General features: G+C 45.8%; 1 protein-coding gene, 2 non-coding genes and 4 pseudogenes across 3 annotated transcripts; 1 reads left to right on the forward strand and 6 right to left on the reverse strand.

Moving 5' to 3' along the window:
- Positions 1-50477: 50477 nt before the first annotated feature.
- LOC126991582 (5S ribosomal RNA) lies at positions 50478-50596 on the reverse strand. The gene has a single exon (XR_007745683.1). It is a non-coding gene; the product is annotated as a 5S ribosomal RNA (ribosomal RNA).
- A 606-nt stretch (positions 50597-51202) lies between these two features.
- LOC126991586 (5S ribosomal RNA) lies at positions 51203-51317 on the reverse strand (annotated as a pseudogene).
- A 601-nt stretch (positions 51318-51918) lies between these two features.
- Positions 51919-52037, reverse strand: LOC126991588 (5S ribosomal RNA; annotated as a pseudogene).
- Positions 52038-54212: 2175 nt separating this feature from the next.
- Positions 54213-54334, reverse strand: LOC126991584 (5S ribosomal RNA; annotated as a pseudogene).
- A 633-nt stretch (positions 54335-54967) lies between these two features.
- LOC126991587 (5S ribosomal RNA) lies at positions 54968-55091 on the reverse strand (annotated as a pseudogene).
- A 1805-nt stretch (positions 55092-56896) lies between these two features.
- Positions 56897-59159, forward strand: LOC126991577 (uncharacterized). Its single transcript, XM_050850298.1, has 2 exons — positions 56897-58235; positions 58306-59159. The coding sequence occupies exons 1-2, from the start codon at positions 56897-56899 to the stop codon at positions 59157-59159; spliced, it is 2193 nt and encodes a 730-aa protein (XP_050706255.1).
- A 4204-nt stretch (positions 59160-63363) lies between these two features.
- Positions 63364-63504, reverse strand: LOC126991583 (U4 spliceosomal RNA). Its single transcript, XR_007745684.1, has one exon. It is a non-coding gene; the product is annotated as a U4 spliceosomal RNA (small nuclear RNA).
- Positions 63505-65877: the final 2373 nt, after the last annotated feature.

Raw genomic sequence — 65877 nt, forward strand, 5'->3', positions numbered from 1 at the left:
AGAGGTGAAGGATATGAGGAGAGGGAAACGTGATGAGACAGGTGAGAACGGAGGATGCTCAACCTGAATTTGAAAATGATAATAATGATAAAAATAAAATAATAATAAAAGTAGTAATAACTATAATCGCACACTTACAGAGGCAACTCATGCGATCACCCAATACACAACCAACACCATTACCACCACCACCACCACCACCACCAAACAAGCAGCTCCCGGAGGCACATATATCTTCTGGTGTTGTGATGGTGGAGGAGGAGGAGCAGGAGGAGGAGGAAGGAAGGAAAAGAATTACGAAGAAACTTACAGCAGCATGGTGTGGCTTGGTGGAGCTAAGTGGAGGTGAGTGGATAAGGGAGAGTTGTGGAAGAGAACGAGGAGAATGGGGAAGAAGAATGATAGAGGGGAAGTGATAGGCGACGAGAGAAAGGAAGATGATAATAATGACTAATAATAAGGGAGGAGAGAAAGGGAAGAGAGCTGAAGAGACGGAAGGGGAAGAAAATCAGAAACGGGAGAAAAGGTAAAGAAAGGAGAAGGTAACAGATGAAAATTCCACGTATTTTAATGGCTCTTTTTGTTTAGTCAGTGTCTCTAAGATAACAAGGCGCCACTCTCTCTCTCTCTCTCTCTCTCTCTCTCATTGCTGCCAAAAAACAATCAACACCAAGACTATAAAAAGACACTTTGAAAAGAAAAGAAAAAAAAAATTCGACACTTTCTCAAACTGAGTAAAAATAAAGGTTATTGTCAAGAGACAATAACGGGAGTCATTTGGGGGGAAGAGAGAAAAGAAAGAGAGGAAAAGAGAATGGCTGAAAGAGTGGAGGTAAGAAAAATAGAAAGAATGGGAAAGGGAAACATGAAAGAAACGAATGAAGGAGGGAAGGAAGGAAGAAATGAAGGAAGGATTGAAGGACAAATGAGGTAAAAACGAAAGAAAGATGGAAAGAGAGGAAGATGAAAAGGTAACTAATTGGAAGATGAATAAATAAATAAAAGAAGGGAAAGAATGAAACAAAGGGAAGGAAGAAAAGAGGAAAGAAAAGACGGGAGCTAGTTAGGAAAAAGGGAGGGAAGCACGGAATGCAGGAGGGGAAGAAAGAAGAAAAGAAAGAAGAAAAGGTGATGAGAAGGAAGGAATGAAGGAAGAAAGGAAGGAAGAAAAAGAAAAAAATGAAGCGATGTATAGGGCAAGGAAGGATGGAAGGAACAAAGAAAAGAAGGAAGGAAGGAAGGAAGGAAGAACATAAATGACGAAGGAAGGAAAACATGATAGACAGTGAGGCATGGATCAAGGTAGGGAGGACGGAATGACTGAATGAAGGAAAGAAGGATGGAAGGAGAGATGGCAGAGGGAGGGAGGGCGAAAGAGAAGAAATGAGAGGCGAAGGAAAGGCAAACATGATTAATGACGGCAAGAAGACCCATGAAGAAAAGTGAAAGATGGAACGAAAAAGGAAAAAAAAAATGTCGTTTGTAAGAAAAATATATAAAAGAAAACAGCAAGAGAGAAGACACGAAAGGAAATAAGCAAGAACAGAAAGACAAAAGAAAGAAGATAGGATTAAATTGATAGAAATAAGGAAGAAAAACAACTTGGACTGAAAGGGAGCGAGAGAAAAAAACACATGGAGGTAAAATGAGTTAGGAAGAGAGGAGAGAGATAGGCAGAGGGAGGCAAGAAAGAGGACGGAGAGGGGAGAGACAGTGAGAGGAAGCAAAAATATTACATGGAGGAAAGGAAGGGAGAAAAGGGAAAATGATGAAAGGAAGGGCGGGAAGGAAGGGAGGGATAGAAAGGAGGGAGAATAAGGGAGGGGGAACGAAGATAGAGGGAAGTGGAAGAAAACTTATGGGATACGATCGAAAAGGGACGGTGAAAGGAGGAAATAGGATGAGGTAAAATGAGGGAGAAAAGGAAAGGAGGAAGGGATGGAGAATGAAGGATAGAAAGAGGAGGGAGGGGAAGGAAGAAAAGAAGGAAGTGGAGAAGGGGAAGAAGGAAGTGAGAGGGGCAATGCGAGAAAGAAAGAAGTGAGAAAAGGGAGAGAGGGAAGAAGAGAGGGGGAGATAAGAGGGGAGAGGAAGGAGGGGAGGAGGGGGAGGGGGGTGATTGCTTTGGTCGTGCGATAAGGATTGGTCTTTCCTTCCCCTGAGACTCGCTTCATTTGCATTTCCTCTACCTCATATTCCTCCTCCCCTTTTTCCCAGTCTCCTTTTTCCCGCTCTTTTTTACTCTTTAGCCTACTCTCTCTCTCTCTCTCTCTCTCTCTCTCTCTCTCTCTCTCTCTCTCTCTCTCTCTCTCTCTCTCTCTCTCTCTCTCTCTCTCTCTCTCTCTCTCTCTCTCTCTTATTTCTTTATTCCTATTTTCCATTTTCCTCTTTCCTCCCTCCACTCTCTTTGTCACTCCTTCTCCCTCCCTTCATCTGTCTCTTTCCGTCTCTTCTTTTTCTTTTAAGCTTCTTCCCACTCCCTCATTATTCTGCTTTTCCTGCCGTCCTCTCTTTACTGGCGGTTTTCTTTGCTTCTCCTCCCATCTTCTTTCTTTCCCCTCTTCCCTTACTTTACCATATTTTCCTCACTCCCTTCCGTCTTTTCTTCATATATTTAAAGTCTGTCTCCTTTTCTCTGCTCTTCCATTATTTTCCTCCGTTACCTTCATTTCTCTTTGTCCTCTCTCTTTCCGTTTACTATATTTTTCTCACTCCCTCAGCATCCTCTACTTCTATCTTTTAAATCTTTCTTCTTCCCTTTCTTTCTTGACTTTAATTTTTTTCTCCTCCTTCATCTCCCCTCCTCTCTTTTCCTTCCACTTCCATGCGTCTTCCACCTCTTCCTCAGCCCCTCTTTCTCCTGAATTCTTTACTATCATTCTCTTTATTTCCTGTTTTTTCCCGTCTTTCTTCTTCCCTCCTTTCTCTTCCTTTCCCCTCTTCTCCTCTTTCTCATGTTTCCCGCATTTCTCACATTCCCTCACCACCACTTCCTTTGCTTTTACGTTATTTATTTATATTTTTTATATTCAAAATATATTTCTCTATTTCCTCTCTCTCTCTCTCTCTCTCTCTCTCTCTCTCTCTCTCTCTCTCTCTCTCTCTCTCTCTCTCTCTCTCTCTCTCTCTCTCTCTCTCTCTCTCTCTCTCTCTCTCTCTCTCTCTCTCTCTCTGTGTGTGTGTGTGTGTGTGTGTGTGTGTGTGTGTGTGTGTGTGTGTGTGTGTGGGAGGGCAAGGGCAATAAACCGTGACACGGGGAGGAGGAAATTAGGTGAAAAAAGGCGTCTCTCGTCGTTCCAGAGTAAATCTCTCAAACTACCACCCTATAGCTTTACTTTCCTGTCTATCTAAAGCTTTTGAATCAATCCTTAACCGAAAGACTCAAAAGCACCTTTCCACTTCTAACCTTCTATCTGATCGCCAGTATGGGTTCCGAAAGGGGCGTTCTACTGGCGATCTTCTTGCTCTCCTAACCGATGCTTGGTCATCCTCTCTTAGCCGTATCGGTGAAACTTTCTCTGTTGCGCTAGACATATCGAAAGCCCTCGATAGAGTCTGGCATAAGTCTTTGCTTTCTTAACTGCCCTCTTTCGGATTCTATCCCTCTCTCTGTTCATTTATCTCCAGTTTCCTTTCCGACCGTTCTATCTCTGCTGTGGTAGACGGTCACTGTTCTTTCCCTAAACCTATCAACAGTAGTGTCCCACAGGGCTCTGTTCTATCTCCCTCTCTTTCTGTTGTTCATTAATGATTTTCTTTCCATAACAAACTGTCCTGTCCACTCATACGCCGACGACTCCACTCTGCATTATTCAACTTTTTTCAATAGAAGGCCATCCCAACAGGAAGTACATGACTCTAGACTCGAGGCTGCGGAACGCTTAACCTCAGACATTGCTATCATTTCCGATTGGGGTAGAAGGAGCCTTGTGTCCTTCAATGCCTCAAAAGCTCAATTTCTCAACCTATCAACTCGACACAATCTTCCAAACACCTATCCCCTATTCTTCGACAACACTCAGCTGTCACTTTCTTCGACACTAAACATCCTTGGTCTATCCTTAACTCAAAATCTCAACTGGAAACTTCACATCTCCTCTCTCACTAAATCAACTTCCTCGAGGTTGGGCGTTCTGTATCGTCTCCGCCAATTCTTCTCCCCCGCGCAGTTGCTATCCATATACAGGGGCCTTGTCCGCCCTCGTATTGAGTATGCATCTCACGTGGGGAGGCTCCACTCACACACCTCTTCTGGAAAGACTGAAGTCTAAGGCTCTTCGTCTCTTCAGCTCTCCTCCTCCTACTGATAGTCTTCTACCTCTTAAATTCCGTCGCGATGTTGCCTCTTTTTCTACTTTCTATCGCTATTTTCACGCTGACTGTATTACTGAACTTCCTAACTGCATACTGCATACCCTATACTGTCCAAACCCTTTATGCAAGACTTAACCAGCATCTTCACTCATTCATCCCTCATGCTGGTAAACTCTGGAACAATCTTCCTTCATCTGTATTTCCTCCTGCCTACGACTTGAACTCTTTCAAGAGGAGGGCATCACGACACCTCTCCTCCCGAAATTGACCTCTTTCCACCTCTTTGATTATTTTTTTTAGGAGCAGCGAGTAGCGGGCTTTTTTTATTATTGTTTCCTTTTTTGTGCCCTCGAGCTGTCTCCTTTGTTGTAAATAAAAAAAGGCAATTAGTGTCTGATTACAGTTGCTAAGACGAGTCACTTTGTGTGGTGCTAACGAGATGATTAGATAAAACACTTACCTGTGTGTGTGTGTGTGTGTGTGTGTGTGTGTGTGTGTGTGTGTGTGTGTGTGTGTGTGTGTGTGTGTAAACTATGAGTCTGCAATTTCATGTATTATGTATATAGGACAGTTTCATCCACTGCCAAGCAAATACACACACACACACACACACATACATACACACACACACACACACACACACACACACACACACACACACACACACACACACACACACACACACACACAAAGTGACTCGTCTTAGCAACTGTAATCAGACACTAATTGCCTCTTTTTATTTACAACAAAGGAGACAGCTCGAGGGCACAAAAAAGGAAACAATAATAAAAAAAGCCCGCTACTCGCTGCTCCTAAAAAAAATAATCAAAAGAGGTGGCCGAACCCGACCTGAGGATGTACTTTTCCGATTTCCCGTGGAATGATTATTGCTTCCAGGATAGAGACCCCTCTGTGTGTGCTCAGCGCATCACAGAGGTGATTGTCTCTGGAATGGAGGCATACATTCCTCGTTCTTTCTCTACTCCTCACGCTAAAAAGCCTTGGTTTAATCACGCTTGTTCTCGTGCTGTCAATGATAGAGAGGTAGCTCACAAAAGATACCAGAGCCTTCAAACTAATGCTAATTATGAACTTTACATTTCTGCCCGAAATCGTGCCAAATCTATTCTCCGACTAACCAAAAATTCTTTCATTAATAGAAAATGTCAAAACCTTGCTTTCTCTAACTCTTCCCGTGACTTCTGGCATCTAGCCAAAAACATCTCCTCCAACTTCACTTCTTCATCTTTCCCTCCACTCCTCAGTCCTGACGGCAACACTGCCGTCTCATCTATCTCTAAGGCTGAACTCTTCTCTCAAACTTTTTCTAAAAACTCCACTCTGGACGATTCTGGGCATATTCCTCCTACTCATCCCCCTCTGACTCCTTTATGCCTGTTATAAAGATTCTTCAAAATGATGTTTTCTATGCCCTCTGGCCTCAATCCTCAGAAGGCTTATGGACCTGATGGAGTGCCTCCTATTGTCCTTAAAACTGTGCCTCCGTGCTGTCACCCTGCCTGGTCAAACTCTTTCGCCTCTGCCTGTCAACATCTACCTTTCCTTCTTGCTGGAAGTATGCCTTCACACAGCCTGTACCTAAGAAGGGTGACCGCTCCAATCCCTCAAACTACCGTCCTATTGCTTTACTTTCTTGTCTATCTAAAGCTTTTGAATCAATCCTTAACCGGAAGATTCAAAAGCACCTTTCCACTTCTGACCTTCTATCTGATCGCCAGTATGGGTTCCGCAAGGGGCGTTCTACTGGTGATCTCCTAGCCTTCTTAACTGACTCTTGGTCATCCTCTCTTAGCCGTTTCGGTGAAACTTTTGCTATTGCGCTGGACATATCAAAAGCTTTTGATAGGGTCTGGCACAAATCTTTGCTTTCTAAACTACCCTCCTACGGTTTCTATCCTTCTCTGTACCTTTATCTCCAGTTTCCTTTCTGACCGTTCTATTTCTGCCGTGGTAGACGGTCACTGTTCTTCCCCTAAATCTATTAACAGTGGTGTCCCACAGGGTTCTGTCCTATCTCCCACTCTCTTTCTGTTGTTCATTGATGATCTTCTTTCCAAAACGAACTGTCCTATCCATTCCTACCCCGATGATTCCACTCTGCATTATTCAACTTCTTTTAATAGAAGACCCACCCTTCAGGAACTTAACGACTCAAGGCTGGAGGCTGCAGAACGCTTAGCCTCAGTCCTTACTATTATTTCCGATTGGGGCAAGAAGAACCTGGTGTCCTTCAACGCCTCAAAAACACAGTTTATCCACCTATCCACTCGACACAATCTTCCAAACAACTATCCCCTATTCTTTGACAACACCCAGCTATCACCTTCCTCAACACTAAACATCCTCGGTCTATCCTTAACTCAAAATCTCAACTGGAAACTTCATATCTCATCTCTTACTAAATCAGCTTCCTCGAGGCTGGGCGTTCTGTACCGTCTCCGCCAGTTCTTCTCCCCTGCACAGTTGCTGTCCATATACAGGGGCCTTGTCCGCCCTCGTATGGAGTATGCATCTCATGTGTGGGGGGGCTCCACTCACACAGCTCTTCTGGACAGAGTGGGGGCAAAGGCTCTTCGTCTCATCAGCTCTCCTCCTCATACTGATAGTCTTCTACCTCTTAAATTCCGCCGCAATGTTGCCTCTCTTTCTATCTTCTATCGATATTTCCACGCTGACTGCTCTTCTGAACTTGCTAACTGCATGCCTCCCCCCCTCCCGCGGCCCCGCTGCACTCGACTTTCTACTCATGCTCATCCCTATACTGTCCAAACCCCTTATGCCAGAGTTAACCAGCATCTTCACTCTTTCATCCCTCACGCTGGTAAACTCTGGAACAATCTTCCTTCATCTGTATTTCCTCCTGCCTACGACTTGAACTCTTTCAAGAGGAGGGTATCAGGACACCTCTCCTCCCGAAACTGACTTATCTTTCGGCCACCTCTTTGGATTCTTTTTAGGAGCGGCGAGTAGCGGGCTTTTTTTTTTTATTAATGTTTACTTTGTTGTGCCCTTGAGCTGTCTCCTTTGCTGTAGAAAAAAAAAAAAAACCACACACACACACACACACACACACACACACAGTTTGTCTCCCTTACGAGTATAAATTTAATAAACCCAAAACAAATCCACTTTAAAACAATATATTTCCACGCGCCCTTCACTAATTCTATGGACACACACACACACACACACACACACACACACACACACACACACACACACACACACAGGGTAGGCGAAGAGAATCCAACTGGAGTACGTGACAACATAAACAAAAAAACAAAGTGACGTAAAATATTATAACAAATAGTAAAACAAACAAATGCTTCCAGAATGTACTCCAAATGTTTACGAATGGAGTCATAAGCTCGCCCACACACCCATTCACCCACCCACCCACCCACCCACCCACACACACACACACACACATACGGTTTAACTACATCGTAAAGCTTCAGTCGCTTGGATTGCAAATATTGATGTGTGTGTGTGTGTGTGTGTGTGTGTGTGTGTGTGTGTGTGTGTGTGTGTGTGTGTGTGTGTGTTCTCTCTCTTCCATATTCAGTCTGTGAGTTAATAGTTTTCCATTATTCCATTTGTTTCCTTCCTTTCTTCCTTTCGCACTTTGTATCCTTCCCTTCCTTCCGTTTTTCTTCATTTTCCTTCCTCTATTAAACATTCATTTACTTCTATCTCCTGCCTTCTTCATTTAGCATTTCTATCCTTCTCTTCCTTTCATTTTCATTTTCTTGTTTACATTCCACTCCCTTCCTTCTTTCTTTCAATCATTCTCCATTTTTTTTGTACTTTTTTTCTTTTTCACACTGTGCTGGGCATCTCTCTCTCTCTCTCTCTCTCTCTCTCTCTCTCTCTCTCTCTCTCTCTCTCTCTCTCTCTCTCTCTCTCTCTCTCTCTCTCTCTCTCTCTGTATTTCTTACGCCTCATTTTTCTTCACATCCGCTTTTTTCTCACTGACTTCCTTTTGTTCCTTATCTTTTTTACTTTCATTTCACCTCCTTCAGTACTAAGAACTTTTATCACCACTTCCTCCTCCTCCTCCTCCTTTTCTTTCTCCTCCTTGTTCCCTCTAAGTAGCCGAAAAAAGTAAAATAAGACCTCAATAAACGAACATTTTAGGAATGACAACGACAATAAATGGAAGTGATAGATGATATTGGAAGTAATGATAACACAAGAAATGTATTGGTGAGATGACGGCGAAATGGAACGTCTTGGTGTCTGAGAGCTAAGTTCAATGCTGAGAGGAAAATGAAGAACGGCGTAAAATAAACTATGATTCTCTCTCTCTCTCTCTCTCTCTCTCTCTCTCTCTCTCTCTCTCTCTCTCTCTCTCTCTCTCTCTCTCTCCCTCTCTGCCACCTTATTATGTTTCTATCCTCTCACCACTTTTTTCTTCTTTTCTCTTTCTCTCAATTTTTTTTCTTGTCTCAAGCAAAGATTTTTTTCTCCATCATTTCCTCTATTTTTTTTCTTCTTTTCCTCCTCGTTCTTCCTTCTTCTCTTCCTTTCCTCTGTTCATTCTTCAGTCAAGAGGAAGTAATTTTTTCATCACTTTCTTCTTCCTTCATTTTTTTAGGTAAGGTATTTTTTTCTGGTTCCTTTTCTTTCTCTTTTTTCTTGCTCAGTTTTCTTCAGGTCTTTGTTTTCCTCTTTCCTCAGTGTGTGCATTGCTCTCCTCTTCCTCGTCTTTCCTTAGGCAGAGAAGGAGTGTGTGTGCGTGTGTGTGTGTGTGTGTGTGTGTGTGTGTGTGTGTGTGTGTGTGTGTGTGTGTGTGTGTGTGTTGTTTTTGTTGCCCCTTAACCAGCTAACTTTATTAATTTACTTTTTTTTTTCTTTTCCCTCTTCATTTCTTCTGTATTTTCTTTTTTTCTTCTTGATCTTTTTTTTCTACTTCACTTCCTTTCGCCTTCTATTTTCGTTACTGATATTGTTGTTGTTGTTGTTGTTGTTGTTGTTGTTGCTGTGCTTTTATTTACGGTATGTTGCTGTTACTGCTAACCTAATTACTACATCATCACACATCATAATCATTATCATCATCATCATTGTCATCATCATCGTCGTCATCGTCATCACCATCACCGTCGCGGTCGTCACTGTCATCAACACGTTTGTCGTTATTAAATGTTCCGGAAAGCCAAACAATAACAGACGGTTCATTATTAAACAGCCTTGGCGGACGAGAGAGAGAGAGAGAGAGAGTGTTATGGCCATAGAATGTAATAAAAATGTAACGGGCTTGTCGGGGGGCGTTTGAAGGGTGTTGATTAAGACTTCAGCTTCCTTAAGGCGAATTATATTCGTAGCCTTTATGTACAAGAAGCGACGGAGCGAGAGCGACTGTCGTTGTGTGTCAGTCGGACTCTCGTGAAGGAGTGGCGAGTTACAGGTTGGAAAATAATTGTTACAATTGGTCACGTATGTCAAGGTGACCTCCACGCACCATCAGAGTGCGAAGTATACAAAACTGAGACGGTAAACACTGACGGACGACATTCCTATAAGGTGGCGTGATCTATCTGTCGTGGGTTTTTCCATTGACAATTGTATGCCTAATTCGTGGTGATATTAAATAATAATAATACATTGATATCCTACTATAACAATATAATCTTCTGCTCGGTCACCTACCAGTGATCGCGACCTCGCGATATACAAAAATCTAAATAGCAGTCTAGTTACCATGAACATACATAGTGGGAGTTTGTCAAGCAGACTGCCTATGATACAATTACATTAAAACACTGGCTATGTAAGAACAGATGTGGAGTTATAATATAAATAGTGAGAGGGAAACCACAACGTGTGTGACATGAAACATATGAAACCTCTCAAAAGATAAATATAAGGACACATGTATAAGAAGCTATCAACTGGCATAGATACAGACAATGAAACGTTGATCAAGCTCCTAAAAAAATACAGTGGTGCAACACAATACAATGTTAAAAATAGGAGCAGCCAGGTTTCTGTCCCCTGATTTGTCTGAGAAAAGGAAAAACTACCTTGCCAGTGGCCTCCCTGCATCCAGTCGCCGTGTCTGCACAACCAAATAATCATGCAGGACAGAGTTCCTCCTAATAAGGTAGCACACGACGACGAGACTGACGAACATCAGAAACATTGGTACAAAAAATCCAGGGTACAGGTAGGGGAGATGCAAATAATCAGGCAGCGTTTCCTCCAGGGTTTCCGCAAACTCTGTTTTGTTTGCGAAAGACAATGAATTAAGGGAATTAGTCACATACGAGATGCTGGAGAAATAAATGTCATCGAGAGACCGTAGAGGAAACACTCGATGGGAAATATTGGCCGTGAAAACCAGACGGATCCGGGACGGGTACGTTGTTATGTTAGTGGAGCGGATATAGCATGCTTCCGCTATGGCATATTGACCAGTAACCCGTTGATAAGTGGTACCCTCCGGGCAAATGACTGATACATAGAATGACTGAGGGAAATAAAAATAATGCAGACCCTGAAAGTTCTTATGGAAAACAGGCGTTGGTGTTAGCTGCTTGTAAGGGCACAGGGAAAGAGCGTCAGACGCGTTCACGCGGGTGAGGGCGATCTCGCATACCCCTCCCCGAACTGGAAGGCAGGCAAAGAGAGACGCAGAACAATAGAATCGCCCGAAGACCGTTTCCTTGCAATACTGCAAGAGTGAGTAGCTACCCGTTGAAAACAGAGCGAAATCCTTCGCGATTAGAACAGGAGACGGGGACGTGTCCAGGGCTAACACACCGTCCTTTGCTGAAAAAGGGAACGGGACAATTTCGTGTGCCTCAAACACGTCCGCCGTCTGAAATGGAACATGAATGATTATGGCATCAGGGATGAGGCTGGAGTCAATCAAGGGGTAAAAATATTGACTCATGTCCGGGGTGAATAAGGGTGTTAGGCTATAATTTTGATACCCGATCTGGACAGTCGTTCTCAAATCGTGTAGAGGGAACAAGGCAGGTGTGACTCTACCGTGCGCTGCATCAACCATGTTGCTAATAACCTGCTGATTTGCCGTTGCGACGGAGTTAATGACGTTTTCCAATACATGCAAGGCCTGATCTAGGAGAAGAAACTGATTCACCAGGTCGATCTGTTTGACAACTATGTTGATAACCTCTACCATCTTATTTGTCTGCTCTAGCAGTTCCTCAATGTTAGTATGCAATAGCGCATGTTTTCTACAATTGGCGTTGATCACCCTGCGGTTTCGAGCAGCAAAGGAAAGTACACGAGCGTAGTGGTCCCGCAAATCGCGAACGTCCTCGTCGGTAGCCGTACCGAAAAGGAACTTTGAGGCGGACCCAACGATGTTGAGCAACCCCTTCTTTACCCGAGAGTGAACTGAGTAAAAACTATAATCCATGTTTACCTCATCAACTTTTCCCCGTAAGTACAGAATCCTATCCTCCAGTAGTTGAAAAAGAGTCAGAGAGTTGGTACTAGAAGGTGCCTTTGATTCCCTAGTCTTGGTAGCCCGTATGGCGTCTGCCATGCCGAGTAGTTTCTCTGAGACTATCCTGATTGTGTCCGTGGTGTAGGTCAAGGAAGTATACGGATATTTTACGAGGAGCACATTTTCTATGAGGAAGACCTCTCCTATGTGTGCCGTGAGGGCACCAGGCTTCAGGTGGATGGGTGTTGTTGCAAGCAGGGAGCCGAGGGACAACAAGATGGTCAGAAAACGCAACATCACGATCTGAAAGTGGTTGGAATGAAGTATTTAAACCCGTGGTCTCAAGTTATAGCTATGGGTGTTGGGATTATCTTGTTGAACATTTGACTCTGAGGGGGAAGTACCAATATCAAGGTCCAAAGGTGAGGGAATTACTTTCAGACGATCACTCTGAACTTCTAGATTGACTCCACTATTCGACTCGAGAACCTCGAACCGATTTCCCCTGACATTCCGAGCAACTCGGTAAGGACCCACAAATTTAGCCCCCAATTTCGAACTCCTTTCCGCTTGCTTAATCATGACTGTGTCACCCTCTTTGAAATTCACCGGGACGGCCTGTTTGTGTTGTTTTGACATCATTTCAACCTTCGTAGCTTTTAACATACACCTAACTTCTGAGTGTATCTTGGAAAACATATGCATCTGCTGCTGTGCGTACCTATCAATGTTGTAGAGAGGTTGTTGTGGGATTGTTAGGAAGTCGTACGGAATACGTTTCTCCACCCCATATAAGATGTAGTAAGGAGACTTCCCCGTAGAGTCGTTTACCGACGTATTTATGGAAGCGGCTATATGCGATAGCCAGTCCTCCCAGTTATCGTGGAGATCGTTCACGATAGACCTGAGGACCTGTAAGATTTTCCTATTTGCCCTCTCCGCCAACCCATTAGCAGCTGGGTGGTAAGCTGTGATGAAGGATTGCGTGATGTTAAACTGAGCGCATATTTCGCTCAATACTGAGTTCCTAAACTCGGTGCCATTGTCACTCAAAAGAATTCGAGGAGACGAATGTGGACACAACACGTGAGTCACGAGGGCATGGGCCACGCGTGTGGCTGTCTTGTCCTTGAGAGGCGCTAGAACTAGAAACCTAGAGAACTGGTCGACGCACACCGATAAGTAGCGCGAACCATGTTGGCTCTGGGGGAGATGTAATAAGTCTATATTAACAACATCCCATGGCTCCTCTGGTACTGGGTATTGACGGACCCCTTGTGCTTAGCACAGACGACGCAATGTGCGATATGTTTTTCTACATCAACCCGTAATGTGAGCCAGTAGAATTTTCGTCTGGTGACAGATAGCGTCTTGTCTCTTCCTGAGCGACCCGCAATGGGTGTGTTATGGACCAGCTTAAGCGTCACGGGGACGTATTTGTCTGGGATGACCAGTTGGTCTATAGGTACCGGTTTGGTTGGCCATGACCTACAAAGGAGGTTGTCCTCTGATAGGAAGAATTGTGAAAAGGGAACTGGCAATTCAGGAAGGTTTGATTCGTCTCCCGACTCGAGGGCGTAAATTAACCTCTTCCACACAGGGTGGTCTCGCTGAGCAATGTGTAGCTCAGGTGAAGTGAAGTTGTGGATGACCTCTGGGGTGGTAATCGCGCCTATCGGAATATTCCGAGATAAGGCATCTGTGACCACATTTGTTTTCCCGGTGATATATTTTATCTCCGGATTGTATGCTTGGATCGTTAAGAACCATCTTGCCAGACGACCGTGTAGGTTTTTTTCCTTGAAAAGATCAGTTATGGCCGCGTGGTCTGTATACACCACAATTACGTACCCCATCACTATGTCACGAAAATGCTTCAGAGCCCACACAATGGCAAGAGCCTCTAGGTGGGTAACAGAATAGTTCTTCTCCGGAGCTGTAAGTACTCGACTGGCGAACGCTATCACATGCTTTTTGCCGGACTTATCTGTTTGCATCAGAGCGGCTCCTAGTCCACTAGCCGAAGCGTCGGTACAAAGCTGAAAGGGGTCCTTGCGTACCTATCAATGTTGTAGAGAGGTTGTTGTGGGATTGTTAGGAAGTCGTACGGAAAGACAAGGACCGGAGCCTGTGTAAGCGCTTTCTTTAAATCCTCAAAACTCGTTTGTTGAGCTGGGAGCCACTGAAATGGTACGTCTTTCTTTAAAAGATGGGTTAGGGGACTCGCGCGTGCTGCGAAGTCCTTTATGAAAGGCCTGTAATAACCTGCGACACCCAAGAAAGACCGTACCTTGTCCGCAGACGTTGGCTGAGGGAACTCGGCAATAGCCTTTATTTTGTCGTCCACTGTGTGGATGCCGAATTCGTCCACGACATGCCCCAAGAACTTGATCCGAGGCTTTAAAAATTCACATTTGGTGATTTTGAGCTTTAATCCGACCTCTTGAAGTCTGTGTAGGACTGCTTTTAGTGTTTCCATGTGCATGCACGTCTTTACTTGCTATGATGATGTCGTCTAAATACACATAGACAGAGTTGCCCAGCAAGTCACCAAAATACTGTTCATTGTCCTTTGAAGGTCAAGGGAGCTCCTTTGAGCCCGAACGGCATCCTCGTCCACCATAGTGGCCATGAGGCGTGCTGAAAGCCGTTATTTCACGTGACTCGGGGGCCATGGGCCAGTAGCCACTGACCAGATCAAGACTCGTAAAGACTTTATTTCCTCTACCGAGACACATCAGAAGATCTCTAAGAACGGGAAGCGGAAAATGATCATCCACGGTCGCGGTGTTCACACGCCGGAAATCAATCACAGGGCGATAAGAGCCGTCTTTCTTTGGAACCAGAAACAAGGGTGAATTCCACGGGGAACTCGATTCTTTGATGACACCTTGTTGTAACATTTCAGAGATAAATTGTTGCACCACCTCCCTCTGACTGTGGGGGAGCTTGTACGCATTGATATATATAGGATTTGTATTGGGTTTTAACTTAATGTGGTGTTCAGCACACTGCGTAACTCTAAGCGGCTCGCCTGGTAGAGCAAGCGCCCCCCGATAATGTTCCTGAAGCTGGACTAAGGTTGGCTTAATTTCGGAATAGTGTGCAACTTTTAGGAATGCCTCTGTGCTTTGTCTTGTTCGGGAGAAGCCTGACACGCCGAGGTTATGCCTGAGACTTGGGCTGAAGGGTATTCAGCTGGTTCCGGGGCGACATTTCTCCCATACACTAGACACTGGCATAATCGAACACCGTGTCTTAAGGATACAGGGGATCCAGACGTGTTTATTACCAATGCCTCTGCAAAACCTCCTTCCTTGACTGTCGCAAGAGTTACCTCCACCGTCACGCGGTGTATGTGAGGAGCTCCGTCGATACACACATCACTGCCCGTCGGAGGGGCGTTAGGCAAACGGATTTTAACAAGTTTTGCAGCACGATCCGGAACTATATGAGGACCTTCTACGACTGCTGTTACTGTCCGCCACAAGTCTGCAATGGTTTCGTGTGGTTTGACCGTAAGAGGTGACACTCGGGCGGTGGCAGACCCTGAGTCTGTGGTGGGTTGGTCATTTTCCGCTCTGAGGGTGGGATTACAGGTGACAGAGGCGATGGATTTACCATCCCCTGTATGCGTCGGCCTTGATACACGATCGCGTTGCTTACAGGGTTTATGGCGATGTGCAGGTCTTTCATGGTGTTTAATCCTAAGATCCCATCCACAGGTAAGGCAGACCTGCTAGAGACATAAAAGAAATCTCGAAAGGGACATACATGGTCATGTAAGCTGACTGTTAGTGGTACTCGCCCAAGGATTCCCAAAGTGGTGCCCGTCACGCCTATCACATTCAGGTCGTTCTCTTGGAGCGGCCAATTTTCCCCACTCGCTTGTCGTGTCAGTGACCTGTAAGCGGAGTCGGATATGACATTGACTGTGGCACCTGTGTCAACCCGTGGATATGGCAAAAGGCAGCCTTCCGCTGATGGTTTGGCCTAGGGTTCCTGTGTGATGAATGATGCCCGCCCCTGTAACCTCCTGACCTCCTATCTGAGCCCCGTCTTCAATGTGTTGATTCCCTACGTTTCGCGAAACAAGAATGTTCAAAATGTCCTGATTGTCTGCAAAAACTACAGGTGAGAGATGCCTTACTTTGTGCTTGCAATGCTGCTGCCGTTGCGAGGGTTTGATGGTGAGGGTGTTCCTGAACCTTGACTTTTAACTCTGAGACGAAGTCAACCAACTTCCCGCTCGGTTTGAAGGCCAAAGGGAGGGCAGAACGGCGGTTCTTCTCTGAAATATGAAATAAGTAAAAAAAAAAATCGAAAGCTGTCTTCACCTGGTGCTTTTGCATACAGCCCCCTGGAAGCCAGAGCGCGTCTTTTCATCTTTATCAGCCTCTTCTTTTTCTGCTTCCTCCTTTCCCAGTTTCTCTTCCTGGTTTTTGTTGTACTATTCTTTTTCATCCTCTTCTCCCTCATCTTCATGCTTCTCATCCTCTTCATCTTCATGCTTCTCATCCTCTTCTTTCATCCCTTCATCCTTTTCCTCATCCATATGGTCGTGTGTTTCTTTCCTGCCCTCCTCCGCCTCTCTCTCCCTCTCTCATTATCATAATCATCACCGTCGCTTTCAATGTTTGTCGTCTTTATAATTACTAGGCAACGTCTTTCTCAAACATCAATAATATCTCGAATTCCTGGTTTTCTTGGTTTTCTTTCTCCTCTCCTTTGTCATCACCGCCATTATCATTAATTATTGTTCGTCTCTCCGTTTATGCAGCAAAATATTTTTTTAAGTGGTGACTTTTGTGTATAATGAATTTCTCTCTCTCTCTCACCATCCTTATCGTCATTATCAGTTATACTTTTGTCTACATTATTGTTCTATTGAAACAAGTATTTCCGTAACAGTGATTTCTATATTTAGAGATTTTTATTCTATTTTATCACTTCCTTCTTCTTCTTCATCATCATCACCATCAATATCATCAGTTGCCTTCTTTTTACGTTTAAAAAATCTTCCCAAACAGTAACAATTATGTGGTTTTCATCATTATTATCATCATCGTCAACACCATCATCAACAGCCTCTACTTCATGATCCTTCTTTCTTGTTCTTCTTGCTTCTTCTTTCGCTTCTGATCATAACTCACATTATTTTTACACGTTTATTCCTCCTGTATTTTACTTCTTTCCTTATTCTTCTTTACTCTTTCTTCACTGTCTCTTCTCTTCCTGCCTTTATTTCCTTACTCGTGACCTCGTAAACTTTCTTCCCTCGTCCTTTACCATCTTTTCCTAATCCTCCTTTATTTATTGTTTATTTCTATCTTCCTTGTTTATGTTTTCCTTTGCTCCAGATCAAACTCTTCCCTCTTCGCCTGATCTTCCTTTGTTTATTTTCTTTCGCAATCCAACTCTTTATTCTTTTCTTCTCCTCCCTCTCTTTCTACACTTGTTTTTTTCCTTCACTCGATTTAACTTTTCTGTTCTCCGCCTTTCCCTTCCTCCGTGTATTCCTTCACTTTCTTCGCTTATGTTTCTAACACTTCACGTCTCCTTTCTTCCCTCTCCCTCCATTTTCATTTTTCTCTCCCTTGACCTCTATTCTCCTCCATTCTTATCTTTCTAATCTCCTTTTCTTTGGTCATCAGATTTTTTTATTCCTTGCTCTGCCCTGCTTTGTTGTCCTCATTTTCCTCTTTCCTCCACCTAATTCTCTTTTTCCTCCCATATCTCCCTTTCTCTCTCCTTCGCCTGCTTCCATGTTTTGACGTTCTTCCCTTCCTTCACTTACTTCGATGCCCTTCTTTTCTTCCCTTTCTTCATTTTGCCCCCCTTCCCTTTACTCTCTCACCTCCTCCTCCTCCATCTTAGTGTTATCCTCTATTCTCCCTGTTTCACATCCTTCACTTCCCCCCTTTCTTCCTTGTCTCCCTCTTTTTCCCTCCCTCCCTTCCTCTTTTCCTTCCATCACTCCTCCTCCCTGTCTTTAACTCCGGCCTTAAATTATCTCCTTTCCTTCTTTCCTTCGCAGTATACCTTTCTTTCTCAACTCTCCATTTCTTCCTTGATCACTTTTCTTCCTTTCTTTCCTTCTTTCCCTGCTCTTCCCTTTCCTTCCTTCTGCCTCTCTCCCTCCACTCATTTCAAAGGATCCTTTCTTTCCTCCCTTCACTCCCTTTCCTTCCATCCACTGCCCCTCCCTTCCCTTTCCTTCCCTGCCCCCTTCCTCCTGCCATCCTCTTCACCTCTTTCCCTTAACCCTTCCCTTATTTCCCTTGCTCTTCCCTTCCCTTCTCTTCTTTCCCCTTCCCTTCCCTCCACCCCCCTCCCTTCCCTTCCTTTCCCTTCCCTGTCCCCTTTCCACCTGCCAACCTCTTCACCTCTTTTCCTGAACCCTTGATCCCTTTCCCTTCTTTCCCCTTCTCTTCCCTTTCCTTCTATCCCCTTCCTTCCCTTCCCTTCCCTCCCACCCGTCAACCCGTTCACTCATTCCAGTCCTTCACAGGGGCAGCAGAACGCGTCGTTTTTCCGCCTCCGAGACTCAACCCACTGCCCCTTAAAAATGCAAAACAGAACGACAATTTTGACGCTGGGGATTAAAAGGACCATGCGACTTCTTTTAACCCTTTCGGCTCTCAGAGAATCGAGGTTTTAATTTTGCATGAAGGATAATTGTTGGGAGTGTTTGCTTTTACTTATTGTGTATATGGAAAAAATGTTGAGAAAGGCTAACATTTGTGTCCTTATTGCGATCAAGTTTAATCTACTTTGTAACATTTTTTTTTTATCTCAGTGTGGCTCTGAGAAAAATAGGTTTTAATTATACATCAACGATACTGTTACGAAACATTTTTATTTTATCTATTCGATATATGAATAAATAGTTCAGACCAATATTTACGTTTTTATCACTACCAATTTCAATAATTGAAGAGTATTTGATAAAAAGTCGGCTTGTCTTGTTGAACGAAAATTACTGAAACCTGGCAAACTATTCTGATATTCCGGCTGCATTGGGAAGTACTGTCAATATGCTTCGTGACTTTATTATATGAAGATTAATCAGCCTCGGGTAAAGTTACGTATGAAGTATGAGATAAAACGTAGACTGCTCATTATGAACAATAATAACTGACACCGGATGAACGCATCGGGCAATGTTTCAGATGAGCAATTGTTAAAATGTTTCGTTCTCTCCAGTATGTTTTATACAGTTATCGTATACGATTATCTAATCATGTGTCCTGTCTCATATTTTTTTTCATCTCCCTATTCTTTTTTTTTTCATTTATCTTCTTCGAAAACACAATATCATACCATTAAACGCGACACAGTAAGTTCCTTTAAAACGCTGATATAAAAAGGAAAAAAATATGAAATCTCCGGACATAAAAAAAACGGTAAATATTTTGGAGAAACATGGCGACAATAAAACCTCCTGAACACAACAATTACATCCTGTGACAACAACAACAACAACAACAACAACAACAACAACAACAACAACAAATGTTTATATATACACACCGAAACACCAAACACACAACTACAAAACACTGCAAACAATTCTCTCTCTCTCTCTCTCTCTCTCTCATTTCTTACTCTTATTTCTTCCTTCACCTCCACTCCCTTGTTTTTTATCTCCTTTTGTTCCGTATCTTTTTTTTTTTTATTGCACAACCTTCAATACCACTCTCCTCCTCCTTCTCCTCCTCCTCCTTCTCCTCCTCCTCCTCCTCTCCCCTCCCCCCCTCCCCCTCCTCCTCCTCCCTGACACACCCTCCGATAAGACGTAAATCAGGAGGAGCCAGCTGGGTGCGAGTAGGCTGGGCGGGACAAAGCGGTTGTTTGCTAAGAAATAACTAAAATAGCTTTATATATTAAGAGTCCATTGCAGGGACAAACACTATTAGGCGAACAGACGGAGAGAGAGATGCATAGATAGGTAGGCTGACAGGTATGTAGGTAGGCAGATAGGTAGAAGAGTAGGTAGCGAGAGAGGTAGAGAAGTAGGTCATTTGGTGGGTATATATAATTATATGGAAAAAATGAAAAAAGAAGAGGAGGAGGATTAGACACTGAAAAAAAGCGAGAAAAACAACTGAGAAGTAGCAAAACTTGAGACCCTGAAACTTATTCCTGCAGACATGAAAAAGGGTTACTAATGGAACTACGTAAGCAATAAGACAGATAAAGTATAAAAACACAGTGAAAGAGGATTAAACACAAAAAAAATGTACGAGAAAAAAAGAGAAAAGTAACAACACACACAGTAATAATTAAGACTCCACTACTTATTAATAAAGCCATAAAATAAGGAACTTAATACTTCTGGCTTAAGCAATAAAAGCGTCAGGCCATTGGTAACACCAGCCCAAGACTAACACCCCAAAGCTACTCGTGTTCCGCCAAGGCCGTGAGAGTTAGGAGGCGGGAGGAAGGAACAGCTGTGCTTCCTCTACCATTAGGATTATTCAAAGAAGAACGTGGCGAGTAAATTGCTGCTAAATGGTAATGAGCTTGGGGGAGAAAATACACCATAAAAAGTTAATTTCCAAGGTCTTGAGGTTCTTGAAGCATTGAATACTAAGACCATGACTTAAATGTCGATGTCTGTTGTCTTTTTTTTTTCAGCAAAGGGAAAAAAACAAAATAAAAAACAAAAAAAATGTCAAGGTTGTGAGAAGGATAATTATAATAGATGTAAGGAGAGGACAGCCTGCACGTATCACCTCCCTCTGCCGCCTCTACTATTCTGTTATTTGAAGGAAAACTAGACGTGTGAATTGTGGCTCTAATAATAATGAGCTTAGGACAGTAAATACAAGAAACAAACTTAATTTCCGAGGCCTTGAGGTTTGCAGAGGGTGTGAGAGTTGCGTGAGGCGGAAAGAAGAGAAGGCTGTGCTACATACCTTTGTCGGTGTGGTTATTGCAGGTAAAGGGGACGTACCTCTGATCGTCTGGAAATGGAAAAAATACACGAAAGTTAATACACGGGATGTGGTGGTCAGTCAGGCTTCAAAGTGGGTTGAGTAGGGGGAAGGGAAGAAAAATGTCCTATATAACATGGAAGGAGTTAAAGACGAACTAGAGGTATCTTGTAGCTGAAATCAATAATAACACAAAATAATTTCAAACATCTTGAAAGAGTTAAATACAGTAAGGTGGAGGTCAAGAAAAAGCTGTGCCTGTGTAAGTGATAAAGAAGGACTTGAGGTAACTCGTGCATGCCTTTATCTACTGACAACACAAAACACTTCATTACAAGGGTCTGGTGTCTGTTTAGGTCGAGAGGTTGTTGCGTGAGGTGGAAGGAAAGAAAAAAGTATGCTACGTAACACCATCAACTTTAAAGGTGAGATAGACGTAAGTTGCAATATTATAAATTACTATCAACAAAGTAGTTACCATCAAAAGTCTAATGCTCTATTCAGGTGTTAAGTGCGTGAGGATGAGGAAAAAAATATGCTTAGTAACATTATCAGCTTCGAAGATGAGGTTCACATAATCTCTAACTTTATAAATCATGTTCTAGTTTTTGCTTCTGCTTCCCACCTCGTTTGCTAAAAAAACAAGTCAATGTCAAAAGTCTGAGTGTGTGCAAAATTTGAGATAAAGAGAATTGCGTGAGGTAAAAAGAAAGAAAAATTACAATGGTTCTTACCTCCATCATAAACTAAGGTAAATTTAACATAACTTATAGCTTGTGGCTCAAATATAAAGGCAACAAAACATCAACAAGACGAAAAAAGTCAAACTCCGTGAGCCAGTTTTTTTCCCTTGAGCTGCGTCCTTTACCGTAAAAAAAAGGTTTAGTGATACGCAAAGACTAAGTGCCTGGGTCTTTCCCATCCGTTTCTCTGTAGGGGGCAGCACTGAACGTCTCGGCCAATCTGACTGGATGGAGCAAAGTCCCTTGCCAGACAGACATGCTGCTGGTAAGTACCAGCAGCATGTGCACCTCCGTGGTCTAGTGGTAAGCGTGCCTGGCTACCACTCCACGGGCCCGGTTTCGAATCCCGGCCCGGGCAGTCGGAGTGCAACACACCCAGATGCCCATCCTGCCTTTCCGGTTGGTCGATAAATGGGTACCTGGGAAACCTGGGAAGGGTAAACTATGGTAATCCCGGATCTCACACTGGCCCGTGCCCCGGGTAACTGTTTGTTCCCTACCACAGGCTCAAAGGCCAACGGTCTAGAGATGAGCACCGCAGCCACGCGCAGCTATAGCATATGCACCCACCTTTACCTTTACCAATCTGTCATAACCATTAAATTAGTGACACCAGAATAAAGAAGGGTCAGTTTCCGAGGCCTTGTGAACTGCCAAGCTTGTGAATCAGTTGGGAGGCAAAAGAAAAGTAAAAAAAGGTGTGACACCCTAACTGTTATAGCTTTAAATTCGCAACACCAGAATAAAGGGGAGTCAATTTCCGAGGCGTCGTGAGCTGCCAGGGTTGTGAGTGCGTTGTGAGGAGGAGGGAGAGGGAGTGAGCTACCTGTGCCACCCTCGCCTCCTGTGGTTGTTAGGAGGAAGCGGGAGAGCCAGACGCGGCCGGTGTATTAATGGCCGCGGAATATTAATGTGGAAACACTGACTGACTAAATGACAACAAGAGTCCTGATGTCAGGATGTGTTACTAAAGTACGATGTGAAGGAGTAGATTGTGTGCCCTGTCCGGCTAAGCTTGTAAAAATTCTTAATGTGAATAAAAATAAGGAAACACGAGCCGATTAATTAAAGTCGGGGTTGTCAGGAAGAATAAGGCAGTACAGCGTGAAAATGAAGCCTGTCAAATGTACTGCTGAGAGGAAAAATGGTTACAGTATTAAAAAAGTAGAATTAATATTCTGCTCGACTAGAAAAAAAGTATAGATTACCATTTCATAATAACGAGTGTGTGTGTGTGTGTGTGTGTGTGTGTGTGTGTGTGTGTGTGTGTGTGTGTGTGTGTGTGTGTGTGTTCCTGCTGGTAAAGTCGAGGAAATGTTAATAAGAGAGAAAATGTTGCAGAGATAACGGCGCTTAAACTGTTCAGGCGTCAGAACATTAATTTCCACCCCGAGGACTGCGTGTGTCACGACTCTGTTCCCCGCTGGTAATGGTTGAAAAGGGAAGTACACGCAGGGAAAATATTGTCTTGTAATTGTATTCATGGCGCCGGAAGATTAATGCAAACACAGAAAAGGAAATCTGAATAGTCTGTCCGTTCGTAAACGTTGTATTTTATTGGTGCAGTTGGAGGCAGACGCTGAGCTGCGCGTGACCTCACTGCTCATCTCCGTTTCATTAACCCTTGAGTCTGGGGTTGGCAAAAACCTCTTACCCAGGAACACAGAATAAGTGACATCCGGGATACCACGGTTCATCTTCGCAGGTTTCCCCAGGTGCCCATTCATCGACCAGTTCGAGAGGGCGGATAACCACCGGAGCGAATTAGGCGACAACTGCCGTGGGTTGGGATCGAACCCGTGTACGTGAATTCATGGGAAGGTGTTCCGTGCTGCCAAGCTAATAATATTTAATGATAATAAGACAGGAAATTTAATATTAATAAGTCAGTTATATGTTTCTTACCTAAAAAGGATGTGTTTCTCATAACTGTGGATTATGAAGGGTAGCTTGATATCAAAATAAGGTGAGGTGCTTGCCGGTAAAATAGTTGTGGTATTAACGAGCAGATTAAAAAACGTTAAGGAAATGTTTCCAGGTAAAATCGACTGTGTTAACTTTCGCTGTGGCATATAACAAGACTTTTTATTACTGTTCTTTTTTTTTATAGGACAAGGTTTTATCTTTGTGTTGTGTAAATTAATTAGAAACGCCATGTTTGTGGTGCATAATAACAGTGGCGTATTTTATGTTTGTTGGTAAAATATAATGGGAAAGTAACATTAAAAAAAATAATAAAAAAAAACATTACAGGTTGAGTGGCCGTAAAATCCTGCCAGACACAATTAGGTGGATAAAACGTTGGCGGTTCTGTACCGCTGGGAAGCAACACCACAAAACAACAGTAGAAACAATAAACTCCACAGATAAAGAGACAGCAGGAAAAACTGCCAGGCACTAAACACAATAGACTTCACAGCGAGTTAAGAGTGATCGTAAAGAACCGACGGAAACAATTAGTCTGTAAAACACTCGCTGGCGGTGTTTGTGGCGCCGACACCGTGAACACAAACAGACTTTACGCTTTTTACACGTTAAGAGCGGCCGTAAAGTGCCGCCAGTGGTTAAAGGTTTGCCGGAGAAATTAGGTCCGAAGGTAACATCCGTAAAAAACACAATACTTCTGCACGGCAAGGAAACAATAAACAACAAACAATCAAACAATGGGTAAATAAAGACCCTAAATAAAAAGTAAATGAATATGCAATAAAAAATGATACAGAACTAAATAATGAGAAAACTAAAAACAATAAAGAAAACGGCAATTAAAGATAATGTTTAAAGCGAACGTGCGATAATTCCTTAGTCAATTATTTATGAAGTGATGCTGAAAAAAAAGACAAACGAATAAAATAAAGAAAACAAATAAACATAAAATAAAAAATCAAACCGGGAATTTAGATGATGTTTAAAGGGAACACGTGTGGTAATACCTAAGACAATTATTTATGAAGTGATGAGTAAAAAAAAGTGATTAAGTAAATAAAAAGACAAACGTATATATTAGAGAAAACATTAAAAGAGCAAGGCTAATTCAGTACAATACGCTTTAAAAAGGTTATGAGAGTGGGCGTAACACAAGGTGATTTGCTTCTGCGTCTGCACCACACACACTCACCCAAAACACAGAGGAAAGAAAAAAAGAAAGGAAAAAAATGTACACCGGGTTATTATAGTGTTAACATAGAGGGCTCTTTTTTTTTTTTAGGTGGCCTTTTTTTTTATTTCATGGGTCTTTTTTTTTTTTTTTTGGTTTGTTTTCAGTGGGCTTTTTGTTTTCAGTGGGCTTTTTTTCAGTGGGCTTTTTTGTTTTCAGTGGGCTTTTTTGTTTTCATTGGGATTTTTCGTTTTCAGTGGGCTTTTTTTTCAGTGGGCTTTTTTTTCAGTGGGCTTTTTTGTTTTCAGTGGGCTTTTTTGTTTTCATTTGGGCTTTTTTTTCAGTGGGCTTTTTTTTCAGTGGGCTTTTTTGTTTTCAGTGGGCTTTTTTGTTTTCATTTGGGCTTTTTTGTTTTCAGTGTGCTTTTTTTTCAGTGGGCTTTTTTTCAGTGGGCTTTTTTGTTTTCAGTGGGCTTTTTTTCAGTGGGCTTTTTATGTTTTCAGTGGGCTTTTTTGTTTTCAGTGGGCTTTTTTGTTTTCAGTGGGCTTTTTTTTCAGTGGGCTTTTTATGTTTTCAGTGGGCTTTTTTGTTTTCATTGGGCTTTTTTGTTTTCATTGGGATTTTTTGTTTTCAGTGGGCTTTTTTGTGTTCAGTGGGCTTTTTTGTTTTCAGTGTTTTTTTGTGTGTTCTGTGGGCTTTTTTGTGTTCAGTGGACTTTTTTTTTCAGTGGGCTTTTTTGTTTTCAGTGGGCTTTTTTGTTTTCAGTGGACTTTTTTGTGTTCAGTGGGCTTTTTTCTTTTCAGTGGGCTTTTTTGTGTTCAGTGGACTTTTTTGTGTTCAGTGGGCTTTTTTTGTTTTTAGTGGACTTTTTTGGTTTCACGGGGCTTTCATTGTACTCAGTGGGCATTTTTTTTACGTGGGCTTTTAGTTTTCAGTGGACTTTTTTGTTTTCATTTATTTTTTACCCTTGACTACCCTTGACTTACCATATACTATCACGGGTGGAACTGGCAGCAAATTAACAACCAAAGTAGGAGAGGAATCTTAGAAGTCAAGGCAGACAGCCGACCTATTTTGAGACCGGTGGCCTGCATCTACACAATGTGTGTGTGTGTGGGGAGGCTAGCGGTGAATATTATTATTATTTTTTTTTTTCGGGGGGGGGGTTGTTGAAAAGTAACGGAAGTAATTACGGCGCTAAGTGTTTGTCAGGAAAATAGCGCCAGAAAAATAAAAGTGAGTTGGTGAAAGTTTCAGAGACACAACATATAAAAAGCGATGCGCGTTTCCCTTTGTAGCATACAGATAAAAAGACCAAGAATATAATGGAACGTTTTGGAAGACCTCACTACACCGAACAAACAAACAAACCTATGAGCCCTATGAGAAAAAGTTTGAAGTTGACGAAGGTATATAAAAAAAAAGCATAAAAGTGATACGTTTCTTACTTGCCAAAAAAAAAAGAAGACAAAAATATATAATGGAACGCCTTGGAAAATTTCACCGAACCAACAAACAAACAAGGAAATCCATGAATCTTCGGAATAAAATTTGAAGTTGGTGGAGGTTTACGAAAGATAATCAAAGCAATACACTTTTACTGTTGAATTTAAAAAAAAAAGACGAAAGAATATAATATAAAGTTTGGGACGACTTTTGTACACGAAGAGAAACAAACACACACCAACAGTGGGGAATAAAGATTGTGTTTGAAAAGGAAAGGTGATAATACCTTAGTCAATTAATAAGTAAGAAAAGAATAAAGAAGAACCGAAACAAGAAAGAAAAGAAGGAAGAAGTAAAGATAAAAAAAAAGAAAATTGCAGATAATAAATTACAAAGAGCAAAACAGCAATCAAACACTAGTTAGTAAGTTAGACAGGTAACCAAAATTTTTTTTTTTTACAACAAAGGAGGCAGCTCAAGGGCACACAAAAAAAGAAAACAATAATAAAAAAAAGCCCACTACTTGCTGCTCCTAAAAAAGAAACAAAAGAGGTGGCCGAAAGCAAGATCAAATACGGGAGGAGAGGTGTCCTGATACCCTCCTCTTGAAAGAGTTCAAGTCGTAGGCAGGAGGAAATACAGATGAAGGAAGATTGTTCCAGAGTTTACCAGCGTGAGGGATGAAAGAGTGAAGATGCTGGTTAACTCTTGCATAAGGGGTTTGGACAGTATAGGGATGAGCATGAGTAGAAAGTCGAGTGCAGCGGGGCCGCGGGAGGGGGGGAGGCATGCAGTTAGCAAGTTCAGAAGAGCAGTCAGCGTGGAAATATCGATAGAAGATAGAAAGAGAGGCAACACTGCGGCGGAATTTAAGAGGTAGAAGACTATCAGTATGAGGAGGAGAGCTGATGAGACGAAGAGCCTTAGCCTCCACTCTGTCCAGAAGAGCTGTGTGAGTGGAGCCCCCCCACACATGAGATGCATACTCCATACGAGGGCGGACAAGGCCCCTGTATATGGACAGCAACTGTGCAGGGGAGAAGAACTGGCGGAGACGGTACAGAACGCCCAGCCTCAAGGAAGCTGATTTAGTAAGAGATGAGATATGAAGTTTCCAGTTGAGATTTTGAGTTAAGGATAGACCGAGGATGTTTAGTGTTGAGGAAGGTGATAGCTGGGTGTTGTCAAAGAATAGGGGATAGTTGTTTGGAAGATTGTGTCGAGTGGGTAGGTGGAGAAACTGCGTTTTTGAGGCGTTGAAGGACACCAGGTTCTTCTTGCCCCAATCAGAAATAATAGTAAGGACTGAGGCTAAGCGTTCTGCAGCCTCCAGCCTCGAGTCGTTAAGTTCCTGTAGGGTGGGTCTTCTGTTAAAAGAAGTTGAGTAATGCAGAGTGGAATCATCGGTGTAGGAATGGATAGGATAGTTCGTTTTGGAAAGAAGATCATCAATGAACAACAGAAAAAGAGGGGAGATAGGACAGAACCCTGTGGGACACCACTGTTAATAGATTTAGGGGAAGAACAGTGACCGTCTACCACGGCAGAAATAGAACGGTCAGAAAGGAAACTGGAGATAAAGGTACAGAGAGAAGGATAGAAACCGTAGGAGGGTAGTTTGGAAAGCAAAGATTTGTGCCAGACCCTATCAAAAGCTTTTGATATGTCCAGCGCAATAGCAAAAGTTTCACCGAAACGGCTAAGAGAGGATGACCAAGAGTCAGTTAAGAAGGCTAGGAGATCACCAGTAGAATGCCCCTTGCGGAACCCATACTGGCGATCAGATAGAAGGTCAGAAGTGGAAAGGTGCTTTTGAATCTTCCGGTTAAGGATTGATTCAAAAGCTTTAGGTAGACAAGAAAGAAAAGCTATAGGACGGTATTTTGATGGGTTGGAGCGGTCACCCTTCTTAGGCACAGGCTGTATGAAGGCATACTTCCAGCAAGAAGGAAAGGTAGATGTTGACAGGCAGAGGCGAAAGAGTTTGACCAGGCAGGGTGACAGCACGGAGGCACAGTTTTTAAGGACAATAGGAGGCACTCCATCAGGTCCATAAGCCTTCTGAGGATTGAGGCCAGAGAGGGCATAGAAAACATCATTTTGAAGAATCTTTATAACAGGCATAAAGGAGTCAGAGGGGGGATGTGTAGGAGGAATATGCGCAGAATCGTCCAGAGAGGAGTTTTTGGAAAAAGTTTGAGAGAAGAGTTCAGCCTTAGAGATAGATGAGACGGCAGTGTTGCCGTCAGGACTGAGGAGTGGAGGGAAAGATGAAAAAGTTAAGTTGGAGGAGATGTTTTTGGCTAGATGCCAGAAGTCACGGGAAGAGTTAGAGAAAGCAAGGTTTTGGCATTTTCTATTAATGAAAGAATATTTGGGTAGTCGGAGAATAGATTTGCCACGATTTCGGGCAGAAATGTAAAGTTCATAAGTGGCACAAACGACGAGACAACAACTCCGTGACAGCTTCTACAATAAAAACTAATAGTGCTTCGTTAGCACGGGAAACACACGAGCAAACAACTGTCGACGAGAGATATATATAAAAAGTTATCAGTGACCGGCTCGTAAAAAAAAGATGGCAAATGAAATTTAACGTTGACAAATGTAAAGTGTTGCACATCGGAAAAAATAACAATCGCGTTCGGTACGTAATGAATGGCCAACAACTTTCTGCAGTAAGTAATGAAAAGGATCTTGGAATCACTATAACAAGCGATTTAAAGCCTGGTCAGCATTGTTCAGAGGTAGTTAAAACTGCAAGCAAATTGGTTGGCTTCATCGGACGAGTCTTTAATAATAAATCGGAAAAAGTAATATTAAAACTGTATAATTCGTTGGTTCGACCCCGTCTAGAGTACTATGTACAGTTTTGGTCTCCCTACTACAGAAAAGACATAGAAAAGTTGGAACGGGTCCAACGAAGAGTAACAAAGATGATTCCTAGGTTGATAAATTTATCATATGAACAAAGGCTTAAAGAAGTAAGTTTATTCAGTCTATCAAAACGAAGAATGCGAGGCAATATAATAGGGGTGTTTAAAATGTTTAAAGGATTCAGTGATATTAATGCGGAAGATTACTTTACAATTGATCGATCAAATAGAACAAGAAGAAATCACAATTTCAAGATAAGTGGTAAAAGACTCTCGGCGCACGAAGCTAAACACTTCTTCTTCAATCGAGTTGTTAATGTTTGGAACTCTCTACCCTGTGATGTCGTTGATAGTACAACAGTTACGGCCTTCAAGAACAGATTAGACAAGTGTTTTGAATCCAACCAGCAACTAAGATATTACTCATTGTCGTAATAACGTTAAGTTCTTTCGAATACTGGTGTCCTTGTCCGCTTTTATCGCCCGGTTAGTGGTAGCAGTAATGGTAGTTCTTTCCTCTTTCCTACATAATTTCCATCCAGTTTTTCCATGCTGCATGGTTCTTTTTCCTTTTCCTGCCAGCTTTGGCTGGAGGGATGGGGGGGGTGGTGAGGAGCCTTCGCCTTTGCTGTCCTTCATCTTCCACCTTTGATTAGATAGTTAGTGTAGCTTGTCATAAACTGCCTCATAAGGACCAGCAGGTCTGCTGTTGTTTGTTCTTTCTTTGTGTTCTTTGTGTTCCCCTTTCCTCCATCCCTTCTCCCATGCTCCTTCATCACCACTTCTTGCTACTTTCCTTTTTCACTCCTATTTTTTTTATTCATTACTTAATTATTATCTCTCCCTTACTTCCTTCCTCACTCCTTTTCACTCTTATTTCCTTCCTTCCTTCCTTCCTTCCTTCCTTCCTTCTATACTCGCCTCACACTTCCCTACTCCCTTTCTTTCTTACTTCCTTTTTTCCTCAGTGTCTCCTTTTCCTAGTTTCTTCCTCCCTTTTCCTTTTCCTCCATTTTCAGCTTGTATCTCTCTCCATTATTGCCGTTCTTTCTTATCCTTCTCAGTCCCCTTGTCCCCCTCTCTTATTATCCATCACTTAACGTTCACTTTCTCTCTCTTCCCGACACTTTTTTTTCTCTCCCCCCAATCACACATTTTTTATTAACTTTCACAAAATTTTCTCTATCTTTCTCTTCTTCCACTAACAGCTCCCTTTTTCCCTTCCTTTCTTTCTCTTCCTCCTCGCATTTACACTTCCCTTGATCACCTTCCCTTTCAGTTTCCTCCCTCCACTTCTTCTCTCCTTCCACTTCCAGCTTCACTTGTTTTTCCTTCCCTTTCCATTATCTCTTCCGCCGGTGACGTCACGGCCGTAACCTCGGGACAAATATCAGTGTTATTATTCATATATTTCGCACAATACTTAAGATGTTGGGAGTAAACAATTACGGAATGGAGAAAATGCTCACTTCTTACCCCAAAGCGCCATTATGTTAAACGTATCGGGCTGCCATTACGACTGTTTCCCAAGGCCGCGGAGAAGCTTGGCCAAGTTGTCACGGGTGACTTTACCATTCATGACGCTGAAGGCGTGTACAGCCATCACTAGGGTCACAAAACAGTCCGTGAATACGCCGGCAACTTCAACGAGAGGCTTTTCAAACAGGCGAACCGAGGCCAAGATTCTACCAAGCCAATCAGATCCCGCAGCTAACATCTCTTTTCCTTCATCCAGCCAATCAGCTCCCATAGCTAACATTACCCTCCTTCCATCCAGTTAATCAGCTCCCGTAGCTAACATCACCCTCCTTCCATCCAGCCAATCAGCTCCCGTAGCTAACATTACGCTCCTTCCATCCAGCCAATCAGTTCCCTGTAGCACATCAACCTCCTTCCATCCAGCCAATCAGATCCTGAAGCTAACATTACCCTCCTTCCATCCAGCCAATCATTTCCGTAGCACATCACCCTCCTTCCATCCAGCCAATCAGATCCCGTAGCTAACATTACCCTCCTTCCATCCAGCCAATCAGATCCGTAGCAATATTACCTTCCTTCCATCCAGCCAATCAGCTCCCGTAGCTAACATTACCCTCCTTCCATCCAGCCAATCAGCTCCCGTAGCTAACATTACCCTCCTTCCATCCAGCCAATCAGATCCCGTAGCTAACATTACCCTCCTTCCATCCAGCCAATCAGATCCCGTAGCTAACATCACCCTCCCACCACCCAGCCACTCAGCTCCCGTAGCGATCTTCCCTACAAAAGGTGCAACTAGCTCTAGATTTCGCCCCATGCAATGTCAACTCCGAGCTCCCTAAAACGGCATATCTCAAACCGAGGTGATGTGGTAAATCTCGACCCTATGTGGGGTAAGAGAAAGGAAAAGGGTGACTCCATCTCAAGAAATCAAAATCCCGTGCCTGATCCCCCACCCACGCCCACCCCAATCCAAGAAACAGAAATTCCCGAGCATCAAGCACGGGCAGAACTCATCGCCCAAGAGGCTGTGCTGCAGCACGCTGGAAGGCCAGCACCAACACATGCACGCGCAGCACACCACTCTCGGGCACCACACCGTGACGCACGGCGCCTCGATGGCCACCACCAGACACTACCACGGCCTCCTGGGGCTGGCGCGCGGTGCCACGGAGAGGGCGATAAGGAGGCAGTGCCGGAGCCTCGCCCTCGCCGCCCACCCTGACAAGAACCCGCAGGACGGCGGCGGCCACGGCAATGCTCCAGCAGCTGCAGCTGGAGGTGCAGACTTTCTGCGACACCGACTCAAGGGCCACCACTGATGACGGTGGCCCTCACCTACACGGACGTGGTGGCAAGGGCCAAGGAGGAACAAGGAGAAAAGAGCAAGGTGGAGGAAGGGAGGGAGGAGGAAGAGGGGGAACAGAAGGAGAGTGGAGGCTGCTTAGAAGTGGAAGAGGTATTAGCTGAGACAGACACGGAAAGGAGGGAGGAAGGAGGGGAAGAGAAAAAGGAAGAAGAAGCTGACGTGCAGCTGACGGGCACAGAGAGGGAGCCGCCCTATCCGCTGGGCTGGGAGGAGCCGGTGGCCCGGCTCAGGTGTGCTGAACACCTCGTCTACTTCAGCAACTGTGAGGAGTGCCTCGGCGGTATGACTGCCCAGGAGCGGCAAAGGCGCCTGCAGGAGCGGCGGGACCGTATCAGCGAGCGACGTGTCGAGCGGCGGGAACGACTGCAGCAGCTCAACGGCGATGGCAAGACGAAGAAGCGTAAGGGACGCAGGGCCCGGCGGCTACAGGCCAAGGCGGAGGAGGAGCTTTCTCGGCGGCCTCGCAAGATCAGGTTCAACCTGAAGGACGTCCCCAAACCCGTCAAGGACCGGGAGTTCCTGTACCGCCTCTACCAGTCCAGGAAAGGCGGCATGGTGCAGCAGTGGCGCAACCGCCTCGCCGCCCTCAATAACAGCGAGGCGGCGTGGCGGCAGGAGTTGGAAGCCCTGGCGGCCAAGCGAGGCTGGCGGGCCGAGGGCCTCGAGTACACGGAGCGGAGTGTGCAGGAGGAGGAGTGGGGAGCAGAGGCCAAGGACGAACATGGAGAGAAGGGAAGGAGGGAGTGCTTGGAAGGAAAGGGTGAGGAGGGGGTGGAAGAAGGGAAGGAGGAGGAACAGGGTGAAGAAGGGAGGGTGGAGGAAGAGAGGGTGGAGAAGGAACAGGGGGAAGGGAAGGTGAAGGGAGTGATGAAGGGTAAGGAGGAACAGAGAGAGGAATGAAGGAGGAGAAAGAGAGGGACGAGAAGGAGGAGGGAGAGGAAGGGAAGGTGAAGGGAGTGATGAAGGGATAAGGAGGAAGAGGCAGAGGAGAGGAAGGTGAAGGGAGGGATAAAGGGATAAGGAGGAACAGGGAGAAGAGAGGAAGGTGAAGGGAGGGATGAAGGGTAAGAAGGAAGAGGCAGAGGAGAGGAAGGGAGGGATAAAGGGTAAGGAGGAAGAGGCAAAGGATTTGAAGGAGGAGGAAGAGAGGGAAGAAAAGGAAGAGAGGAAGGGAAGGTGAAGGAGAGAGGGAGGAAGTGGGGGCACCGTCGTCGTCTGGGCCCGGGCGATTTGAGGCCCGGGAGGTGAGTGTTTGTTTTCCAGCGACAGACGCAACACGAGCACCGGCAGCAGCAGCGGCGCGTCAGGGGGGCAGGCGGGGGCGCGGCGTGGGGCGGAGTTACGAGGCTTTTCTTTACTTTTCGTTTTGTCCTACAAATAAAAAAAAATCCACAAAAATCCGAAAACAAAAAAAATCTAAAAAAAAAAATCAACAACACCAAAACAAAACCAAAAAAAAAATAGAAAAAAGTAAAAAAAAAAATACTAAAACAAAAAAATGAAAAAAATCAACAACACCAAAACAAAACAAAAAATTAAAAAAAAGAAAAAAAAAATAAAAAAACTGAAAAATAGCAAAAATAAAATAAAACTATAAAAAAAGGAAAAGAAGGCGGAGGAAGAGGAAGAGAAAGGGAAAGGGAACGTGGAGGAACAGAGGGAGGAGCAGGAACAGGGAGAGGAAGGGAAGGTGAAGGAAGAGGAAGGAGAAGATAGAACAGGGAGAGGAAGGGAAGGCGGAGAAGGAGAGGGAGGAGGAGGAGGAGGAGGAGGAGGAGGAGGAGGAGGAACGGGAAGAGAGTGAAGGCTGTGTAGGAGTGGAAGAGGGAATAGCTGTGAAAGAGGAAGAGTGGAGGGAAGAGGGAGAGGAAGAGAAGGAGGAGGAGGAGGAGGAAGAGGTAGAGAAAGAGGAAAAGGAAGAGAATGAGGAGGAGAGAGGAAAACGAAGAAACTTGTTTTCTTTTGTTTATCTTTCTGTTATTCGTGTGTGCGCGCGCGCGCGCGCGCGTGTGTGTGTGTGTGTGTGTGTGTGTGTGTGTGTGTGTGTGTGTGTGTGTGTGTGTGTGTGTGTGAGGGAAGGGAGTGGGATGCTGACCCTTGCTTAAATGTCAGAGTGGGATGCTGACCCTGGCTTAAATGTAAGGGTGGGATGCTGACCCTGGCTTAAATGATAGGGTGGGATGCTGACCTTGCCTTAGATGTTAGGGTGTGATGCTGACCCTGGCGTAAAGGTTAGGGTGGGATGCTGACCCTGGCTTAAATGTCAGGGTGGGATGCTGACCCTGACTTAAATGTCAGGGTGGGATGCTGACCCTGGCTTAAATGTCAGGGTGGGATGCTGACCCTGGCTTAAATATTAGGGTGGGATGCTGACCCTTGCTTAGATGTTAGGGTGGGATGCTGGCGGGAGTGCGGCGTGGGGCGGAGTTACGAGGCTTTTCTTTACTTTTCGTTTTATCCAAAAAAAAAATTCAAAATAAATCCGAAAACAAAAAATCTAAAAAAAATCAACGCCAAAACAAAACCAAAAAAACTAGAAAGAAGTAAAACAGAAAAAACACTAAAACAAAAAAATGAAAAAAAATCAACAACACCAAAAAACAAAACAGAAAATAGAAAAAAGTAAAAGAAAACAAAACAAAAAACAGAAAAATGAAAAATAACAAAAATAAAATAAAACTATATAAAAAGGAAAAGAATGCGCAGGAAGAGGAAGAGGAAGGGCAAGGGAATGTGGAGGAACAGAGGGAGGAGCAGGGACAGGGAGAGGAAGGGAAGGTGAAGGAAGAGGAAGGAGAAGATAGAACAGGGAGAGGAAGGGAAGGCGGAGAAGGAGAGGGAGGAGGAGGAGGAGGAGGAACGGGAAGAGAGTGAAGGCTGTGTAGGAGTGGAAGAGGGAATAGCTGTGAAAGAGGAAGAGTGGAGGGAAGAGGGAGAGGAAGAGAAGGAGGAGGAGGAGGAAGAAGAGGTAGAGAAAGAGGAAAAGGAAGAGAATGAGGAGGAGAGAGGAAGCTTGTTTTCTTTTGTTTCTCTTTCTGTTATTCGTGTGTGCGCGCGCGCGCGCGTGTGTGTGTGTGTGTGTGTGTGTGTGTGTGTGTGTGTGTGTGTGTGTGTGTGAGGGAAGGGAGTGGGATGCTGACCCTGGCTTAAATGTCAGAGTGGGATGCTGACCCTGGCTTAAATGTTAGGGTGGGATGCTGACCCTGGCATAAATGATAGGGTGGGATGCTGACCCTGCCTTAGATGTTAGGGTGTGATGCTGACCCTGGCGTAAAGGTTAGGGTGGGATGCTGACCCTGGCTTAAATGTCAGGGTGGGATGCTGACCCTGGCTTAAATGTCAGGGTGGGATGCTGACCCTGGCTTAAATGTCAGGGTGGGATGCTGACCCTGGCTTAAATGTTAGGGTGGGATGCTGACCCTTGCTTAGATGTTAGGGTGGGATGCTGGCGGGAGTGCGGCGTGGGGCGGAGTTACGAGGCTTTTCTTTACTTTTCGTTTTATCCAAAAAAAAAAAATCAAAATAAATCCGAAAACAAAAAATCTAAAAAAAATCAACGCCAAAACAAAACCAAAAAAACTAGAAAGAAGTAAAACAGAAAAAACACTAAAACAAAAAAATGAAAAAAAATCAACAACACCAAAAAACAAAACAAAAAATAGAAAAAAGTAAAACAAAACAAAACAAAAAACAGAAAAATGAAAAAATAACAAAAATAAAATAAAACTATATAAAAAAGGAAAAAAATGCGCAGGAAGAGGAAGAGGAAGGGAAAGGGAACGTGGAGGAACAGAGGGAGGAGCAGGGACAGGGAGAGGAAGGGAAGGTGAAGGAAGAGGAAGGAGAAGATAGAACAGGGAGAGGAAGGGAAGGCGGAGAAGGAGAGGGAGGAGGAGGAGGAGGAGGAGGAACGGGAAGAGAGTGAAGGCTGTGTAGGAGTGGAAGAGGGAATAGCTGTGAAAGAGGAAGAGTGGAGGGAAGAGGGAGAGGAAGAGAAGGAGGAGGAGGAGGAAGAAGAGGTAGAGAAAGAGGAAAAGGAAGAGAATGAGGAGGAGAAGGGAATCTTGTTTTCTTTTGTTTCTCTTTCTGTTATTCGTGTGTGCGCGCGCGCGCGCGTGTGTGTGTGTGTGTGTGTGTGTGTGTGTGTGTGTGTGTGTGTGTGTGTGTGTGTGTGTGTGAGGGAAGGGAGTGGGATGCTGACCCTGGCTTAAATGTCAGAGTGGGATGCTGACCCTGGCTTAAATGTTAGGGTGGGATGCTGACCCTGGCATAAATGATAGGGTGGGATGCTGACCCTGCCTTAGATGTTAGGGTGTGATGCTGACCCTGGCGTAAAAGTTAGGGTGGGATGCTGACCCTGGCTTAAATGTCAGGGTGGGATGCTGACCCTGGCTTAAATGTCAGGGTGGGATGCTGACCCTGGCTTAAATGTCAGGGTGGGATGCTGACCCTGGCTTAAATGTTAGGGTGGGATGCTGACCCTTGCTTAGATGTTAGGGTGGGATGCTGACCCTGGCTTAAATGTTAGGGTGGGATGCTGACCCTTGCTTAGATGTTAGGGTGGGATGCTGGCGGGAGTGCGGCGTGGGGCGGAGTTACGAGGCTTTTCTTTACTTTTCGTTTTATCCAAAAAAAAAAATTCAAAATAAATCCGAAAACAAAAAATCTAAAAAATATCAACGCCAAAACAAAACCAAAAAAACTAGAAAAAAGTAAAACAGAAAAAACACTAAAACAAAAAAATGAAAAAAAATCAACAACACCAAACAACAAAACAAAAAATAGAAAAAAGTAAAACAAAACAAAACAAAAAACAAAAAAATGAAAAATAACAAAAATAAAATAAAACTATATAAAAAAGGAAAAGAATGCGCAGGAAGAGGAAGAGGAAGGGAAAGGGAACGTGGAGGAACAGAGGGAGGAGCAGGGACAGGGAGAGGAAGGGAAGGTGAAGGAAGAGGAAGGAGAAGATAGAACAGGGAGAGGAAGGGAAGGCGGAGAAGGAGAGGGAGGAGGAGGAGGAGGAGGAGGAGGAGGAGGAGGAGGAGGAACGGGAAGAGAGTGAAGGCTGTGTAGGAGTGGAAGAGGGAATAGCTGTGAAAGAGGAAGAGTGGAGGGAAGAGGGAGAGGAAGAGAAGGAGGAGGAGGAAGAAGAGGTAGAGAAAGAGGAAAAGGAAGAGAATGAGGAGGAGAGAGGAAAACGAAGAAGCTTGTTTTCTTTTGTTTCTCTTTCTGTTATTCGTGTGTGCGCGCGCGCGCGCGTGTGTGTGTGTGTGTGTGTGTGTGTGTGTGTGTGTGTGTGTGTGTGTGTGTGTGAGGGAAGGGAGTGGGATGCTGACCCTGGCTTAAATGTCAGAGTGGGATGCTGACCCTGGCTTAAATGTTAGGGTGGGATGCTGACCCTGGCTTAAATGATAGGGTGGGATGCTGACATTAGATGTTAGGGTGTGATGCTGACCCTGGCTTAAATGTCAGGGTGGGATGCTGACCCTGGCTTAAATGTCAGGGTGGGATGCTGACCCTGGCTTAAATGTTAGGGTGGGATGCTGACCCTTGCTTAGATGTTAGGGTGGGATGCTGACCCGGGCTTAAATGTGAGTGTGGGATGCTGACCCTTGCTTAGATGTTAGGGTGGGATGCTGGCGGGAGTGCAAGGAGTTACGAGGCTTTTCTTTACTTTTCGTTTTATCCAAAAAAAAAAAATTCAAAATAAATCCGAAAACAAAAAATCTAAAAAAAATCAACGCCAAAACAAAACCAAAAAAAACTAGAATGAAGTAAAACAGAAAAAACACTAAAACAAAAAAATGAAAAAAAATCAACAACACCAAAAAACAAAACAAAAAATAGAAAAAAGTAAAACAAAACACAACAAAAAACAGAAAACTGAAAATAACAAAATAAAATAAAACTATATAAAAAAGGAGAAGAATGCGCAGCAAGAGGAAGAGGAAGGGAAAGGGAACGTGGAGGAACAGAGGGAGGAGCAGGGACAGGGAGAGGAAGGGAAGGTGAAGGAAGAGGAAGGAGAAGATGGAACAGGGAGAGGAAGGGAAGGCGGAGAAAGAGAGGGAGGAGAAGGAGGAGGAGGAGGAGGAGGAACGGGAAGAGAGTGAAGGCTGTGTAGGAGTGGAAGAGGGAATAGCTGTGAAAGAGGAAGAGTGGAGGGAAGAGGGAGAGGAAGAGAAGGAGGAGGAGGAGGAAGAAGAGGTAGAGAAAGAGGAAAAGGAAGAGAATGAGGAGGAGAGAGGAAGCTTGTTTTCTTTTGTTTCTCTTTCTGTTATTCGCGTGTGCGCGCGCGCGCGCGTGTGTGTGTGTGTGTGTGTGTGTGTGTGTGTGTGTGTGTGTGTGTGTGTGTGTGTGTATGTGTGTGTGAGTGTGTGAGGGAAGGGAGTGGGATGCTGACCCTGGCTTAAATGTCAGAGTGGGATGCTGACCCTGGCTTAAATGTTAGGGTGGGATGCTGACCCTGGCATAAATGATAGGGTGGGATGCTGACCCTGGCTTAGTTGGTAGGGTGTGTTGGTGACCCTGGCGTAATGGTTATGATGGGATGCTGACCCGGGCTTGACTGTGAGGGTGGGATGCTGACCCTGGCTTAAATGTCAGGGTGGGATGCTGACCCTGGCTTAAATGTCAGGGTGGGATGCTGACCCTGGCTTAAATGTTAGGTTGGGATGCTGCCCCTTGCTTAGATGTTAGGGTGGATGCGGACCCTTGCTTAAATGTTAGGTGGGATGCTGACCCTTGCTTAGATGTTAGGTGGGATGCTGGCGGGAGTGCGGCGGGCGGAGTTACGAGGCTTTTACTTTTTCGTTTTATCCAAAAAAAAAAAAATCAAAATAAACTGAAAACAAAAATCTAAAAAAATCAACGCCAAAAAAACTAAAAAAACTAGAATGAAGTAAAACAGAAAAAACACTAAAACAAAAAAATGAAAAAAAATCAACAACACCAAAAAACAAAACAAAAAATAGAAAAGAGTAAAACAAAACAAAACAAAAAACAGAAAATTGAAAAATAACAAAATAAAATAAAACTATATAAAAAGGAAAAGAATGCAGGAAGAGGAAGAAGAAGGAAAGGGAACGTGGAGGAACAGAGGGAGGAGCAGGGACAGGGAGGAAGGAAGGTGAAGGAAGAGGAAGGAGAAGATAGAACAGGGAGAGGAAGGGAAGGCGGAGAAGGAGAGGGAGGAGGAGGAGGAGGAGGAGGAGGAGGAGGAGGAGGAGGAGGAGGAGGAGGAGGAGGAGGAGAAGGAGGAACGGGAAGAGAGTGAAGGCTGTGTAGGAGTGGAAGAGAGAATAGCTGTGAAAGAGGAAGAGTGGAGGGAAGAGGGAGAGGAAGAGAAGGAGGAGGAGGAGGAAGAAGAGGTAGAGAAAGAGGAAAAGGAAGAGAATGAGGAGGAGAGAGGAAAACGAAGAAGCTTGTTTTCTTTTGTTTATCTTTCTGTTATTCGTGTGTGCGCGCGCGGGCGCGCGTGTGTGTGTGTGTGTGTGTGTGTGTGTGTGTGTGTGTGTGTGTGTGTGTGTGTGTGTGTGTGTGAGGTCAGCGAGTGGGATGCTGACCCTGGCTTAAATGTCAGAGTGGGATGCTGACCCTGGCTTAAATGTTAGGGTGGGATGCTGACCCTGGCATAAATGATAGGGTGGGATGCTGACCCTGCCTTAGATGTTAGGGTGTGATGCTGACCCTGGCGTAAAGGTTAGCGTGGGATGCTGACCCTGGCTTAAATGTCAGGGTGGGATGCTGACCCTGGCTTAAATGTCAGGGTGGGATGCTGACCCTGGCTTAAATGTCAGGGTGGGATGCTGACCCTGGCTTAAATGTTAGGTGGGATGCTGACCCTGCTTAGATGTTAGGTGGGATGCTGACCCTGGCTTAAATGTTAGGTGGGATGCTGACTTGCTTAGATGTTAGGTGGATGCTGGCGGGAGTGCGGCGGGCGGAGTTACTAGGTTTTTCTTTTTTCGTTTTATCCAAAAAAAAAATTTCAAAATAAATGAAAACAAAAAATAAAAAAAATCAACGCCAAAACAAAACCAAAAAACTAGAAAAAGTAAAACAGAAAAACACTAAAAAAAAAATGAAAAAATCAACAACACCAAAAACAAAACAAAAATAGAAAAAGTAAACAAAACAAAACAAAAACGGAAAATGAAAATAACAAAATAAAATAAAACTATATAAAAAGGAAAAGAATGCAGGAAGAGGAAGAGGAAGGAAAGGGAACGTGGAGGAACAGAGGGAGGAGCAGGGACAGGGAGAGGAAGGAAGGTGAAGGAAGAGGAAGGAGAAATAGAACAGGGAGAGGAAGGGAAGGCGGAGAAGGAGCGGGAGGAGGAGGAGGAGGAGGAGGAGGAGGAGGAGGATGAGGAATGGGAAGAGAGTGAAGGCTGTGTAGGAGTGGAAGAGGGAAGAAGGGAACGAGGAAGAGTGGAGGGAAGAGGGAGAGGAAGAGAAGGAGGAGGAGGAGGAAGAAGAGGTAGAGAAAGAGGAAAAGGAAGAGAATGAGGAGGAGAGAGGAAAACGAAGAAGCGTGTGGTCTTTTGTTTCTCTTTCTGTGATTCGGGTGTGCGCGCGCGTGTGTGTGTGTGTGTGTGTGTGTGTGTGTGTGTGTGTGTGTGTGTGTGTGTGTGTGTGAGGGAAGGGAGTGGGATGCTGACCCTGGCTTAAATGTCAGAGTGGGATGCTGACCCTGGCTTAAATGATAGGGTGGGATGCTGACCTTGCCTTAGATGTTAGGGTGTGATGCTGACCCTGGCGTAAAGGTTAGGGTGGGATGCTGACCCTGGCTTAAATGTCAGGGTGGGATGCTGACCCTGGCTTAAATGTCAGGGTGGGATGCTGACCAAGGCTTAAATGTTAGGGTGGGATGCTGACCAAGGCTTAGATGTTAGGGTGGGATGCTGACCCTGGCTTAAATGTTAGGGTGGGATACTGACACTTGCTTAGATGTTAGGTGGGATGCTGGCGGGAGGCGGCGGGCGGAGTTACGAGTCTTTTCTTTAATTTTCTTTTTATCAAAAAAAAAAAAACCAAAATAAATCCGAAAACAAAAAATCTAAAAAAAAATCAACGCCAAAACACAAACAAAAAAATGAAAAAAAATCAACAACACCAAAAAACAAAACAAAAAATAGAAAAAAGTAAAACAAAACAAAACAAAAAACAGAAAAATGAAAAATAACAAAAATAAAATAAAACTATATAAAAAAGGGAAAGAATGCGCAGGAAGAGGAAGAGGAAGGGAAAGGGAACGTGGAGGAACAGAGGGAGGAGCAGGGACAGGGAGAGGAAGGGAAGGTGAAGGAAGAGGAAGGAGAAGATAGAACAGGGAGAGGAAGGAAGGGAGAAGGAGAGGAGGAGGAGGAGGAGGAGGAGGAGGAGGAGGAGGAGGAGGAACGGGAAGAGAGTGAAGGCTGTGTAGGAGGGAAGAGGGAATAGCTGTGAAAGAGGAAGAGTGGAGGGAAGAGAGGATGAGAAGGAGGAGGAGGAGGAAGAAGAGGTAGAGAAAGAGGAAAAGGAAGAGAATGAGGAGGAGAGAGGAAAACGAAGAAACTTGTTTTTTGTTTATCTTTCTGTTATTCAGTGTGCGCGCGCGTGTGTGTGTGTGTGTGTGTGTGTGTGTGTGTGTGTGTGTGTGTGAGTGACGGGAGTGTGATTCTGACCCTGTATTAAATGTCAGAGTGGGATGCAGCCCCTGTCTAAAATGTTAGGGTGGGATGCTGACCCTGGCTTAAATTATAGGGTGGGATGGTGACCGTTGCTTAGATGTTAGGGTGGGATGCTGACTGGCGTAAAGGTTAGGTGATGCTGACCTGGCTTAAATGTCAGGGTGGGTTGCTGACCCTGGCTTAACTGTCAGTGTGGGATGCTGACCCTGGCTTAAATGTTAGGGTGGGATGCTGACCCTTGCTTAAATGTTAGGGTGGGATGCTGACCTGGCTTAAATGTTAGGTGGGATGCTGACCCTGCTTAGATGTTAGGTGGATGCTGGCGTGATAGCGTCGTGGGTCTGAGTTACTAGGATTTTATTTACTTTTCTTTTTATCCAAAAAAAAAAAAATCAAAATAAATCCGAAAACAAAAAATTAAAAAAAAATCAACGCCAAAACAAAACCAAAAAAACTAGAAAAAAGTAAAACAGAAAAAACACTAAAACAAAAAAATGAAAAAAAATCAACACCAAAAAACAAAACAAAAAATAGAAAAAAGTAAAACAAAACAAAACAAAAAACAGAAAAATGAAAAATAACAAAATAAAATAAAACTATATTAAAAGGAAAAGAATTCGCAGGAAGAGGAAGAGGAAGGGAAAGGGAACGTGGAGGAAAAGAGGGAGGAACAGGGACAGGGAGAGGAAGGGAAGGTGAAGGAAGAGGAAGGAGAAGATAGAACAGGGAGAGGAAGGGAAGGCGGAGAAGGAGAGGGAGGAGGAGGAGGAGGAGGAGGAGGAGGAGGAGGAACGGGAAGAGAGTGAAGGCTGTAGGAGTGAAGAGGAAGAAGCTGTGAAAGAGGAAGAGGGAGGGAAGAGGGAGAGGAAGAGAAGGAGGAGGAGGAAGAAGAGGAAGAGAAAGAGGAAAAGGAAGAGAATGAGAGGAGAGAGGAAAACGAAGAAGCTTGTTTTTTGTTTTTCTTTATGTTATTCAAAAGTGTGTGTGTGTGTGTGTGTGTGTGTGTGTGTGTGTGTGTGAGGGAAGGAGGATTGAGGTGCCGGACGGAACATTTTTCTTTATATTTATTTTCATAGAGAGAGAGAGAGAGAGAGAGAGAGAGAGAGAGAGAGAGAGAGAGAGAGAGAGAGAGAGAGAGAGAGAGAGAGAGAGAGAGAGAGAGAGAGAGAGAGAGAGAGAGAGAGAGAGAGAGAGAGAGAGAGAGAGAGAGAGAGAGAGCAATTGGGTGATCGGGCGTGTGGCGGGCGAGCGAGGAGCGAGCAAGCCAGCTAACGATCTAATGAATGAATGACTGAACGAATGACAAATGACTGAATGAACAAATGAATGAGCGACTGACCGACCACACGAACGAATGAACGAACGAGCAAGCGAATGACCAAAAGACTGACTGATCGAATGAATGAGCGACCAAATGAAAGAACCATCAAACCGAATGAATGAATGAATGAATGGCCGGCCGAATGAACAAATGACTGAATGACGAACCGAGCGAATGACCAACAGACTGAATGATGGAATACCCATCCGAATGATCCAATAACCGACCGACCGAATGACCGACTGATCGAATGAATGCTCGACCGGCTGACCGAATGAATGAAAGAAAGTCCAACCGACCGACCGACCAAACGATGAACCAACCAAACGACTGAATGACCGACAGAACGACCGACCGAACAAACGACCAATAGAATGACCAAACGACCAACTGACCAACCAACCGACTGACCGACCGACCGCACGAATGAAGGAAGATTAGAGGGATGAGCAAGAGGAAGAAGAGGAGGAGAAGGTAGAGGAAGAGAGGAATTAAAAGGAACAGAGAGAGGAAGGGAAGATAGAGGAAGAGTGTGTGTGTGTGTGTGTGTGTGTGTGTGTGTGTGTGTGTGTGTGTGTGTGTGTGTGTGTGTGTGAGATGCTGACCCTGGCTTAAATGTCAGAGTGGGATGCTGACCCTGGCTTAAATGTCAGAGTGGGATGCTGACCCTGGCTTAAAAGTCAGGTTGGGATGCTGTCCCTGGCTTAAATGTCAGGTTGGGATGCTGACCCTGGTTTAAATGTCATGGTGGGATGCTGACCCTGGCTTAAATGTCAGAGTGGGATGCTGAACCTGGCTTAAATGTCAGGTTGGGACGCTGACCCGGGCTTAAATGTCAGGGTGGGATGCTGACCCTGGCTTAAATGTCATGGTGGTATGCTTACCCTGGATTAAATATCAGGGTGGGATGCTGACCCTGGCTTAAATGTTAGGGTGGGATGCTGACCCTGGCTTAAATGTCAGTGTGGGATGCTGACCCTGGCTTAAATGTTAGTGTGGGATGCTGACCCTGGCTTAAATATGAGGGTGGATGCTGACCCTGGCTTAAATGTCAGGGATGCTGACCCTGGCTTAAATGTCAGGGTGGGATGCTGACCCTGGCTTAAATGTTAGGGTGGGATGCTGACCCTGCTTAAATGTCAGGGTGTGATGCTGACCCTGGCTTAAATGTCAGGGAGGGATGCTGACCCTGGCTTAAATGTCAGGGTGGGATGCAGACCCTGCCTTAAATGTAAGGTGGGATGCTGAACATGGCTTACATGTTAGGGTGGATGCTGAACTTGGCTTGAATGGCAGGAGGATGCTGACCCTGGCTTAAATGTCAGGTGGGATGCTGTCCCTGGCTTAAATGTTAGGGTGGGATCCTGACCCTGGCTTAAATGTCAGGGTGGGATGCTGACCCTGGCTTAAATGTAAGGGTGGGATGCTGACCCTGGCTTAAATGTCAGGGTGGGATGCTGACCTTGGCTTAAATGTTAGGGTGGGGTGATGACCCTGGCTTATAAGTTAAGGTGGGATGCTGACCCTGGCTTATATGTAAGGGTGGGATGCTGACCCAGGCTTATATGTTAGGGTAGGATGCTGACCCTGGCTTATATGTAAAGGTGGGATGCTGACCCTTGCTTAAATGTTAGGGTAGGATGCTGACCCTGGCATAAATGTAAAGGTGGGATGCTGACCCTGGCTTAAATGTTAGGGTAGGACGCTGACCCTGGCTTAAATGTTAGGGTGGGATGCTGACCCTGGCTTAAATGTTAGGGTGGGATGCTGACCCTGGCTTAAATGTCAAGGTTGGATGCTGACCCTGGCTTAAATGTATGGGGGGGATGCTGACCCTGGCTTAAATATCTGGGTGGGATGTTGACCCTGGCTTAAATGTTAGGGTGGGATGCTGACCCAGGCTAAAATGTTAGGATGGGATCCTGACCATAGATTCAATGTTAGGGTGGGATGCTGACCCTGGCTTAATTGTTAGGGTGGGATGCTGACCCTGGCTTAAATGTTAGGGTGGGATGCTGACCATGGCTTATATGTTAGGGCAAAGGACGGAAGAAGAAGAAGCGACGGAAGAAGAAGAAGCAGCAACGGAAGAAGAAGATGCAACGACGGAAAAAGAAGAAGAAGGACGGAAGAAGAAGAAGAAGCGACGGAAGAAGAAGAAACAGCGACGGAACAAGAAGAAGCAGCGACGGAACAAGAAGAAGCAGCGACGGAAGAAGAAGAAGAAGGACGGAAGAAGAAGAAACAGCGACGGAAGAAGAAGAAACAGCGACGGAAGAAGAAGAACTAGTGACAGAAGAAGAATCAGCGACGGAAGAAGAAGAAGCAGCGACGTAAGAATAAGAAGCAGCGACGGAAGAAGAAGAAGAAACGGAAGAAGAAGAAGCAAGGACGGAAGAAGAAGAAAGCGACGGAAGAAGAAGAAGAAAGGACGGAAGAAGAAGAAACAGGACGAAAGAAGAATAAGCAGCTACGGAAGAAGAAGAAGCAGCTACTGAAGAAGAAGACGCAGCGTATGAAGAAGAAGCAGCGACGTAAGAAGAAGAAACAGCGACGGAAGAAGAAGAAACAGCGACGGAAGGAGAAGAAGAAGACGGAAGAAGAAGAAGCAGGACGGAAGAAGAAGAAGAAGAAGGACGGAAGAAGAAGAAGCAGCGAAGGAAGAAGAAGAAACAGCGACAGAAGAAGAAGAAGAAAGGACGGAAGAAGAAGAAACAGCAACGGAAGAAGAAGAAGAAAGGACGGAAGAAGAAGAAGAAGGACTGAAGAAGAAGAAGAAGCGACGGAAGAAGAAGAAACAGCGACGGAAGAAGAAGAAGAAGGACGGAAGAAGAAGCAGCGACGGAAGAAGAAGAAGCAGCGACTGAAGAAGAAGAAGCAGCGACGGAAGAAGAAGAAACAGCGACGGAAGAAGAAGAAGAAGCAGCGACGGAAGAAGAAGAAGAAGCGACGGAAGAAGAAGAAGCAGCGACGGAAGAAGAAGAAACATCGACGGAAGAAGAAGAAACTGCAACGGAAGAAGAAGAAACAGCAACGGAAGAAGAAGAAACAGCAACGGAAGAAGAAGAAGAAAGGACGAAGAAGAAGAAGCAGCTACTGAAGAAGAAGAATAAGAAGCGACGTCTGAAGAAGAAGAAGCAGCGACGGAAGAAGAAGAAACAGCGACGGAAGAAGAAGAAGAAGCAGCGACGGAAGAAGAAGAAGCAGCGACGGAAGAAGAAGAAACAGCGACAGAAGAAGAAGAAGCAGCGACGGAAGAAGAAGAAACAGCAACGGAAGAAGAAGAAGCAGGACGGAAGAAGAAGAAGAAGCGACGGAAGAAGAAACAGCGACGGAAGAAGAAGAAAGGACGAAAGAAGAAGAAGAAGCGACGGAAGAAGAAGAAGCAGGACGGAAGAAGAAGAAGAAGCGACGGAAGAAGAAGAAGAAAGGACGTAAGAAGAAGAAACAGCGACGAAAGAAGAAGAAGAAAGGACGGAAGAAGAAGAAGCAGCTACGGAAGAAGAAGAGGCAGCGACGGAAGAAGAAGAAGAGGACGGACGAAGAAGAAGCAGCGACGGAAGAAGAAGAAGCAGCGACGGAAGAAGAAGAAGCAGCGACGGAAGAAGAAGAAGCAGCGACGGAAGAAGAAGAAGAAGCAGCGACGGAAGAAGAAGAAGAAGCGACGGAAGAAGAAGAAAAAGCGAAGGAAGAAGAAGAAGAAGCGAAGGAAGAAGAAGAAGCAGCGACGGAAGAAGTAGAAACAGCGACGGAAGAAGAAGAAGAAGAAGGACGGAAGAAGAAGAAGAAGCGACGGATGAAGAAGAAGAAGCTGGGTATGAAGAAGAAGAAGCTTCGTATGAAGAAGAAGAAGCAGCGACGGAAGAAGAAGAAGCAGCGACGGAAGAAGAAGAAGAAGCAGGACGGAAGAAGAAGAAGCAGCGACGGAAGAAGAAACAGCGACAGAAGAAGAAGAAGCAAGGACGGAAGAAGAAGAAACAGCAACGGAAGAAGAAGAAGAAGCGACGGAAGAAGAAGAAGCGACGGAAGAAGAAGCAGCGACGGAAGAAGAAGAAGCAGGACGGAAGAAGAAGAAACAGCGACGGAAGAAGAAGAAACAGCGACGGAAGAAGAAGAAGAAGCGACGGAAAAGAAGAAAGGACGGAAGAAGACGAAGCAGCGACGGAAGCAGAAGAATTAGCGACGGAAGAAGAAGAAGCAGGACGGAAGAAAAGAAGCAACGACGGAAGAAGAAGAAGAAAGGACGGAAGAAGAAGAAACAGCGACGAAAGAAGAAGATGCAGCGACGGAAAAAGAAGAAACAGCGACGGAAGAAGAAGAAGCGACGGAAGAAGAAGAAGAAGCGACGGAAGAAGAAGAAACAGCGACGGAAGAAGAAGAAGCGACGGAAGAAGAAGAAGAAAGCGACGGAAGAAGAAGAAACAGCGACGGAAGAAGAAGAAACAGCGACGGAAGAAGAAGAAACAGGACGGAAGAAGAAGAAACAGTGACGGAAGAAGAAGAAACATGACGGAAGAAGAAGAAGAAGCGACGAAAGAAGAAGAAGCAGCGATGGAAGAAGAAGAGGCAGCGACGGAAGAAGAAGAAGCAGGACGGAAGAAGAAGAAGCAGGACGGAAGAAGAAGAAACAACGACGAAAGAAGAAGAAGAAAGGACGGAAGAAGAAGAAGCAGCGACGGAAGAAGAAGAGGAAGCGACGGAAGAAGAAGAAGCAACGACGGAAGAAGAAGAAACAGCGACGAAAGAAGAAGAAGAAGCGACGGAAGAAAAGAAGCAACGACGGAAGAAGAAGAAGAAGCAGGACGGAAGAAGAAGAAACAGCGACGAAAGAAGAAGATGCAGCGACGGAAAAGAAGAAACAGGATGGAAGAAGAAGGAGCAGCGACGGAAGAAGAAACAGCGACGGAAGAAGAAGAAGCAGGACGGAAGAAGAAGAAGCAGCGACGGAAGAAGAAGAAGAAGCGACGGAAGAAGAAGAAACAGGACGGAAGAAGAAGAAACAGCGACGAGAGAAGAAGAAGAAGCGACGGAAGAAGAAGCAGCGACGGAAGAAGAAAAAGAAGCGCCGGAAGAAGAAGCAGCGACGGAAGAAGCAATGAAATCTCTATTTGAAGTGTTCAACCAAGATTCTGTGACCTGATGATGTGATAATGATTTGTAGCTGCGAGGACTTCTAAGTCTTCAAATTTGTTACGTAGGCTACGAGCGTTGACATAGCAATCTTTAATGTGATTCGAGTCGGGGGTTTTGCGGGTTGAATACTCCCTTACGGTGGAGCTGCTGGTGTTCTCGCCTCCGCGTTTTTTGGCTTTCGAAGAGCCACTTGGTCACAGAGCAGCCTCCCGAAACGGGCTGCTCCAACAGGGTTTAAGTGGATGCCATCAGGAAGGAACAAGTCTGAATCGTAGTAAAAATTGTTACACAAGTTAGCGAACAGGACGTTTTCTTTTGAGCAAGTGACTGAAGTCTGTTGTTTGTGCTGTAGGCCTTACTGTAAAGGCTAGATTCGGCACCGACCCTCGGGAGGATTCCTGAGATTATGATGTTACTGGCATCCGTTTTACATTTATACTGCTTGATCATGCGGCGGTATTTCTCAAGCAGTTCCTCAGAATGGGTTGTCTTTACGTAATTTGCCCTTGCGTAAATGACAAAGGTGTTTCGGTCGGCATTTCTCGTTTGTTAAGTTGGTCCTGATGTTTGAGCCAAGTAACACAGGTAAACACATGCCAGCGCTTGGACCGGGTGAAGTAGTGAAGGTTTGTTAAGTTGGTCCTGATGTTTCAGCCAGGTAACACAGGTAAACACATGCCAGCGCTTGGACCGGATGAAATAGTGAAGGTTTTTAAAGTTGGTCCTGATGTTTGAGCCAGGTAACACAGGTAAACACATGCCAGCGCTGGGACCCCGGTGAAGTAATGAAGGTTTATTAGTTTCCTTCAACCTCCAGGAAATGTACGTCATGAATTTACCAGGAAGAGTTATTATGATACACTTTTCATGGCACAAAACTGAACTACACACACACACACACACACACACACACACACACACACACACACACACACACACACACACACAAACTTATTCAGTGATTTAGGGGGTAATTAGGCTCTAAGGACAAATGGAAAGCTGATCGATTGCTTGTGCCTGTTGTTAATTATTTCTCCTTGTATGCTGTGCCAAAAGGTCATTGGAAGAAAAAATGAATAAATAAAGTTACGTAACGAACGTCACAAATTTCAAAATGAAGGGCTGAGCTAAATGAAAAGAAAATGGGACGGAAAACGAAATGCTTAATGAAAAGAAATGGTGCAAAACGAAAGTCCAAAAGCTAAACAAAACGAAAACAGGGATGCAAAGCGAAAGGCTCAGACCTAGCTGAAAAGAAAAGAGGAATGCAAAAGAAAGGCTAAAAGCTAAAGGAAAAGAAAAGAAGAGGGTGCAAAACGAAAGGCTAAAATTAAATGAAAAAAATAACGAAAGGCCGAAAGCTATATGAAAAGAAAAGTCACCAGGACTGCAAAGTGAAAAGTTAAGAGAAATTAAATAAAAAGAGGGATGCCAACAGCAACTGTTGTTTCCAGGCGGTCACCCATCCAAGTACTACCCACATCCAACGTCGCTTAACGTCGCTGAAAGGACGAGAATCGGTTTATTCAACGTGGTGGCCGTTGCTAGAAAGGAATTGGCTTTGATTTTTGAGGCAGATAACACAGGTAAACACATGCCAGCGCTTGGACCGGGTGAAGTAGTGAAGGTTTGTTGTTGGTCCTGATGTTTGAGCCAGGTGACACAGGTAAACACATGCCAGCGCTTTGACCGAGTAAAGTAGTGAAGGTTTGTTAAGTTGGTCCTGATGTTTGAAGCAGGTAACACAGGTAAACACATGCCAGCGCTTGGACCGGGTAAAGTAGTGAAGGTTTGTTAAGTTGGTCCTGATGTTTGAGCCAGGTAACACAGGTAAACACATGCCAGCGCTTGGACCGGGTAAAGTAGTGAAGGTTTGTTAAGTATATCCTGATGTTTGAGCCAGGTAACACAGGTAAACACATGCCAGCGCTTGGACCGGGTAAAGTAGTGAAGGTTTGTTAAGTATATCCTGATGTTTGAGCCAGGTAACACAGGTAAACACATGCCAGCGCTGGGACCCCGGTGAAGTTATGAAGGTTTGTTAGTTTCCTTCAACCTCCAGGAAATGTACGGCATGAATTTGCCAGGAAGAGTTATTATGATACACATTTCATGGCACAAAACTGAACTAAACACACACAAAAAAAAAAAAATTATTCAGTGATTTAGGGCGTAATTAGGCCATGGGACCACGGCCTCTAAGGACTAAGGCTTGTGCCTGTTGTTAATTGTTTCTCCTTGTATGCTGTGCCAAACGGTCATTGGAAGAAAAAAATAAAAATAAAGTTACGTAACCAGCGTCAAAATTTTCGAAACGAAAGGCTGAGCAAAGGAAAAAAAAAAGGAAGGAAAACGAAACTTAATGAAAAGAAATGGTAAAACGAAAGTTCAAAAGCTAAATAAAACGAAAAGAGGGATGCAAAGCGAAAGGCCAAGCCCTAGATGAAAAGAAAAGAGGAATGCAAAAGAAAGGCTAAAAGCTAAAGGAAAAGAAAAGAAGAGGGGTGCAAAACGACAGGCTAAAAATTAAATTGAAAAGAAAAAAATTAGAAAACATAACTAAAGGCCGAAAGCTATATGAAAAGAAAAGAGTCACCAGGACCGCAAAGTGAAAAGTTAAGAGAAATTAAATAAAAGACAGATGCTAACAGCATCTGGTGTTCCCAGGCGGTCACCCATCCAAGTACTATTCAGATCCAACGTCGCTTAACTTCGCTGATCGGACGAGAAGCGGTGTTTTCAACGTGGTGTGGCCGTTGACGAGAAAGGTGAACTGGCTTTCATCTTTGAGGCAGGTAACACAGGTAATCACATGCCAGCGTTTCGACCGGGCGAAGTAGTGAAGGTTTGTTAAGTTGGTCCTGATGATTGAGCCAGGTGACACAAGTAAACGCCAGCGCTTGGACCGGTGAAGTAGTGAAGGTTTGTTGTTGCTTCTTATGTTTGAGCCAGGTAACACAGGTAAACACATGCCAGCGCTGGGACCCTGGTGAAGTAAAAATAAACAAATGAATGAATAAATAAATAAAGTTACGTAACCAGCGTCAACATAAGTTTAAAACGAAAGGCTGAGCTAAATGAAAAGAAAAAAGGACAGAAAACGAAATGATTATGAAAAGAAATGGCAAAACGAAACTCCAAAAGCTAAATAAAATGAAAACAGGGATGCAAAGGAAAGGCTAAGACCAGATGAAAAGAAAGAGGAATGCAAAAGAAAGACTAAAAGCTAAAGGAAAAGAAAAGAAGAGGGTGCAAAACGAAAGAAAAAAAATAGGAAAACATAACGAAAGGCCGAAAGCTATATGAAAAGAAAAGAGTCACCAGGACCGCAAAGTGAAAAGTTAAGAGAAATTAAATAAAAGAGGGATGCCAACAGAAACTGGTGTTCCAGGAGGTCACCCATCCAAGTACTTTCCAGACCCAACGTCGCTTAACTTTGCTGATCGGACGAGAAGCGGTGTTAACGTGGTGTGGCTGTTGACGAAAATGACCTGGCTTTCATCTTGAGGCAGGTAACACAGGTAATCACATGCCAGCGTTTCTGACCGGCGAAGTAGTGAAGGTTTGTTGTTGGTCCTGATGATTGAGCCAGGTGACACAAGCAAACGCCAGCGCTTGACCGGGTGAAGTAGTGAAGGTTTGTTGTTGTTTTATGTTTGAGCCAGGTAACACAGGTAAACACATGCCAGCGCTGGGACCCTGGTGAAGTAAAAATAAACAAATGAATGAATAAATAAATAAAGTTACGTAACCAGCGTCAACATGTTTTAAACGAAAGGCTGAGCAATGAAAAGAAAAAAAGGACAGAAACGAAATGATTAAGGAAAAGAAATGGTGCAAAACGAAACTCCAAAAGCTAAATAAAACGAAAACAGGGATGCAAAGCGAAAGGCTAAGACCTAGATGAAAAGTAAAGAGGAATGCAAAAGAAAGACTAAAAGCTAAAGGAAAAGAAAAGAAGAGGGGTGCAAAACGAAAGAAAAAAAATAGAAAACATAACGAAAGGCCGAAAGCTATATGAAAAGAAAAGAGTCACCAGGACCGCAAAGTGAAAAGTTAAGAGAAATTAAATAAAGTGAGGGATGCCAATAGAAACTGGTGTTCCCAGGAGGTCACCCATCCTAGTACTTTCCAGACCCAACGTCGCTTAACTTTGCTGATCGTGGACGAGAAGTGGTGTTTTCAATGGTGTGGCTGCTGACGAAAATGACCTGGCCATCTTTTGAGGCAGGTAATACAGGTAATCTACATGCCAGCGTTTCTGACCGGGCGGAAGTAGTGAAGGTTTGAAAAGGTTGGTCCTGACATTGATTGAGCCAGGTGACACAAGTAAACGCCAGCGCGCTAACGGGTGAATAGTGAAGGCTTGTTGTTGTTTCTTCTATGTTTGAGCCAGGCGTAACACAGGTAAACACATGCTGGAGCGCTGGGACCCTGGTGAAGCAAAAAATAAACAAATGATCGAATAAATCAAAATAAAGTTACGTAACCAAAGCGCCAACATACGTTTAAAACGAAAGGGCTGAGCTTTAAATGAAAGAGAAAAAGGATGGTGAAAACGAGAAATGATTAAGGAAAAGAAATGGTGCAAAACGAAACTCCAAAAGTTAAATAAAACGAAAACAGGGATGCAAAGCGAAAGGACCTAGATGAAAAGCAAAAGAGGAAATGCAAAAGAAAGACTAAAGCTAAAGGAAAAGAAAAGAAGAGGGGGTGCAAAACGAAAGAAAAAAAATGTAGAAATATATAACGAAAGGCTGAAATATATGAAAAGCAAAAGAGTCAACCAGGACCGCAAAGGAAAAGTTAAGAGAAATTAAACAAAGTGAGGGGATGCCAACAGAAACTGGAGAGGTTCTCAGGAGGTCACCCATCCGTTAAGTTTTCCAGACCCAATTGTCGCTTAATCTCTTGCTGATCGGACGAGAAGCGGTGTTTTCTAACGGTGTGGTGGCTGCTGGGACGAAAAATGACCTGGCTTTCATCTTTGGAGGCAGGTAGTAACACAGGTAATCACATGCCAGCGTTTCTGACCGGGCGAAGTAGTGGTATTGTTAAGTTGGTCCTGATGATTGGAGCCAAAGTATGACACAAGTAAACGCCAGCGCTTGGACCGGGTGAAGGTAGTGAAGGTTTGTTAAGTTGCCTTCTATGCGTTTGAGCCAGGTAACACAGTGTAAACACATGCCAGCGCTGGGACCCTGGTGAAGTAAAATAAACAAATGAATGAATAAACAAATAAAGTTACAAAAACTAGCGTCATTGATGTTTAAAACGAAAGGCGCTGAGCTAAAATGAAAAGAAAAAAAAGGATGAAAACGAAATGATTAAGGAAAAGTAAATGGTGCAGCAAACGAACCTCCAAAGCTAAAATAAAAACGAAATACAGGATGCAAAAGTTAAAAGGCTAAGACCCAGATGAAAAGTGCGGAAGAGGAATGCAAAAGAAAGGACTAAAAGCTAAAGGAAAAAGAAAAAAGAGGGTGCAAAACGAAAGAAAAAAATAGAAAAGAGCATAACGAAAGGCGTCGAAAGCTATATGAAAAGAAAAGACACCAGGACCGCAAAGTGAAAAAAGTTAAGAGAAAATTAAATAAAGTGAGGGATGCTGAACAGAAACTGGTGTTCCCAGGAGGTCACCCACCAAGTACTTCTTCCAGACCTAAACGTCGCTTAACTTATGCTGATCGGACGAGAAGCGGTGTTTTCAATGCGTGGTGTGGCTGTTGACGAAAATGACCTTGGCTTTCATCTTTGGAGGCAGGTAAACACGGTAATCACTATGCCAAAGTTTGACCAAGTTAGAAGTAGTGAAGGTTTGTTAAGCTGTCCTGATGATTGAGCCAGGTGACACAAGTAAACGCCAGCGCTTGACCGGGTGAAGAAAGTGAAGGTTTCTGTTAAGTTGTTTTGTTTGAGCCAGGTAACACAGGTAAACACATGCTAAAGCCATGCTGGGACCCCTGGGCAGGAAGTAAAAATAAACAAAATGAATGAATAAATAAATAAAGTTACGTAAACCAGCGTCAACATACGTTTAAAACGAAAGTACTGAGTTTAAATGAAAAGAAAAAAAGGACAGAAAACGAAATGATTAAGGAAAAGAAATGGAAAGCAAAAACGAAAACTCCAAAAGCTAAATAAAATGAAAATACAGGGATGCAAAAAGCGAAAGGCTGGAAGACCTAGATGAAAAGTAAAGAGGAATGCAAAAGAAAGTACGGTCAAAAGCCAAAGGAAAAGAAAGAAGAGGGTGCAAACGTGAAAGAAAAAAAAATAGAAAAACATAACGAAAGGCCGAAAGCTATATATGAAAAGAAAAAGAGTCACCAGGACCGCAAAGTGGAAAAGTTAAGAGAAATTAAATAAAGTGAGGATGCCAACAGAAACTGGTGTTCCCAGGAGGTCACCCATCCAAGTACTTTCTTAGACCCAACGTCGCTTAACTTTGCTGGGATCGGACGAGAAGCGGTGCTTTCAACGTGGTGTGGCTGTTGGACGAAAAAATGACCTGGCTTTCATCTTTGAGGCAGGTACACAGGTAATCACATGCCAGCGTTTCTGACACGGGCAAGAAGTGAAAGTGGAAGGCTTGTTGGTTGTCTGATGATTGAGCCAGGTGACACAAGTAAACGCTGCTTGGACCGGGTGGGTAGTGAAGGTTTGTTGTTAAGCTTTATGTTTGAGCCAGGTAATACAGGTAAACACATGCCAGCGCTGGGACCCCGGGTGAAGTAAAAATAAACAAATGAATGAATAAATAAATAAAAGTTACGTAAATTACTAAGCAGTCAACATAAAGTTAGTAAACGAAAGGCTGGAGCTTAAATGAAAAGAAAAAAAGGACAGAAAACGAAATGATTAAGGAAAAGAAATGCAGCAAAACGAAAACTCCAAAAGCTGGGGCCAAAACGAAAACAGGGGATGCAAAAGTGAAAGGCTAAGACCTAGATGAAAAGTAAAAGAGTAGAATGCAAAAGAAAGACTAAAAGCTAAAGGAAAAGAAAAGAAGAGGGTGCAAAACGAAAGAAAAAAACAGAAAACATAACGAAAGGCCGAAAGCTATATGAAAAGAAAAAGAGTCACCAGGACCGCAAAAGGAAAAGTTAAGAGAAATTAACAAAGTGAGGGATGCCAACAGAAACTGGTGTGTCCCAGGAGGTCACCCATCCAAGTACTTTTCCAGACCCAACGTCGCTTAACTTTTGCTGATCGTGGACGAGAAGCGGTGTTTTCAACGTGGTGTGGCCGCTTGACGAAAATGACCTGGCTTTCATCTTGAGGCAGGTAACACAGGCAATCACATGCCACGCGCGTTTTCGCTGACCGGGCTAGCGTAGTGAAGGTCATGTTGCCGGTCCTGATGATTGGAGCCAGGTGACACAAGTAAACGCCAGCGTGCTTGGACCGGGTGAAGTAGTGAAGGTTTGCTTGCTGTTTTGCGCATTTGAGCCAGGTAACGCAGGTAAACTCACATGCCAGCGCTGGGATGAAGCATGCTTTGTTGATGGGAGTTCGCAACGGGGAGTTGAGGCGAGAGCTTATCACCAAAGACGCCTCCCGCACGCTTCAAGAGACTGTGACGAAATGTCGGTCGTATGAGGGCACCGGAGTTACGTACTCTGAAATAGAGACCCCGTCCACTGCCGTGAGAGGCGTCTCACAGTACAAGAAGGGTAAGAAGGCGGCCTACGCGGAGAAAGCTGGTGCCAAAACATCCACGCCCCCCTTCAGAACAGCCTGCAGCAGCTGTGGCACGCAGCACGGCTCCAAGCCGTGCCCAGCCGCCGCGGCACCCTGTCACGGTTGTGGCCGCGAGGGCCACAGGATGTACACCGTTAGGTGTTCCGCCAAAGGGGTTCAATGCGGCGTGTGTCTTTGCGTGGGGCACAACGACCGATTCTGCAGCCTTAACAAGCCCAAAAAACCCTAACCGAGGAAGGGTTCTTCCCTTGGCGTGGTTCGGACGCAGCCACCCGACACGGCCCCGCGCCACTCCGAGGAGCGTGCGGGCCACGTCCGGGGAGTGGACTCCAACACGCGCCCCAGGGCCCAACCTTCCCCCACCATCCGCGTCGCTGTCACCCAGGGCGACACGTCTGGCCGGATTGACGTGATACCCGACACCGGCGCTGATGTTACGGTGATAGGCCTTCAGCACCTCAAGGGCTTAGGCCTCCACCAACGCGACTTGCAACCGCCCCCCGCCATCAACTATTACAACGCGGACGGCTCACAGATGCAAGCCGTGGTGGGCTCCTTCCAAGTAGAGCTCACGTACGGCGATAGGTCGTGTGAAGGCTGGATCTACGTGCAGTCCTCTCTTACCACGCCTCTGCTCTCGTGGGAGCACTGCAAGGCGCTGGGTGTGGCTCCCGCCGACTTCCCGAGGCAGATACCAGCCGCCCGGCCCGCCGCGGCCGCCGCCCAGGTAAGCGAGGCGCGGGGCAGCACCGCACCGCGCGCCGCCACCCAAGGCCACGCAGCGGCCTCCGCACCTCACCCGAGCCAGCACACACACGCCCTCCATATCCACACGTCCCCGTCGGAAGCTAAGGAGTACTTCCTGAAGGAGTACTCGGGCGTGCTGGTGGCGAAGGAGGCCTTAAGGACCGCGCCATTGAAGGCGATGGTGGGTCCCCCGATGAGAATCCACCTGCGGGAGGACGCGCGGCCGTTCGCCATACACACTCCAAGGGTCATCCCTCTCGCCTTCAGGAATGCAGTCAACCAAGAACTGGATTCTATGGTGACTCAAGGCGTCATTGCCCCCACGGGCGACGACCCATCCCCTTGGTGTCACCCCTTAGTGGCTGTGGCCAAGCCTAACGGTGGCGTCCGCATTACCACCGACTTGTCGAAGCTAAAGAGCCAGGTGTCCCGTCCAGCCCACCCTTCGCCCACGCCCTTCACAGCAATACAGAGCGTGGACCCGGAGGAGCGGTTCTTCACGACGGTCGACGCCCTTTGTGGTTACTGACAGATTCCGCTGGCAGAGGAGGATCAGCCACTCACCACTTTCATCACGCCTTACGGACGTTTTCGCTATTGTCGAGGCCCCATGGGTTTCGCCGCCACGGGCGACGCCTTCTGTTTACGCGGCGACACGGCACTCCAAGGCGTGACCAACCGTGTGAAGGTAGTGGACGACGTGCTGCTCTCCGACAAAGACTTCCTCACGCACCTCCGCAGCATTGATGAGGTACTGTCTCGGTGCAGGACGCACGGCATCACTCTCAACGCCGAGAAGTTTGTCGTGGCTGCTCCAGCTGTGTCCTTCTGCGGTTACCGGCTCTCAGGGGACGGTATTGCGGCCGACCCGGAGAAAGTGCGAGCTATAGCAGACTTCGCCACGCCTGCCAATCTGACGTCCTTCATGGGATTGGTGAACCAGCTGGCAGAGTTCTCTCCCGACATCACCGCCGCCGCCTTACCTCTTCGTCCCCTGATGAGCCCGAAAAGGACGTTCACGTGGACACCTGACCATGACCAGGCCTTCAAAAAGGTGAAGGAGGCCCTGTCAAGTCCTCTGGTCCTTGCCACGTTCAACCCAGCCCTCCCCACCACCCTGCAGACAGATGCCTCGCGCCTGTACGGCGTAGGTTACGCCCTCCTGCAGGACCACGGAGGAGGAAAGTTCCGCCTGGTCCAGTGTGGCTCGCGATTCCTCACCGATACCGAGATTCGCTACGCCACCATCGAGATGGAGCTACTGGCAGTGGTATGGGCCATGTCAAAGTGCAAGTTTTACCTGATTGGCCTACAACACTTCGACCTCATCACCGACCACAGACCCTTGGTCCCGATCCTGAATAGCTACACGCTGGACGCCGTCGAGAATCCCCGCCACCAGCGGCTGAAGGAGAAAACCTCGGCGTTCATCTTCACAGCGGTGTGGCGTGCGGGCAAGGACCTCTGCATCCCCGATGCCCTTTCCCGCTCTCCCGTCAGCCGCCCGACGCCGGAAGACGAGATGCTCGGCACGAATGCCAGCCTCTCCCTCAGCACCGGCGTCACTCTGCAGGCCGTACACTCCCACGCTCACCCCCAGCCTTCGTCAGCTCCTGACGAGGATCTGGCACTCGAGGAGTTGCGGAAGGCGGCCCGCGACGACCCCTCCTACACCAAGCTCCTGGAGAAGGTACGGACCGGGTTTCCTCGCGACCGCTTTGACCTCCACAACGCCCTCCGCCCGTACTGGAAGTTCCGGGAGGACCTCTACCCAGATGGGGACCTCGTCTTGTATGGTGCTCGTGTGGTCGTCCCTGCAGCCCTTCGTCGCCGTGTCCTGTCCCACCTTCATGATAGTCATCGCGGGGCCGAAGCCACCAAGCGCCGCGCTCGTCAGGCCGTGTATTGGCCCGGCATAGACGCAGACATCGTCAGCACTGTCCGCGCCTGTGAGCCGTGCCAGGTTATGCTACCTAGCCAGCAGCAGGAGCACTTGTTGTGCGACGACAACCCCACCAGGCCCTTCGAGTGTCGGCCGACTTCTTCACCGCGGCAGGGAAACACTTCCTAGTCGTCGTCGACCGACTCTCTGGCTGGCCTGTGGTGGTCACCTGCGGCTCCGACACGACGTCTGCCGCCACCGCTACTTCCCGCGCCTCTTCCGTGATCTGGGTGTTCCTGTGCGTCTGAGGACGGATGGAGGCCCTCAGTTCACCAGCCGGGAGCTCGCGGAATTCCTGGAGCGTTGGGGGGTCCGCCACAACGTGTCATCGCCCAACTACCCACAGTCGAACGGACACGCCGAGGCTGCAGTGAAAGCAGTTAAACACCTCATCCTGAAGGTGGCGCCGTCCGGTAACATCGACTGTGAGGCGTTCGACAAAGGCCTTCTGGAGCTGCATAACACACCGAATTCCACGCGCCACTCCCCGGCCCAGGTCTTGTACGGCTGTCCTCTCCGTTCCTGTGTCCCTGCCCATGCCAAAGCCTTCGCGAAGGAGTGGCAGGCCAGAGCCGAGAGCTGTGACCGCCGCGCCGCTACCCGTGCCCGAGATGCCATGGCCCGGTATGACGCCCATGCCCGCCCGCTTCAGCCGCTGAAGATAGGTGCTCTCGTGCGCATCCAGGACCCAACCACGCAGCGTTGGGACAAGGTGGGCACGGTAATGGGCGCCAGCCGGTCTAGGGCCTATCACGTCCGGATGCCGAGCGGCCGCATCTTGTGGAGGAACCGCCGTTTTCTTCCGCCGGTTTCGCCCCCTGCAGTCGACACCCCGGCCGCGGACGAGTCTCCTCCACGCCCGGACTCACCTCACCTCCCTGTGCCCCGTCGCTCGGAGCGGCTCAGAGCCAAGGCACCCGCTCAAGACTAGGACTATGAGCGTGAAGGGGGGAGGGAGATGTGGGTAATGTTAGTTCTGAATATAGGCACCTTGCCTGGGGCAACACTAATCCCGTGGTGTCAGCGGTTTTGACCATTGTCGACCCTCAGAGGCTGGCAGTGCCTCAGGGGCCAGTTCACCCCGTCTCTGTATCGCGTACGCACGTACTAGTTCTCTCTCTGTTACTTTCCATAGAATATACGGACTTAAGTTTATTCAGTGTTTGTCTATCCAATGATTACAAGTGTCGAATGCAATTAATTCTGGATACATACCCCAAAGAATTATTGATCATTTAAACCACAGAGTAAAATTAGTAGTTTATTCACCCAGTCTTATAAGGCACCATTATCGCATACAGGATCATCACCTGTCCAAATAATATAGGTAACACTTGAGGTAATTATTGTTTAGAGATTCTGATGGTGAACTAAGGGTCATAGGACAGGGTCCACTTATTAGAGGTTAACTTACGTATCTTACATCACTAATTACATTTGTAAATACCATGAACACAGGTTAACATTAACACCACACATGGCAATAAGTAGCACCCACATAATAACTGTTTCCACCCACACGGGGAAACACAGACTCCACCATTCCACACCTTAATTAAGTCCTAACTAAAACTAGTGAGTGTTTGCGCTTATCTATTGTTACCCCTGAGAATGACACACATTCTCCTCTCCTTCCTTCCTCTCTTCACACACCCTGCCACAGGCAGTCCCCCACAACGCAGCTTCAAAAGTGTTTACTGCTGCATGTTGGCCTTGGTCTGGACGACGCCCAGCTTCCCATCTGTCAGGCTTGCCTTTGGCGCACCTGAAAGGGGCGATGTCGCTAGTGAGAATCCAGTCTCAGTTATAGTATTATAGCCAAAGTGAGCTGAACACCGTGAACAGCTCTTTCCTTACCTGAAAGGGGCGATGTCGCTCGTGAGAATGAGCTCGCTCCCACAACCTAGTGCGAGGAAGGGGCGTTAGTCTCGGCCCCAAAATGCCTTGGTGTGACGTCACGGAGTGACAAACTGACCGCAGGTTAGGCCTGCTTGAGACCTGAGATTTCCTTGGTAGGCCTCCAATATCAATATAAGGTCACTGGTATTTTATTTCCATTATACATATTTACCGTTCTTCCGCAATAATTAAAAGAAGGCAGATTGCGCAGCGGACACCTGACCATGACCGGCCTTCAAAAGGTGAAGGACGCCTCAAGTCCTCCGGGCCCTGCCACGTTCAACCCAGCCCCGTGACGCCACACAGCCTTTGTGGCGCGTCCTCGCGCCTGTAGCGGCCGGCATAGGTTACGCCCTGCAGGTCCTCTCGGCGTTCCCCACCAGTGTGGCCGCGTCCACCGATACCAGCGCTCGCTACGCCACCATCGAACTGGAGCCTTCTCATCCTCGCCCCAGCCCTGGGCAGCAGCTGGCATCTTGAACTTGGCCTCACAACACTTCGACCTCATCACCGACCACTGGAGGCCTCCCTGAGCGCGGGGAGGCCTGAATAGAGAGGAGCGGCGGACCACGCTGGACGCCGTCGAGCATGCCCAGCGGAGGAGAGAAACGAGGCGTTCCGACTCCAGCACCAGCTGGACCCGGGAGCGCTCCGACGGCTCCCCATGCCCTCCTGCGCTTTCCACCGGCTCCGCCACGACGCCAGGGCTCAGGGGCCCTGCCAGGGACCCCACGCGGAGCTCCCGCCAGTCAGCGCGGCGTCACTCTGCAGGCCGTCCGCCGCCAGCCCAGCCGTTCGTCAGCTCCTGCACCACGTTGCCACCTCTCGCTGCTGCCATGGGAGAGAGAGGCGGACTACGTGACCTGCGAGCCGGCCTACACCAAGGGTGGAGAAGGCAACGATGGGGGCTCGCGACCGCTTTTCCGCCAACGACGCTGCCCAGGAAGTTCCAGGAGTCCTCTACGCAGATGAGCCCCAGATGGTGCTCGTGTGGTCCCTGCAGCCCTTCGTCGCCAGAACCTGTCCTTCTTCCATGATGGCGTCATCGCGGGCCACCTCTCGCAGCTGCCTCTCCGCTCCCTCAGGCCTCGGACGCGTCGCACATCGTCAGCCGTTCACTGTCCGCGCCTGTCGCAGCCCTGGTCAGGTGTACTGCTGTTTCCACCTTCAGCGACGACAACCCCACCAGGCCCTGGAGTCAAGATGGCGGGCCGACTTCTTCACCGCGGCTTCTGCCACTCTGAGTCGTCGTCGACCGACTCTGGCTGGCCCTCTGGTGGTCACCTGCGGCCCGACACGACGTCTGCCGCCACCATCCGCCCTTCTGAGCCTGCTCGTGAGCCCTCTGTCTGCGTCTCTCTGCCCTCTGGAGCCTGCTCATGAGCCCTCTCGTCTGCCCTCTCTTCTGCCCTCTGAGCCTGCCTGCGAGCCCTCAACTCGTCTCGCCCCTCTTCAGCGAACTGACACGCCTGCTCGCAGTGAAAGCAGTTAAACACCTCATCCAAGGTGGCCTCCGGTACTGGCCAGCAGGCGTTCGACAAAGGCCTTCTGGAGCTGCTTCACCGAATTCCACGCGCCACTCCCCGGCCCAGGTCTTGTGGCGGCTGTCCTCTGTCTCCTGTGTCCCTGCCCATGGCGACCATTCGCGAAGGAGTGGCAGGCCAGAGCCGAGAGCTTCACTGTTCACGCCGCCGCTACCCGTGCCTGAGATGCCAAGGTACGACGCCCATGCCGCCCATCCACGGGCAGGCAGGCGCGTAATCCAGGACCCAACCACGCACATGGGCACAAGTCACGGTAATGGGCGCCACGGTCGAACCTATCACGTCCGGATGCCGAGAGGCAGAGCCGGATACATCTTGTGGAGGAACCGTTCCGTTTTCCGCCGGTTCCGAGTACAGAGTCGACACCCCAGGCCGCAGAACGATCAGGCACAGTACAGGGCACGGGCAGACACGCACACCTGAAGCACACAGCTCGCGGAGCGGAGCAGCTCAACCTCACTCAGCCCAGACATGAGCGCCTCCACAACTCCTCCTCAGTTAGTCCCAACTACTGCTTTTGACTCAGCACTTCCTGCCTGGCGGTCTGGCGGCCCTGGGCCCCTCCTGTCGCCCCTCAGAGGCTGGCAGTGCCTCAGGGGCCAGTTCACCCTGTCTCTGAGCTAACATTGCACGTACAATTTCTCTCTGTTACTTTCCACAGAATATACAACTTAAGTTTATTCAGTGTTTGTCTATCCAATGATTACAAGTGTCGACAAGTACCTGACCAACAGGATTGGATGGATGTAGTTGACGAGGATGATAGAGTGAAACAGAGAAGTGACGAAAGACCTATAGACGGTAAGAAGACGGAAGGAAGAAAGGAAGTTGAGGGAAAGGGAAATAAAGGAGATGGAGTAGGAAGAGAAGAAGGAAGAGAAGGAAAGAAATAAAACTAGAGAGAAAAGAAAGAAAAGAAAGAAAGCTTGCAAAACAGATGGAAGGAAGAAGGAAAGAAGTTGGAGGGGAAGGAAAAACATTCAACAAGAGAGGAAAGATGAAAAAAGGAAAATGAATAAGAGAGAGAAATGTGGATACAGCGTGGCAGATGGAGGGAAAGAAGGAAGTAAGAGGGAAAGATTTGAAGGGAAAAGCAGGTAGAGGGAGGGAGGGGGGAAGGGAAAGGGAAAACGTCGTCCTGAGTTCATTCAACCGAAGCATTGACCACCACCATTACAAACACTGCCGCCACCGCCACCACCACCACCACCATATGCAGGAAGGGAAAACACGTGGTGGTGGTCGAGAGAGAGAGAGAGAGAGAGAGAGAGAGAGAGAGAGAGAGAGAGAGAGAGAGAGAGAGAATTTTGGTTACCCTCATTCATGTGTATGTGTTGTTTTCCCTTTTCCCTCTCGTCCTTTGCCTCCCTAACAATATTTTCGTGTGTCTCCTATTCCTCCATTCCCTCTCCCCTTTCCGAGCGGTGCCATAGGGCCGGGAACAGACGAAGATTAAAAGATAGGCGTCCCATGTCGCGCCACCTCAGTCTGGCAACGCTGTAAGGCAGGGCTCGCGGTCCACCACCTGCCTGTGCTGGGTGTGGCTGGGCGGCGGTGCTGCTGCTCCCTATCCTTCATAACGAAACGGGGGCCACGGCTTGTCATTCTCGTGTGATGACAGATATTGCTGCATGGATTATAGACAGTACTTTGGTCTTTCAGCAATTGTCAGATAATACTCAGATTTTTTAGCCCAAAGCTGGGCTAACAAAAATTGCCTTGGCCGACTATATTTCAAGTCGCCCAGGCGGGGTATTGGGAAAAGTTTTCAACTAGCAATAATCGCACCTCGGATGAACCTCATTGGTTACGATACTGCCACTGCGCAAAGCTAACATTTCTGATGTTGAGGCGACATTATATTCACCTCTGACTAACACCTCAGCAAGGTAAAATCGGTAATATGCAAAATTTTCTTTATTATTAAGTAAACATGCCTTATACGTACGTAATATGTTTTTGTAATTAGGTTTTCATATTAAAAATAGTTTTGAAAATAGAATAGATTTATAAATTATAATGATATATGGCTTAAATTATGCACGTCCATAACACCAAAGGGACCCAGTTACGTTATTTTCATATCCTGACGATTAAGTTTGATTTCCTACATCATTTGCTTGCGTATAATAACCAACTCATGATACAAAAACGCACAAATAATTAACTTAGGCTATCGAGAACAATGGTAACTGAGACACACGAGCCGCCCCGACAAAGAGACCACCGGCGCCGCCTTGAAGGGGAGACTCAGGCAGACGCGCGGCTCCGGACCAAGGAAGGCAGGGGACAGGTATCGCCACTCCCTAAGACCGCTGTAGTAAAAATTATGGCATGAACTTTTTCTATTAGGCATTATGGATCCCTTTCCGACCTGCATGACACTACGGTCGGTATTCTCAGACGCTCCGGCCTCTCACATCAACTACTTCAAGAGGCCGAAAAGGAGAATAATCGGGTTTTCATGACGGGTTCTTCACGTGCATGGTACAGAAGAAGGGTCAGACTACCACCAAGGTTATAAAACTGTCCCTGGAAATGCCAAATACGCTACGAAAGCATTGTTAAATGTGTGTGTTTGGGCGCCGCTGTGTTTAATATGACCCTACGTCTCTTCTATCCTCCTTGCTCTTCACCTTTCCCTCGGCCCAGAGATCCTCCGCCTCTTTTCATGGTTAATGCGAGGGTTTCTGATCGCTTTTGTGTTCCCGAAGCCTCGCGTGACAACCGTATATAAATTTCAGGTGATTCATTTAGGGTCTTTGATAGGTGGGAGAAGGGTGGGATAACCTACTTGTGACGCAGTGCACGCACAGTAATAAACGTTTGATTGACAATAATATCTGTAGCGTATAAAACAGGCGTACTAGAGGTGGGTGGCATTGATAGGAGTGGCTTTGACAGGTGGGAGAAGGGTGAGATAACGTAGGTATTTGTGACGCAGTGAACGTTTGATTGACTATAATATCCGTAACGTATAAAACGAGCGTACTAGAGGTGGGTGGCATTTATTTGAGGCTAAAAAATGCTATAATAGTTCCTTCCACGGGAGAGATAAATAAGAAAAAAACATTAATACTGACGATAACGCTCAGAAGTGAAAAATAAACAGCATTAATAAAAATACAATAGTAACAGCTATAATAAAACAAACAACAATAGAAATAACAATCCATAAAAATATATACATAGTCACTCTACGTAAACTCCATAGAAAAAAAAAGTAAAACTGGACAAACGAAAGACTAACGATCAAGAAAGAAAATAATGACGCCAAAAACATACAACATGATCATAATAATGCGAAGAAAATGCAACTTAATCCACAATGATAATGCTCGCCAAGAAAAATTTCTCGCAGCATTAGTTACGTTACGAAGACGGCATTAGGCTAACCGATGATGCTGACGATGATGATGATGATGAAAACAAAAAAGAAGGAAATGAGGAGAAAAATGAAAACGACTAAAACATGACAACACAGAAACAATACAGAAATTACACTAATACTAATACTCATAACACTGATAATACATAAGCAAGAAGGAAGACAAATAAAGGGAAAAAAGAACTAGTATACATGATAAAATAGAAATAATACAAAAATGATACTGATATAAATAACACTAAAACGTAACCACCACGATATATATAGAAAAAAAAATACGCACAAACAGACGGACGAGGACACACACACACACACACACACACACACACACACACACACACACATACACAAAAAACAAGTAGATACAGACCGGCAGACAGACACAAAGGCAAACATTAAAGAAAGACACACACACGAACCATGAGAAACCCAGACAGACAGACAGACAGACAGACACGAAAAAACAAATACACAGACACACACAGACACAGACAAAGGAATACAGGCTGAGACAAGAAGGTCACCATGATGCAATAGTCTCGAGCTGGCTTCTCGCTCTCTCTCTCTCTCTCTCAGTGGAGGAGCTAGAAGCGTCAATAAGCCAGGTGGCAAAAAAATAATTGACACTGACCTAACGGGTTGAGAGAGAGAGAGAGAGAGAGAGAGAGAGAGAGAGAGAGAGAGAGAGAGAGAGAGAGAGAGAGAGAGAGAGAAGCAAACGACTGAATTTGTTACCGCATTTTTGCTGTCTAGGTTTCCTTTTAGTATTAAAATAATAATAATAATAATAGTAATAATAATAATAATAATAATAATAA

This window comes from Eriocheir sinensis, unplaced genomic scaffold (assembly GCF_024679095.1).
Source record: "Eriocheir sinensis breed Jianghai 21 unplaced genomic scaffold, ASM2467909v1 Scaffold301, whole genome shotgun sequence".
Lineage (NCBI taxonomy): Eukaryota > Metazoa > Arthropoda > Malacostraca > Decapoda > Varunidae > Eriocheir > Eriocheir sinensis.

Bases quoted from the DNA above. Each gene is read 5' to 3' on its own strand.
- LOC126991577 (XM_050850298.1), top strand. From the start codon at position 56,897: ATGGGTTTCGCCGCCACGGGCGACGCCTTCTGTTTACGCGGCGACACG. The intron at 58,236-58,305 runs GTGAGCCGTGCC...CAACCCCACCAG, and splicing joins CGTCAGCACTGTCCGCGCCT to GCCCTTCGAGTGTCGGCCGA.